General features: G+C 39.8%; 5 protein-coding genes and 1 long non-coding RNA gene across 6 annotated transcripts; 2 read left to right on the top strand and 4 right to left on the bottom strand.

Annotated features, from left to right (window-relative positions):
* Positions 1-4,586: 4,586 nt before the first annotated feature.
* On the bottom strand, positions 4,587-7,724 carry ndufa4a (NDUFA4 mitochondrial complex associated a). Its single transcript, XM_081386314.1, has 4 exons — positions 7,572-7,724; positions 6,117-6,205; positions 5,572-5,632; positions 4,587-4,887 (listed from the first exon to the last, which is right to left on the bottom strand). Exons 1-4 carry the CDS (start codon positions 7,611-7,613, stop codon positions 4,831-4,833), a joined length of 249 nt encoding a protein of 82 aa, XP_081242440.1. The 5' UTR covers positions 7,614-7,724; the 3' UTR covers positions 4,587-4,830.
* A 907-nt stretch (positions 7,725-8,631) lies between these two features.
* Positions 8,632-18,551, bottom strand: slc35b1 (solute carrier family 35 member B1). The gene is made up of 9 exons (XM_081386196.1): positions 17,681-18,551; positions 14,944-15,047; positions 14,684-14,814; positions 14,577-14,607; positions 14,136-14,296; positions 13,925-14,051; positions 12,362-12,468; positions 12,085-12,238; positions 8,632-10,292 (listed from the first exon to the last, which is right to left on the bottom strand). The coding sequence occupies exons 1-9, from the start codon at positions 17,800-17,802 to the stop codon at positions 10,240-10,242; spliced, it is 990 nt and encodes a 329-aa protein (XP_081242322.1). The 5' UTR covers positions 17,803-18,551; the 3' UTR covers positions 8,632-10,239.
* A 336-nt stretch (positions 18,552-18,887) lies between these two features.
* fam117aa (family with sequence similarity 117 member Aa) lies at positions 18,888-33,096 on the bottom strand. Its single transcript, XM_081386169.1, has 8 exons — positions 32,563-33,096; positions 28,659-28,807; positions 25,138-25,233; positions 24,517-24,636; positions 23,832-23,948; positions 23,624-23,750; positions 23,179-23,329; positions 18,888-20,799 (listed from the first exon to the last, which is right to left on the bottom strand). Exons 1-8 carry the CDS (start codon positions 32,684-32,686, stop codon positions 20,532-20,534), a joined length of 1,152 nt encoding a protein of 383 aa, XP_081242295.1. The 5' UTR covers positions 32,687-33,096; the 3' UTR covers positions 18,888-20,531.
* A 1,733-nt stretch (positions 33,097-34,829) lies between these two features.
* rundc3aa (RUN domain containing 3Aa) lies at positions 34,830-48,139 on the bottom strand. Its single transcript, XM_081386336.1, has 11 exons — positions 48,012-48,139; positions 39,816-39,931; positions 39,611-39,744; positions 38,370-38,455; positions 38,183-38,272; positions 37,992-38,072; positions 37,726-37,891; positions 37,315-37,472; positions 37,030-37,149; positions 36,772-36,872; positions 34,830-35,722 (listed from the first exon to the last, which is right to left on the bottom strand). Exons 1-11 carry the CDS (start codon positions 48,116-48,118, stop codon positions 35,580-35,582), a joined length of 1,302 nt encoding a protein of 433 aa, XP_081242462.1. The 5' UTR covers positions 48,119-48,139; the 3' UTR covers positions 34,830-35,579.
* On the top strand, positions 42,674-46,555 carry LOC308703078. Its single transcript, XR_014031677.1, has 2 exons — positions 42,674-43,407; positions 45,092-46,555. It is a non-coding gene; the product is annotated as an uncharacterized lncRNA (long non-coding RNA).
* A 9,208-nt stretch (positions 48,140-57,347) lies between the features above and the next one.
* LOC308696183 (trypsin-like) lies at positions 57,348-62,554 on the top strand (the record flags this gene model as incomplete). Its single annotated transcript, XM_081374631.1, has 6 exons — positions 57,348-57,396; positions 58,880-58,900; positions 59,013-59,181; positions 59,272-59,540; positions 59,616-59,752; positions 62,258-62,554. The coding sequence occupies 6 exons, from the start codon at positions 57,348-57,350 to the stop codon at positions 62,552-62,554; spliced, it is 942 nt and encodes a 313-aa protein (XP_081230757.1).
* Positions 62,555-71,899: the final 9,345 nt, after the last annotated feature.

Genomic DNA, 71,899 nt, shown 5'->3' on the forward strand with positions numbered 1-71,899 from the left:
AGTATGCCTTAATTAAATGCACATCGAGAATGGATAAAAGATAATATCATCATTTCACAACTAATTATGGGTAGTAAACATAGTTGATGCTGATGTTTGTTTAATGAACTGCGCCACACAAGCTTGAGAGCATTTGGTGGATACAAAGACTATTAAACTTGTCATTTGATCAATCAGATTTAAAAAAATATATTAATAGCAACTTTGGCTACACTTATAGCTGATATTTGTTCTAAGATAACGTTCCAGGCAATATAATAAAAGTTATTTTGTGAGTTGAGAAAGCGAAAGCAATTACATCACATTCTCTGAGATACAATATTTACCCATCAATCCTCCCTTCTTTCATCAAGACAATCAGAATCAACTCACCCTAAGCTCAATAAATATACAAGTACAGACTAAAATAAAAAGTTAAGGAAGACAATGGCATAAAACTTCCAGGGAAAATGGTAAGCAAACAGAGACATGAGACTGATGTGTTCCTTCTAAAAATGAGTGTGTGCAGCTGATCACTGAATGTAATAGCTGTAGGCTTATTCTGAGAGTACAATTTGAAATGACTCAATATGAAAGGCACCAATTTCTTAAATGCATGCTAATGTTGACATTTATAGATTATTAAAATATGATTTAAAGTCTCAAGGTAAAGTCTTCAATTTTCACATAGGTAAATAATCATACCATATTCATCAATGGCTAACATTTTATGATATCACTGGTCAAAACTGTCTGTCCAAGCAGTAAATAATAATTCGATTTTTACACTCCCTGAAGAATATGTGAAGAATGCTTACCTGTGCAAAATGTGACGCATTAATACCACAGGGTGGTTGCCAGGGTGATGGTATGCCGTTGCTAGGGTATTCTGAAAGGGTGCTAGGTAGCCAGGTCAAAAGAGCTATATTATATGTGATATGTAATATTCTGGATTGTAGATATGGCTTAGGTTCCTTCCTCAGAGCAAGTCTATGATATTTTTTCTCCATCTGATTCATCATCTGCAAAGCAAAAATGATAAGACTGATTGCTTAGAAAAGTAGTAAAATTTGTCAACAAAAATACATGAAAAATACATATTGAATCATATACCAGACTTCACAAAGTATTTCTCAACAGTAAAAAATAAAATAAAATCTATATAGCCTATATATATTATATATATTTAAATTATATAATTAAGTTGTTTTTTTTCGCTAACTAAATGGCTTGTCTCCCATTTAAGTTAAAGTATGGAAGTATACCGTATGAACACACCTTGGTTCCTCTAAATGCCTTCCATTTCTTCCATTTTCAGATATTGCAAATTGCAGACAGCACTTCTGTTGATAGAGGCTAGTGTGTGTGGCACCATGAAAGTCATTTAAGAGAAGTTTTGACAGAGAGCTAATATTTCTCTCATTGTGTGTGACTGTTTCTGTAGCAGACCACGCTGATCCCTCGTCTGACCTGCAATGGATCTTCTTCAGCACTCGGACACTTTCTCCCCTCACACACTCATTATATTCTACCTGCAGTTCGATCTGACACAAAGGCCCACATCCACGGGGAGGTCAGAGGTCAGGAAGATGGATGACTGATTTGTGAGACTGACCCCTGGGGTGACGGACAGCCTTATCCACCAAACATCAGTCTGTTTTATAGTCATCGCTCCTGAATACAGCACTGCTGTCACTCAAACATGACCAATCATGTCTCTGCAGGAAATAGGCACAGGAATAGCATGGAGAGAAGCTTCAATGATTTAAAATACTTTTGCAGACTGACTTCTTTTTCTCAAAATAGAGTTTAAATCTCTGTTAATTCTGTTACATTCAGGAGGGGTCTCAATAAAATAAAATAAAAATGGACAAAGTTAGGCTACTCCTAATGAACATCTGAGTTTGAAGAAACTTTTAATGTTGCATCTCAACTAATCATCTCAAAAATTCACAATAGGCTACAGCACAAAATGTGTCAAACCTTTTGCGCGATTGGGTCCGGTGGAAGTTAGAAAAACAGCTGGACTGGCTTGGTGGATGTCATTTTAACAAGTATCACCAAGATCAACATCTTTGTTCCTCTTGGAACAACATTCCAATCAGATCTGAGGTACAAGTTTACGTCAAGTTTAGGCTTACAACAAGGGTTAGGTGCTTCTACATCAATGTTATTAACCTATTAACATTCCTTCTGATTTTAGGGATAAGTTATGGGTAGGGTTAGGTTTAGAGATAGGGTTAAGACTACATTTTCAGACAAGTAAGCCTATGTTGTTCCAGGATCAACAAAATATGTTAATCCAGGAACATATCTTGGCAAAATCAAGGTGACCGAAATGGTTTAGGCCTACAGCTCTTTTAACTTTTCTGATTTTCAGCTCTTCTTTGAAATCACTAGGTGGGAACACTCTCATATCTCAACAGCCATCGTAACAATTCTTTCATTATCAGCGAAAATGTGAAATAACCTTTGCAAAGGCGGGTGAAGTTTTAAAGCCGCTGGCACGCGAAGGTCTCCTTGACATTTTGCCGCTCATCTTCTTCAACGCTTCCTTCTGTCTGAGGGAAGAGATGTGCGCGCGCCCCAGTGACATTTACCAAAGTCATCAAGCACTGAAAAAATCATATTAGCGAGAAAGAAACAGCTAAAAGCAGCTTGTTCCGTTCCGTTCAGGGTACCGGATTTATAAGAACAAACTGTATGCAACTGAACAGCAAGGCTTGCATTTGAAACTAAAGATAGGCTACACCGGATGAGGTAGGCCCTATGTGATGGAAATAATAGGCTACTCTCGCTCTCTAGATAGGCTATATAGTCTATATATAGTGTGAAATTAAAATATATCCCAAAAGGACATAACTCGCACTGGTTCCTTTATAAAACGAAAGAGTTTGTAAATCTAAACTAAGGCATTTCCTGGAGCAAATAACGAACAGGCCTATCTCAAAACTATAAACAAATACAGTAAACATATGTTAAATAACAATGTTGAAAGAAATAATTTAAAATGTAGGCTATCTATTGTTAAACGTGTTTCCCAAATATTCAGCAAATTAGAGGGGAAATCAGATCACTTAGGGCTAGCCTATACAGAATTTTAAATTAAGCTACATTTGTTCTTTCGCTTGTCGGGTCAGTCCATAAGATATGAGTAGGTTGAAGGTAGTAGCCCTGTAGTCTATGCAGCTGTATAGCCTACTACTGCACAATCCACCTGGTTTTCCCACTCGCATAACTTCCTCGCATGAAGGAAAACATGGATAGCAAAATCATAGGTCTCATCAGAGACATGTACTCCACTTCTGACTGGAACATCCTTTTCAATCCAAAGCCATTCCAAAAATACCCAATAATAGTTAGCAGTTGTTGTCGTCTTCCTTTCATCTGCTAGAGGGCACTACCGTGCAGATGCGATGTTTTGCCATCAGCCAGGAAAACAGAGTGTTGATTACTCACCATCGTTCAAGCGTAGTGAGAAGAGGAGCAAGCCTTGATTTTCACTAGTAGCTGTTACGAAATCACACAGGACCTCCGAGTTTAATTCTGGAGGAGTTTAATGGCATTCTGTTCTGGAATCACACTTTTATCTATATGTGGAAGAGTCTCAGAATCATTGATACAAACACCAACATAATCATGACACAAAGCAGCAACCAAGTTCATTCATGCAGGAAAGCAGTAGTGTGACTAGTTCTTTTTAAAGACATCATGAAATCAAAATAGACAATTCTTATTGTTGTATGGAATATTGCATTGCAATGTTTATTTGGCTATAAATGGTTTATGATAAAGACTTTCCAGTCTTGCTTTAAGGGGGCTTAAACAACTGTCACCAATATGCACCATATAGCATACAGCTGAAATTATTAGGTGAAGCACAATGTAATCACACTGTTCAAACAGGCAAAAAGAATATCTGGCTCAAATCAGTTTCATCATTTTAGTGTTGATGTATGCACCTCATGAGGTTAGTAACAACCTGATAACATGATGGACAAGGACAAAGGCAACATTTCTTCATGTTAACATCTCCCTACTCTCAGCTGTGGATGAAAACATCTTGTGCGCTACTAGAGCAAACATATAGTAGTGGCTCCCTTGAAAGAGGTAATTTCTTGCATTTATCTGCCACCAATTTTAAGTGCAACGGCCCATGTCAAAATCCAATCACCATCTGATGTATAGAACCAAATCCCCACCCTACATTTCTTTTTCAGTAATCCGTTACACTCAGATGTATGTCACAAGGAGGAAGAAAAGCTGTTGCTATTCTAATCACTGATATAGTGGATATTGACTACAATGACTGAACAAACAGACCAGATTTGATCTCTTGCAAAATAGAAATATGGACAGCAAATCAAAGATCAGATGTCAAAGTTAAATCAGTTTTGTGTGCAGTGTGAACATAACCTTCTGGTGCGGTCACATTAATGAAATTTCATGTGCAAAAAATGTCCATTACCCATTATCAACAGCGTAGAAATGTATGGAGCACAGCTCGGACAGAAGTCGGCTTCAAACCATGCAGCTTTCTGTAGGTCAGCACGGAAAAGCTCGTTCTAAATTTCATACAAGCACCAATATAATCATGACTCATCAACTGATTTTTCAATGTATGTGGGAGAAAACCCTTTATTAATCGTTTCTGACTACAAAGAATGGGAAGAAAATACAAGAGACATCATAGACGTTAAAAAGGGATCCAGATAAGCAAAAACAACATTTGTGCAATTTAGTCTCTTTGCATAAATTAATATAGGAACAAGGGCCGTTGAGGAAAAGTGTGCGGACTTTTATCTTGTTCTTTAATTTGATTTTAAGCCTTTGGTCCAGCACTGGACATGTTTAGTAGTCAGGACGGTCCTTCTTCAGCTTGCTGTAGTCCATGTTCACTGCGTAGAACTTGAAATGGGAAAACAGAAAGGTGATGATACAAAATAAGCAGGTTAACATTATGCACTCAGCAAAATCCATTAACTCAGCTGCCTGTGTATGTATTGAACTTGAACTCTACATCAAATACACATTAAGACACAAGCTTGATTAGATTTGTACTAACTAACAGCACACATAAAATGAGCTTATGAAGCGCTTAATGAATTAAACTCATTAAGATCTTAGATTAGGCCCTGATACGGTCCTTCAGTCACATCTTTTAATAGGATTCCCTTAGGCGCTCCAACAACAATGGCGTGTTTAAGTGTTTTACTAACACCACATATGCTGGTCAGTTAGATTTCAAACTCAAAATTACTGTCGCTTATTGGGTGCTAAACATCTGAAAAGTGCTTTATCATCACATTAAATAGAACGTTCTGAATCGAAACAAGAAGTTTTATCAATTACCACAGATTACAACTAAGACTTGTCCCCTCAGCTCATTAAAACTAAGCCAAAATCGTGTTCAAAGTAATGCAGTTACAATGCAAGTCTATTCCAGAAGCTCTAAATGTAGAAATGCACAGTTCAATGTTGTCAAAGCAATTATAATAATTCTTCAGTACAAAAAATGTGCTGTTTGAGCTGTAAAGGATGGGGGTGCATCCTGACAATTGAGTTTAAATGACCAATGCGCATGTATCATACCTTGTACTGATCAGTGGGCGCCATTTTATTCCAGGGCTCTGGGTTGTTCTTTTTGTCCCAGCTGTGGATATGAAGCAAATGAGTGCACAAATAAACAAGGCATGCATGATAAAACCGAACAAAAGAGTTGACATGAACATCTGATCAGCACTGTTGTTCTCTCACAATTGATTGTGTACGAAGAATCACAAGTTATTGTCGTATTGCGCAGCAGCGGCTTAAGGCTGTCTACACTCGACAAAGCAACTGTTGCAAATCCAATTGTTCTTTGTGTCAGGAGTAGCGTGAGTACTTGAAGTATGTCAGAAATAGACGGGGGCATCTGTTTATTGTAGAGAATCTGTCGTGACGCATCGAGTGTAGACAGAATCACTTATTATAATGGGTTCTATTTGCTTTTGTTGTGGTGTAGACACGGTGTTCGATCTTAACAGCAATTGCTCTTCAATTAAAAAAAGGAATGAGGCCTTTCAGTTATGTTTTTGTATCCATTGTGAGAGACAGGTGATTAATGGACTTGTATCTTCTGTAGATCAGACGCTTACCAGACATCTGGGTTACGCAAGGCCAGGCGAGCCAGATATGACAGAGACATGGTGCATCCACCGCCAATGAAAATGAAAAGTGGGATCAACTATGGTGAGAGATGAACAAAAAAACAAAACAAAAGATATATAAAGCAACGGTGACTTGAAGGTGATGCATTAAACTTTGAAATTATGGATGATGACCATCTAGTGTCTGGCGTCTCAACTGGGTTTGGCTTCAGGATGCCAATTTTACCTTGTATAACAGTTAACAACCCTATAATTCACACTTACTGTACAAAAGTAAAATGTACAAAGCCATATTATAGACCTCCAGGTGAGAACCACAGATCTAGATTAGGGTATACAGTAATGACTGACATTACTGTTACATACAATTGTTCACAAATGTTGCTTCATGGCAACGCAAAAGCCTTAAATAACACAAATAATACATTAGTTTCTCTGCTTCAAAACTTTACAAGCAAATGCCTTCTCAGTCTTCAGAAACTGTAAGTGGTTAGGAGGAGATCATTCCCAACCAAGATTTAAAAACATCAGTCATTAAATAATATAGGGTTGACTAACAAAAATAATAGTAATACAAACAATACGAAGTGAATGGCTCTAATAGTTTAAAAGTGAACGTGTTTTTAGGCCGCACTTGTCAGTCTGTCCTCAGTTTAACACGCTCGCCCTTGAGCGGTCATGTGACACGCAGGCCTCCTGTGACACATAAAACTAAACTCGCTTCAATGGCATTTAATTTCAAGCTAATTTAAGGTTCATCTAATTACTCACATAAAGACTCGCAATAAACATGCGGCTAGTCCATTACAATAGGAAAGTGTGTTTTTACTTGTGACGGTCGTGACTGTTTGACACGTTTGTGTAGCCTAGTTGTTGCAACTCAAAATTAACATTTTGTGAGCTTTACAATATATTTATTTTATGTAGATTTTATACCCGACTGAAAACTTATTCTGAACTTAATGTTATTAATTGAAAAATGTTCAATATCTGCAATTGTAGGAAAGTGAATGTACAATATTAATTCAATAAAAAAATAAAATAAAAATAAAAAGCCTCATTGACCTTTTGGATTTCCATAGTTACTGACAGTCGTTTTTTATTTATTTAACGTTATCTTATTGAGATTGAAACATTTATATCCGATCAAATATTTTAGAACTGACATTTCCATGAACTTTTATTGTTTTAATAATTTCCATTACTTTTCCAGACCTGGGAACCACACTTTTAAAATTCCTGATATTTCCAGGATTTGCCTTGTAACATAAAAACATATTTAAGGATTAATTTGTGTTTATTCAGCGGTGTAAATATCTAAACTGGTGGCACGTCTAGCATTCCGCAGCAGGGACGCTAACAGGCTAGCGACAACGTTTGCACAACTCGCTCTTGCCATCGTCTTTAACAGACTAACTCGTCCTGAAGTCATAATTCACTTACGGCAGGGTGGCTTCTGAGTTGCCGGCTGACCGTGCTCAGCATTATGATTGATGAGATGATTTAAATTCTCCCAAAAATGTACAGAAATAAAGGAAATGAACGTGGCCCGTTCCGTTCGAGAGCTCTATCAGGACAGCTTCAACACTGAGAGAATAGGACACGGTCCATGGGGGTCTTATTGAGTTTGCCTGATTTGTTATTTTATAGTTAGACAAACATTGTCATCTCATTTCAGTTAATAAATACGTATAACAGTGTAATAATTAAAATGCTAACCAAATAATGATAATAAAAATGACAAATAAATGATAATATGATTATATGCGGAGGTATTTTGTAAAGGCGATGCTGTGGATACCCTTTCGAAGGCGCGGTACTGGGTTCTTACTGGTCGCTGAATCTGATCTAGGGTCAGTTTGCGAGTTCGCACGAACACTGTTGATTTTAGATATCTGATCCCACATCAGAAAGAACATTTAAGGACTTTAGACTAGAAGGTCGTTCTGGGTCGTAATTGTGTTTTACATTGTTACTAATGAGAAATATAATTTTAAATCGCAAATATAAATCACGCATACATTTTTCTCTTAGTCATACGATAGATAGGATATTATCTGTAGTTTATAGTTTTATTATCTATAGTTTTTCACCTGGTTCTCTGAGCACTTTTAAATGATCTTTCACCCGAGTTGCTCTTTTAAGACAATAAATGAGTTGTGTTGTTGTGTCATATTTCACCTCAATAATAATAATAAATAATAATAATAGATAATAACAATAAAAATTAAGATTACTGATGAAACGAGTTTAAATGAAATTTAAAATAAAGCTTAGCCTATTTTGCGTTGTGGCATTATTATTTTCATGACAATTAAGCACATTCGTCCCTATTTTGCCTATTAATACCACTATTTTGCCTGTAAATATAATACACAGACAACATACTCTACTGACTGCAAATTATAGGCATTATATATTTTATTTTGTGTAGGCCTATATATATATATAAAGTTATGCTAATATGTTAAGTTTTTTTAATTTTAATGTAACGTTTATTTTTCCTGAAAAGGCAGCACTGTGTCAGATTTCTGTAGCTTCCTCTGAACTAGCACAACTTTCAGAAGCATATCATCCTGCTTTCGCTTCTTTATATTCACGACAAGCGTTAACAAACCCACCTTTAAAATTCCCATTTACATAGCCTAAAAGTGCTCATCTTAAAAACGAGCGTGAGAGTAAAATAACAGAGAGAAAGAGAAAGGGAGAAAAGCTCTTCATCATCGTTTTAGCGAGGACAGCCTCAGGGCAGCTTGTTCAAACGGCGAGTGTGGAAATGTAGTTTTGCTGCGCTGCCAGTTCTCCTCTGCGGGCTCTTTTAATCAGATTGCCTTCTTGACATCCGGCCGTGTTTGTTTCCCTCCAATTTCATTTTCTGCTTTGAATTGCACATTAACCTTTCCTCAGAGTTCCTGCTAAGCAAACGGCGACTGTTCTCCATTGCGATCACGATTATGAGAGGTGGATGGCTGACTCTCGTCAGGTACATTTCATCCAGTTTAACTGCATCTTCAGCTCCAGTCCATTCGAGTCAATGCGTTCTCGACGCCACTGATGTGTTTTGTACCAACTATCAACCGCAACAAGACGTGCACTTTAAAAGGTGCGATTGAAAACACAAACCCGTTCACGTCCAGGGTGTGTGTTTAATGTCATTTGGATGTTTTTCTCTCCCCAAACAGAGCGAGAACATGATGCTGGCAGACACGAGCAGCGTTTTTGGCAGACGTTCCCCCTATGACAGCTGGTCAACAGCATCTTCTTTGCAACCTGATTGAGTTTACCTTTTACTTAAACACCGTTATGATTACAAACAGATCCCTTCGTACCAGAAACGCAGAGTAGAATGAATCTATAAAATTCCATTTTTATTCTAACACAAGGATGCATTATAATGCAGATGATTGTTTTGTAAAAAATGTCAACGTTCTAAACATTTGCTTTGCTGACTTCAAAACAAGACATGAGACACATGAATATAAATATGACATCTGGTATGAAAAAGCCATGTTTTGACAAATAATTCATCTTTACAGGTGTTTGTGCATTACATACACAACGTAAAACACCACACACACACACTTCCTGGGGAATGCAATGACAATAATCAGACGTTTAACAGAATTCACCACCTAAATTAAGGCAGAACCCACCCGTCTGAAGCCACAATTCTCAAATGACTTGGAGATGTATATATAAATGTGTCAAAAGTACGAATCAGGGTAGCTAAAAAATTCTGTGGTTGCCCCGCTGGAGGAAGTCTTCCAGGAAGTACAATCAGCATGTGCATTTTTTTAGACTACAGTTTTAAATACCTTTAACCTTACTCTTTTTGATTTCGCCCTAAGAGCATGACAGATTATGATTAGGCACAGACACTGTACCTCTGCTACCATGGATTCCATTTTGAGAGATGATGGGTTAAATATATCCCATTATTAAATGTTCAGAACATCAACAATATTTTGAGTGCTAAAAACATCATCTCTGAAGTACACCAATCATGGAATTAGTGTTGTAAAGTGTTTAGAAATGTCTATGTCTCAAGGGTTCAGATGCAGGCATACATGTACCACACTCACTCACACACACACACACAGAGTTCCAGTCTTCAGTGTGTCGTCTTCTTAGGAGACTTTCCAAATTTGGCATCCAGTCCAAGGCCTGCAAGACAGAGCAGAGTCATGGTTGAGCTTATTATATATCTGCTCATTATGGCCATCCAGCTCTGGACTGATTATTAGTACTGTTGAACACAGAACTCAACTTTAACAAGCTTAGATGTACCTGAACAGTCAAAAAGTCTAGGCAACTGTGATTGATCAAAAACGTTATGCTTAAATTCTTCAAATTAATTTTGTAAACAAATATAAAAATGTACCTATGTTTGAACTTAATTTTATTATTTTTTTGTACTAAAATACATATTTTATATTTTTTTAATTATATACACTACCGTTAAAAGGTTTGGGGTCAGTAAGATTGACAAGAAATGAATACTTTTATTCAGCAAGGACGCATTAAACTGATCAAAAGTGACAGACTTTTGATCAAAGACTGTTTCAAACAAACGCTGTTCTTTTCAACTTTATATTCATCAAAAAATCCTGAAAAAATGTATCTGTCTCCACAAAAATTAAGCAGCCCAACTGTTTCCAACATTGATAATAAGAAATGTTTCTTGAGCATCAAATCATCATATTAGACTGATTTCTGAAGGATCATGTGACACTGAAGACTGGAGTAATGATGCTGGAGTAAAAATGCAGCTTTACCATCACATGAAAAAATTGCATTTTAAAATATAAAAATGTTCACAATATGACTGTTTTTACTTTATTTTTAATTAGTGCTGGGCAGCGATTAATCGCATCCAAGATAAAAGTTTGTGTTTACATAATATATGTGTACTGTGCATAATTATTTTATTTTGTGTGTGTGTATATATATATATATATATATATATATATATATATATATATATATATATATATATATATATATATATATATATATACAGTATATATATATATATATATATATATATATATATATATATATATATATATACACACACACAGTATATACATGCAAATATTTCTTAAATATATACATGTATGTGTGTGTGTATTTATATAAACAAAATAATTATACACAGTACACACACAAATATTTTGTAAACACAAACTTTTATTTTGGATGCGATTAGTCGTTGCCCAGCACTATTTTTAATCAAATAAATGCAGTTAGATCCGCACAATTCTGGATAAATTAAGAATCACCATTTTTTAGTTTTCAAATAGCGTTTTCAAATAGTGATTCTGAACAGATAACAAAATAACATGTAGGATAATTTACTAGAGGTTGACAAAATGTTAATTGCTGCAGTCTATTTAAAAATGTTTAATTCATTTGAACTCTGAGTTTTTTAACTCTGTTTAAATGAATGATTCAATGACTCACTCAATAATTCACTTGTTTGATTACTGGATGAATCAAGGTTTTTGAAAGAATCTTGAATGATTGATTCAATGACAAATAAATGTAATAGTCACTTGTCGCCACATGGTGGCGTAACGATGTAATCAATACAATCGTTATTTAACATGCCAAATTCCTTTAAAAAGGTGATTTACTCTTTTGACCACTACCATAGACATCAGTGTTTATATCCGAACTATAAAATCTTATCCCAGTACTTCTGTAATAATATGAGTATTTGTAACAGAAATAATGATACTGTGTGGTTGAAAAGAGTTTTTAAAGTGGTTTCATACCTATTCCTGACAACTGCTCTCTCTGTCATTAAGGAATAAGATCGTGTGGGTGTTTGAATCGAGATCGTGATCTTTTAACAATTAATCGTGCAGATTTAAAATGCAGCCAGTGAGCATTAGAGACTTCTTTCAAAAACATACTTTTAAACGGTAGTTATTAATAAAAGAGTTTCACTCACCAAGGAAGACAAGGATGGTGCCAAACCACTGCAGAGTGCTGATGACGTTCCCAAAGAGCAGCACTGATCCCAGGATGGTGAAGAACTTCCGTGTCGTAGTGATGATGGAACATGTGAGCGGTCCAAAATACACCACAGTCATGAAGATGAATGTCTAGATGAAGAAAGAGGAGAATAAATGTTTAAACCCTGGATTATCAACTATTATTTACTATTACTAATTTTTGTGTGATGAATGAATGAAATGATGGTGCTGTTTTTTTGTGTATAAACCCACCTGTCCAAGAGCGCTAGTGATACCGAACAGGAAGATATTATAGATGATGGCAGGATGGCGGTCAGTAAATGTCAAAAACTCCCACACCTCCCCGCTCCACAGCACAGCTATGCAGAAAGAAAGAGTGAGCAAGAGATGTTGTTTATTTAGTAGATTTTATGTATATATGTATGAGTGTATATATAAAACATAGCCATAATGAGGTTGGCAAATAACTTTACTCTCCAAAAGCCCATTTTTACTTGCATTTGGGCTTGATGAGTGTTAATTCTGGACTCTGTATCATTTTGCATTTGCCTAGTTAAAAGAGAAACTTGACAATAACTTCAGAGAGCACCACAGGACAGCTCTGGATTCATAATGAGTGGTTTGGAAGGAAGGAAGTTTGCTGCATGTGTGATGAGATTAAAGATTAAAAGTGAGGAACAGATGCCTTTCAGAGCTGAGGCAGACCGACTGAACAGCTGCTGGAGATCAGCAGGGTTGCTTCTGTCAACCCTGAAATAATAACACCACCAAGACTAATAGAGCCAGAGCTCCCCCTGCTGGAGGAAGATGTACTGACAATGAGCTCTGGTCTGATGGAGATCCAGTATACGATTTATAAACCATGAAGACATGCACTTAGTACAAAAAACTAGGAGGGAAAAAAAGGAAGGGTACTAAAATCATTTGCTCTGAAAGGGTGATTGAGTACCGAATACCATAATGATATTTAATCTTTCTCATTTCTGAGAACCAACATGACAAAATGGTAATAAACAGCAATATTGCTGGGGGGGGGGGGGGGGGGGGCAGTTTAATCACTTATGCTCACCAAAGCTGCATTTATTTAATCAGAAATGCAGTAAAAGAGTAATATTGTTATTACAATTTAAAGTAAATATTTTCGATTAATATATTTTAAAATGTCATTTATTCCTGTGACGTCAAATCATTACTCCAGTCTTCAGTGTCACATGATCCTCCAGAATCATTACCGTTCTTAATATTTTTCCCAAGATTATTTGATAACAAACAGTTCAAAAAAACAATTTATTTGACTTTTGCAACATTACAAATGCCTTTACTGCCATTTTGATCAATTGAATGCAATTAATACAAATATTAGTTTCATAAGAAATTCTTACTGACCCCAAACTTCCATAAACAATTGTACACAAATTAATAGATAAATCCATTTTTTTAATTGATTCACTGAATCATGAATCAAATTTAGATGTTTAAACCTCATAAGCAAAAATGGATTATGTCTTAATCTGATACAAACAAATTATGTGACAAGGATAAATTCATCTGACACAGTAAACCTAATGGCCGAAAATGACGTGCATTCAAATCAGCGTAATATTTGTATTTTATTGCCAGCAAAACAATCACAATATATTGTGAACATTCAAATATATCTCCCAGATCGAGGGGGGTCAGTATTATTAACATTTTCCTATAAATCCAAGTGACAAATATTTATTCTACTGTCTTTTGTCTTTAATAAGTAGTACCTTCACTAACAAAGTACCGATGTTCCTATAATTTATCAGGACCCTCTTTTTAACAACTCACCTACTCCCAGGACCAGTGTGGACCACATGTTAACATTCAGCATCATGTGATTGGCTCCCGTCTGGAAGCGCGCCCTCATGTGGTCCTGAGATACACCTGTCAGCCCATCCAGAGTCAGAGAGAGCAGCTACGACCAAAGAAACACGCATCAGATTATCTTCACGCAGAGCACTAGAAATGCTATACAGAACAGATTAAAACAGAGCCCAACCAGCAGCATCTCTCCAAAGCCAAATGTGTGATCATCTGATGCGCTGGAGCCTTTGTTGGGTTTGTAGAGGAAGAGGGCGACCCCGGCGACGATTAGAAACACACACAGATACTTCGCCATGGGATATTTCTTCCTCAGGATTGTGACACCCAGAATCATCACTGTGGAACCAGAGGGACACAAGCACAATGAGTAGCCGTGACCAATGCCATCAATCTGCAGAGGTGTGGCTAAGAAAAATGTGCATTAAACAAAGAGAATCGTTTGCCATATGGCCAACAAACATAAGCCAAAAAAAAATATGGCCATATGGGAATATACGCTTCCTTTGAACATGTGAGGCAAGCATAAATTGTGCACTCTAAACAAAAATACATCCAGATGAGATGAAAATGACAGCTACCTTAGCCCAAAAAGTATTTGGACACTGAAGTCTCTTACCTGGAATTGGTTTACAGGATTTTCCCAACACCTAGAAGGAAGAAAGACTCATGAGCATGATGTTGTGAGGGAGAGAGAGAGCGAGACGAGAGTAAAGAGCTGCTGACCTGTGTGGGGTAGTTGACATACTGCAGGGCAGAGTTACTGGACACCATAGCGCTCAGGTAAGACAGAGAACACACGCCATAGAGCCAGCTTCTCGTGTGGTCCTGCTTTGAGCCCTCAAAAATCTGAATTACTACAACCATAACATAGAGAGAATGCAGAATTACTTGCAAGTGGAATTCAAACACATGCAGCAACACATACAAGCACTGTCACACATGATCTCCAAAACACTATCAGAACATGCAAGGGTTTGACTCACAGAGTCTGGCGAAAGCAGCATTGATGATGCACTGGATGAAGACTAGAGTGGTGGCGTATCGAAACTTCTCCTTCTTCCCCGCGTGAGTGTAGTCCCCTCGCGTGCTGGATAAAAAAAAAAAAGACAGAGGTATTGTGGGATTGAAGGGAACAGCTGTTTGGAACAAGGATACTTAATGATCACTGGCGGTATAAATAACCAACAGTGGCTGGGGAAGAAACTATTGTTTACCGCAGGCGACTAATTTTAGCGCTTGATAAAAAAAAAAGTTCTTACCCCCGGTTTCACAGACAAGGTTTAAGTCTAGTCCCAGACTAAAATGCATGTTTGAGATGTTTTAACTGAAAGTAACTTGCACTGACAGATCTTAATATGCCAGTGTCATTGCTGTGTCAAAAACAGTAATGTTTTTATTTCTAAGGTATGTTTATAAAAACTACTTGCCTCATCCTTCCCTTGGGTCATTTTGAGCCGAAACTCATTTCTTTTAAAAATGTAAAAATTGAGTGTTCATCAGAGGGGTCCAAGACCCTAGGACTTTTGTCGCACTTGAACCACGAATACACAAAAAAAATAATTGAATGGATTCGAGGAGTTTTGTGGTTGAAATTTTAAAAAAAGTAACAAATCCTTCCCTCGCAGGTCAGTTTTTATAAACCTGCTGCTGTGTTTTAATTTTAATCAAACAAAGGACAAATAAATTACTCACTGCTCTTGACTAAATAGGCTACCCTTTTCAACTTTACAAAAATACCCATCTATATTTAATTTATACAGTAATGAATATGCAGTGTTTTTTTTCACATTTGATTACTTTATTCAAATTTCTGTACCTGTTAGATCTACCCGAAAAACTCTAAAAACACTGTTTATTTCATTTGTAGCCTTTCTTTGTTCTATTGCATTTATTTGTGCTATTTGTAATTTGATTATTTGCTCTTATTTTGTTACTGACTGCTTGTCTTTAATAATGTTTTAAATTCACATTAATTAGGCTGGTAGTTTTTGTTGTAGTACGTAGATATATAAATATAATATATCTATGTTATTATATATTCCTATCAAAATTGGATTAAATAATTTCACTGGTGTCTAAACATTTGTACCGCTGACCCAATCCTCAGCACTGAGCCCTGCTGGACCTGCTCTAGTCTAAATATGTGCTGTACTGTTAAATGAAAGATAAAACAGAAGCTCATGCAATGCATTTTAGCAGGCTTAATTAAGCATGAAAATAACTGAAGGAAATATATATTTGATGAACAAATTAAGCCAACTAATATGATTTATATTCTTTTGGTTTCTCTACCAATACAATTGTCATTAGAAATACTCAATTATTTTGCTGACAATGGAACATCAGTAATAAACAGACCAAGAATTTTAAATAAACCACTATTAAAAATGTACAATTGACTAAACTAAGATCTAATTTCTCAAATCACATATCATTAAACTCTTAAATGAAAGAGGATTTTAGAATTTTTAGTTTTGTTATATATATATATATATATATATATTAGATCTTAATTATCTATATCTCGCAGTTTGACATCTTAAGAAGGTCAATTTATAGAAAGGAGGTGGCCTGCACCCGTTTACCCGTGCACCAATGATGTGCACTGTTATTACTATAAGTACATGTAACATAATTATGTAAGTGTTACCGATGGCGCTGGCTCAAACTCACTGATCAACTGCTGCGGTCGGGTCGCTGTGGCCGCGTTGCTTGGCAACGCCTGTATACGGGAGATATTAAATAGTGCGCTCGACTTAATAAATAAAAACCCTCACGATTTTTACTCTAAAACACATTAAAGTATTATTAATTGATTAAATATTTCTTTCTTTCGTAAGTGACCATGGTATAAGCGGGTTAATGCCCTTCGAGGTGTCCATTGTCAGGTATTAATGGACTTCGCTGCGCGTCGGACGGTTCACGCCTCGCCGTCGTCCATTAATACCTGACAATGGACACCTCGAAGGGCATTAACCCTTACTTAATATGAGTATGAATAAGCACTAACAGCTAATGAATAATTACTAGCAACAACAGGAAAAACACTAGTCAAAAGTTCCTGATAGAATTCAACCAGTGTCTTAGATTACATACTAGTAACTACATTAATACTATATTATATAATACTAATAGGCCTAGATACTAGGGAGTTTAAAGCAGTGGTTCTCAAGCTGAGGCCAACTCTGGGGCCTCAGCAAACTCCCAGGGGGGACAAAATAAGCCCTGAAAGTAAATTAATTAACATTACTTGTAAATTAAAATGCTAAAAAGATGTACAACATTAAACTGATATCATACTTTTGAGTTTATATGCTTTTATTAGATGCACATCAGCTTAGATTAGAAGAGCCTTCAAATATTGTCTTGGAAAAAGGTGAGTTTTGTAGTCAAAAAGGTTGAGAGCCAAAGTTAAAAGAGCTTGCCATCGAGAACAGTAAAACAACTGTCTGCGATAAATCAGAGCTCCTTCTCTGAAAGAGGCTGACAAGAGAGCTGTCATCAGGCTTTACCATAGTCAGTCATATAACTCACTGTAAGAATGCAGAGAGTGTCAACAAGCAAGGTGAAATAGCTAAAGGGTCATTTCCCTACCTCTAACTTACTTGCTCTTGCAACCACATGGACAGTGCAGTGCAATAATAGCAACTGATGATTAAACGGTGCTATATATCCTATGTGATAGTAAGCTCTTCAAATGCAATGCTGTTTCATACTCACATTGTCTCCTGCAGTATTCCATAGTAAAAGTAGCACACGAAGACCCCGCAGAAGCAGACGATGAACCGGAGCCGTTCGTTCTGCCAGAGAGACGGTTTGCTCGTCGCCTTCCCGGCGGCCATGCTATCGTCCAGCAGTCTCGGTATGGACACGGACACCGCTCCGCTCCCCGTACCCCGTGCTCCTGCGTCCCGATCCACTCTACCGGCGATCGGCAGCCCGACTCTAGATCCCTCTTCTCTTCTCTTCTCTTCTCTTCTCTTCTCTTCTCTTCTCTTCTCTTCTCTTCTCTGTACTGATAATGAGGCTCTCCTTCCTCTGATATTACATCTAAAGTTACAGTCTTACAGCCTCTTACAATAACAACGATATCACACTACCAGTCGTGTTGCTCAGTTTATTTAGGTTTCAGTTTATTTACAGGTCAGTAATGCAACTGTCGCGCGCTAGCTGTGTCCAAACAACCGCATCCTGAAAATGACGAGTGAGTGAATGCGGTTAAAAATGCGGCTTTTGTTTCTAGATATTTCCTTAACAGCTAAACTAATGTTGTACTCGAGGTGTTGAGTTAATGGTCTGTTTTTGACAAGAAGTGATAATTACAGCTGGGGCAGTCTCTAATAAATGTTTTCATTTGACGCGTCAAATGACTCTGCAGGAGAAGGACCCGAGGAAATTCGTGGAATCTGCTGATATGCCTGTAATTACAAATAATTAAAATAGCGTTTTAAGTCAAGTGCATGTCGTTATTTGCTCAACCGCGGTGACTTCCCTCCCATCATGGGGCTTTCCGCTCAATCTATGTTTTTGTTCATGATTGTACAAAACGTTGCCTGCTACTTTAATTTAGGCATTATAGACAACTCCCTATAAAAAAATCTGTGGGGCCTTTCTTGAAAATAAGCAGTTAGGATTTTACGTAGTGGTATGTGTATTACTTCAATTGGTCCAAATAAGCAAAAGCTGACGACATGCAGCGAATCACAGTGCTGGAATCTTTAAGAGGGCGGGGCATAGAGATAGTCGTGTACGTCTCATTCATTCGAATATTATATTATTAACTACAATTTTTATTCTAGGCTCAACTGGTATTACATTTTAATGCAAACATATAAATGTATATTAAAATGTAATAGTTGTAAAAAAAAATTATGCTCAAGAATGCATAAAGTGTTTTATACAAAACAGTAAACACACTTATTTCTTTGAGTTTGTTTCTCATTTATGGCAGCCAAAACTGAGTAACATAAATGTACAATATATGCAACAAAAAGATTTGTTGTACTGTACTCAACAAAATAACAATAACAGCAACAATCTGAGAACAATATTATTAAAACAGCACCCTTTAAGAACAAGGTAACGAGCGAGAACTTAGAAAACTGAATGGATGAAGCCAAGACTGAGACACAATCCATGTAAAAAAAAAAAAAAAAGGGATAATAACAGTGCAGTGTCAGCAAACAATAATTTGCTGGAAGTTTCATTCCTTATGATGTGCACAATCACATATTGAACCTGAATGCGGCAAATTTGCTTGTGTCCTGTGTAAAGTGTTTGAATAACCAGCTTGGTGCTCAATGAACTGAACAATGTGACCACTGTGGTAAGAATAGTAGTCAAGTCTGAAGTGAAATTCATTAAAACATACAGCACACAAATCAAGTGTATAGCAGAATAAACCCTTAATTGGGTCCTGTCGGTATTCTTGTCTGAATTTAAGTGTGAACGGCCCACTATTCATGAAGACCTCTGAATAAACAACAGAATAATGGCCTCTGCCTTCTTTCCCTTATTAAATTACAACTGTAAACACAGTTACACAGGTTCTGTGAATCTCAAAGAATCCATAAAGAGAATATCCCCATCATATTTCAATCCAAACAAAATAGAAAAATAATTAAGTATATATTTTAGGACCTATTTTATATGTATATATATATATATTTTTTACTTTAATACAGTAACAAAAATTAAATTTTCCTTAAAAAATATGACACAATGCAACAACAAAAAATGAATACAAATAATTTCTTTTGATTGGAGGTAGTAACATATGACTGGGACATTTTCTTGAGAAGCTTTGTAAGATTCACACTTTTACTCTCTCTGAACATTTGTTGACATTCACTGAACGCCTACAGTTCAGAGCTCATCTTAATGATGTCTAAATGCATACATTCTTAACTACTAAATAGACATGCTAAAGCATATTTAAAACAAACCCAGCCTTCAAAAACATCTGAAACATCAGTTGTCAAGATAAGATGCCACTACAATGAACAGCTGATGAGAGACTCTCTTAGTGTCTCTTTCGTGTTATCTGTAAATGCTGAATTAAGAAACTCATCCACAGCTCTGTAAAATCATCATGGAGTGGGTCAGGCTTGAAACACATACGTTTGATAGTCTGTCCGATAGACAAAATATTATAATGAATGTTTAAAATGACCATTTACTGTTCTGACAATATATTCTTATACATATGATGAATAGTCATCAATATAGTTTTATAGAAATTAGAGGAAACATACCAATAGGTAATTGCTATAACGTGACACAAAATGATCACAAGTGCCAAGTGGAGTGTCCTCAGGTCAAAAGGTCGCCGGCAAATCACATTGGAGAGAGTCCACTATAGTGGACAAAAAGTTGTCCATTTCATTCTTCCATCATGATTTTTTTAATCTCTGTGCCGATCAAAACAAATCATTTACCGGGTGGATGGCATGAGCTGTTTCTAGAAAAGCTACTTCTCTCTGAGACGCTTTAATGTCCAAGTCTCTGATGATAGGAACAAAGGCACAGCATTCTTTTGTTTTTCTTTCTTTTTGCCGTGTATGTCCCCCATTCACAGAGAGGTGGCGGTAGGGTCTGGGAGGGCGCCGCTCAAATAACCACCCACACCATGTCCCGGTGTCTGGCAGGGGGCAGCACTTTGAGCCGAACAGCCAGTGACGGGTGAAACGGACAGGCCACGGAATAACAGGTCCATTGAAGGGAGGAGGGGCTTGAGGAGACTGACAGGGCAGAAGGCGGAGCCACCGTGAGGCGTGAAATTCACCTTGTTGGGGTCAGGGCAGGAAGGCTGAAGAGGGGCATTTTCATGACAGGCAAGGCTGAAAAGAATTGACGTTTTGAAAATGGTTAACATTAGGATCGATTGATCAAATGATTGGTTTAATGAAATTAACTGCATGATATGCAGATTGATTAACAGTGTATCTTCAGGGTTTTTAAAATCCAATTTAAGGCTTTTTAAGACCTTTTTTTTTTAACTATGCACAAATAAACTTAATACCGTATGAACTGGGTAGAGCTAGATCTATAGTAACAACATGATTTAAACAACTACAGTTACAGGTGATAATACAGGTTTTGATGAAAACAAAAAAGTTTTATAAAATGATAGACCTCACATTTCAGCCTTTAAACTATATATTTTTTTAATTATAAGTCAAATTATAAATCATTATATTTTAAATGATTAAAATATAACTCTTATCGTAATTGTTTTGAGTTTTGGAATCGGCACATTAGCTTCTTTTCGATTCACAGGCTGAATGACATTGCAATTTCACTCTCTGACAGTAGGTGGAGCTTATGGTACAGCAGAAATATAGCGGTAACCCCTGTATATGCAGCTGCTACATAAATGTGACAAATTTGCATGTATGATATAAAACCAGAAGGTAAACAATGTTAATTCATCAACAGTAGATCAATAAGCAATTGCTTGTCATAAATGGGTGGTATTCACTGATTGTGAATTGCTCCGAAAGCACAAGCCAGTAGAACGCGTGACAGTGCCACATTTTAAAAGATGAACACATTAAGCCATATTGCGATTCATGTTTTCTGTCACCAAATTTAAGACCTTAAAAGTAAATGATTACTTTTCTTTTACAGTTTAAGGTACTTATGACTTCTTATGGCATTAAATTTGATACAACTGAATTTAAGACTTTAAGTACCCGCGAGGACCCTGATTAAATAAATGTTAATTTAATCTTTAAAGTCCACTTTTACGCTCCGTTTCAGTTAAAATGACAAATAAATGCATACTCAGAGAGCCCTCCACAAGATATGTTTGATTATACCATCTGGATGCTCAAAATTGATCACGTGAAAGCACGTTTTACACAGCTTATTGTATATTATTAATCGCTGTTCTAAACTGCCCTATTATGCACACACATAGTCAGTAGCGCGCATATCACGTGAAGATCGCACGCACACAGAATCATTCAGTGGTGCAGTGTACTGTAAACTCTGTTCTGTGAAACTGAAAAGTTCTAGCATATATTTCTTAGTAACTAAAACCCACAGCTTCACTATTAGTAGAGAGATGCTGCCAGGTGCAATTCACACGCAGTCGTTCCCTCTCACACTAATGCATTTAAATAAATGTAATGTTACTGTGTTACTTTATCTATACCTGATTTAGAATGAGCAGAAATCTGTGAGAAATATTATGACCCAAAGACAAAAGAACTGACAAAAATAAGCTGTTATGTAGGAGCCCTGTGTCATGTCATAGCTGTGCACAAGGCAACCCGCGTTCAAGTCTCAGCTCGTGGTTCAGGTTTATTTGTTCATCAATAGCCGCTTTCCGACCAAGTAGTTACAGGAACTTAGTTCTAGGAACTGTCCACTTCTAAACAGTTCTAAGAACTACTCTCCCCCAAACTCGGTTTTGCTCTTTGCGTTCGCACTGGCCAAGTGGCCATAGGAACTGGTAGGAGGGGTAAGGGAGTGACGCAAGCACGGTGACTTTTATTTTGACGGCGCGACGGACCTTTATTTTTGCTGCGCTGAGAACGCCAGAGCAAACAATGCTCTGTATTTATTAGTTAGCGATCTGTCTAACAGTACTGTTTAATATGTTATTAGATAGAACTGTTATAGAAAGTAGACAGTATATGAAAAAAAGGTTATTAGCCTATGCCGTGTGGTTGATGTGCAGTGTTGCTAGCTGAGCAGATAAACATAATCATGTTTGGCTTGGTCCCCTCAAAGTTGCGTTGGATTTTCTCTTCAGCATAAAGGTTTAGAGACCCATCTATCACTGTTTTCCATGTTTGTATAGTTAGTTTATGGAGTAAATATATAGGCTATAATCTGTGTGTTTACATTCTAGCTGTTTTAAAAATGGCAGGTGCTGGTGTTCCGCGTGCGTTCGGTCAATCAGCGTAAGTTACACTAACGTCACGGGTAGTTCCTATAGTGCTGGTTTAGGCCCTACTCTGAAGTAGGACCTAAATTAGTTCCTCCAAATGGAGTTCCTAGAACTAAAATCGTTCCTAGTTCCTGCGGTGCGAACACGCCGACATCCGGGTACTTTAGCCAATAGTTCTAGGAACTGTGAAAAGGTTCCTCCGGTCGGAAAGCGGCTAATGACGTCATCACCAACTAGTCGACGTCGACTCGACTTTCATCACATAAATGTTGACTTTTAAAAAAACACATACAGTAGTTTGTGTTTACGCTGAACTTACATGGCCTCTTCAGACACACGTACTCTCTCGCAGCCCTCTGGAGGTTCTCTCTGGAACATGTACGTCTTGTTGGGACGAGGAGATGACGATGGCGGCTCAGACATGCATGGAGGAGGGGAAGGCGGACAGAGCGGCCCGCACACAACCATATCTAAATACAACACACATAGACAGAGAAACAGAATCATCAGCCAAACACTTATTACACAATTAACAATTTTACACAGACTTACTGTCATGTGTTGATAAAATATGAATGGCATCACTAAGCAAGTTTAGTTTATGCTATTTTTTTTATTGTTAGTCAATGAACGCATACATCCTTGCCGTCTTTTCAATGTCAAATGGAACATTAAAATGGCAAATATAGACCTATTTATATTGGATATAACATTTACTATATTACTACTGGACACGTCGCTTGTTGAATCAACCATTTACTGACCCGCATCTGTGATGGTGCAGGGAGAGTGTGATGGGGACAGCTGGGCAGGAGAGGGGTCACTCTGTGAAGCGCTGCTGTACCTCTGAGCTGGGACGGGGGCTCTGTGACCATCTGGTACGTCGAGGATCTAAAAACACACAGTGGTAACAGATGATTTTGAGCTTAAATTGTAGGTCAGAAATACAAGTACATACAAACACACACTGACTTTGTGCTGTTCCTTTGTTGTTTCAGACACAAAGACTCCCTCCAGCTCCAGGTTCAGTCCTTCCACACTGCGTCTCAGTCTGGGGGCCAATCGGCTCAGTGGAATGAGAGGCATTGTCTGCACACACACACACACACGACAATCAGAGAGACCTATAAACCAAAATGTCTACAAGTGACAAAGTTTACAGAAACTCCACAAATTTTAATATGTGTTGTGGTTCTGATGTGAAAGAAAAATGTCTGGTCTTATTTCAACCCAAAATGAATTGTGCGATTCATTTGTTCATTTTTTTAATCTCTTTTGTTTTTGTGGTTAAGCATAAGCTGCATGTACGTGTAATGCAAACAGATTCGTGCATATTCTCACCTCTATTTAAATATTCTACTGTACAAAGAGAGCCACTGCTACATAACATAACCAGCTGTGTATGTGTGTGTGTGTGTTTTCGCCATATCAATGGCTGTAGCTCACTGACACCATCTAAGTAAAGCTGCTCTGTTTTTAAATCTCTGTTGCTAGTGAGATGTGGGCCCATTTGAGAGGCTTAGCTCATAATCACAGCTCATAAACAAGCGCAACCTTTATAAATGCCCTTAACTCTTCCATTGATGTCACTACTGTGAACGAGCTGTACTAGATACATTCTGAAATTGTTCAGGTTTGTGTGTACATTCATGTTTACCTGTGTACTTCCAGGTGTGTGTGTTTGGCTGTTGTGTATGTGTTGGTGAGTGTGGTCACAGTCCATGGCAGGAGGTGCATGTCTGGAGCGTTTTTGTAAGGACTGTCGAAGTTTAGCAACCTGAGAGGAGAGAAACATGATGAATCAGATGTAAACGTATAACGTGCAGAAGAGAGGTGAAAGCTAACTGCTATGACTACTGCTAAAAATAAATAAATGCAGCCTTGGTGAGCATAAGAGACTTCTTTCAAAAACATATTACAAAAATCTTAGTGTGTATTTCACTTTTTCACTAGTTCATTTTAAACTGTTTGTATATTATTTAATCATGTCATAATGACAATATTTGGATACATCATGGTACTTCATCTCTTTTAATTATTTTCCTTTTATTTACATTTTTTTACTGTATAAGGATTTATTCAAATGGAGACTGGAAGGGCAAATTTAACAGTATATCCCAGCTAATAATCCTTGGAATTAATGGATTTCAACAATTATACTGGCTCCAATAAGAAAAAAAATAAAACAATGAAATTTGAATGCAGGCCAATGGACAGTTCTTCTTTCTTTTTGTCTCAAATACCAAACAACATTTTCCACCCATCATCAAGTACTTACCTCTCGAAGGTGTTCAGCGCTGCCCCATGATGCCGAGCGCTTGTGACCACCGCCCCCTCTCCGCCCCCGTGTCTCCTCTATCCAGGAACTGGGAGTCTAAGAAAAGAGAGAAAGCAAGCGCTCATTTGACTTTCAAAGTGTTTTAATTTTAAAGTTACTGATTTTCAAATAATCACGCCCACAATGGTTTCTCAGCGAGACATCAAAAAAAGCTTCAGCTCATTCAGGATAATCAAAACTGAACGTCCCTTCACTGAATACCCACTATCCTAAACACCCTGAGACTTTGCATAAAGTATTCCAGACCTTTCCACTGAACACAAGGCAGCTTATAACACATCCTCTTTTACCAGAGACAAACACAATGCAAAGCGATTCTGTTCTTTCATGCACCAGTTCGAGCGAAAGCATCCGTTCCTGAGAGTGGTGCGCACCATTCGCCAAGTGTTGACATGTTTTTCACAAATGGAACTGAAAGCTGCTTCCGCGCCTCACTAAGTGTATTTGAATACGGGACAGAATGTGTGACACACCTGGAACACACACATACGCCCAACACACAGCTGTGCGGAGACGTGCATGATAGAAACCACCGACTCTGCTGCACCACATTTCATAGATGTGGAAGAAAAAAACAAACGTGTTTGTACTCAAGTGCACTCATACAGACAGACACGTGCATACCGTCATGATATCCTGCTGAAGTAAGAGCCCACCTAGTGCACACTAGCACACTATATCGCCGAACACTGAACGATTTTTCTCCAAGTGACCCAATCACTTAGCTCCATCTCAGAGCCTAACGTAACCCAAAAAAGTGTCCTCCTCCTATGTCAGGTCCCTCTCTTCCTGTGTCTGTTTAGAGGTCACGAATATATTGTGCGGTTGGGATGCGAATGTAACAACACGCAGTTGGAGAAACCCATACATATTAAAACATGTCATCACCTCCAGCCCCCAGGGTCCGAGATCAGAACTAAGCACGTCCGCTCAGTGGCTGGAGGTTTCACATGGCTGAGCGGGGGCAGGGATACGAGTCGATTTAAATTTAAATTCGGCCCTGATTCCTTTCTGCCTGGACACCCGCTTGTCTGCCCGCCCACACCAAGCTGCCGTGGGATTACGCCTATAAACGGACATTAAGTTCAAGGGTCTGTATGCACAGCACGCTAGACGCTGGCTAAAGTTTCAGAAGTCCCCGTCTGCACTCAAGTGGGCGTTCGGATCGGGGGTTGGGCAGAGTTGACTGTACAATTGTTAACTGTTGCAAGTCCACTAAAAAGTGAGCTGCATTTGTTCGTCAATGAAACATAAAGTGAATATATAAAAGTAGGGTGTGCATGGGGTGTGCATCTGCCTGTGCATTGTGTGTGTGTGGCAGGGCTTGAGGGGGACGGTCACTATGAAGGTCATGTTAAACAAAACCTTTTTTTGGGTGACCGGTTATCAGAGCAAGCATAGCAGATCACCCGCTGAGAGACACAGCCAGACTGGATGCAGCATCTATGAAGGAAGCAACGACCATCCAAACAGACACTGTTTCAGAAATCAGCAAAGCAATGAGGTGGTCTGATGCAGTGTTAGAAATATGTCTAGTCTTAGAAAAACAAGTACATTTCTAAATCTTTGTAGGATGGTTGCCAGGGTGTTGCTATGCAGTTTAAAAAACAAACGACTCCTATGAGACAGTTTTTTATTTTAAATAGTCCAAAAAAATGAGTTATCTGTCCTAATGAGTCTTCACTGTAGGGCTGCTTGATAAATCGTATTTTGATCGCGATTAATGCCTCTCACGATCAATTAATCATAATCGTCAAAATATTTGCACACTGGTTGTTCATCCTGATAGTGTTTTTATCTTGCATTGGTAACAAGCCTCCACAAGCTTTCATGCTTGGGGTTGCCAGGTGTCAAGAGTTTAAATAACCCAATCTGAGCTTTTCTCTTAAATAGATTCATTTTCTGCCCAGTGTTTTACTTAATCTTCCCAAACTGGCAACCATGTGTACGTGCTCTCTCGCCATTGAGAAAACGCGCTGATGATCTGAAAACACCACCAAACATAATACTGTATGTTGGTGTTTGATCTCTGTTGCAATATTCTGCTCAAACGAAAGTGTCAAACAGCCAGTTTGTGTTTGTTCACAAGGACGCTTGTGCTGTTTGCTGCGACTAAATCTGCGATCAAACATTCTCAGCGAACTGTATTGGAAGTAATATACATTTTTTTAGAAGCTTCTTGTTTTACAAGTTTTTATAATGTAGAGATTGTGTGAATTTATACGATTTATATAATTTGACTAAATATAATAAATCAGGAAATTAGAAGAGGTCAAATAAACCATGCATATGAATCTCTTGATTTGTGCTTACATGAAAGAGCAATAATTCTGATGAAATGTAAAAACAAATAACAATCATGCATATAAACTGAGGAAAATAATCTGTATGATCAGTTTAACCATTATCATGCAGCCCTATTTCACTTTATAATTTGCAGAATTTACAAATATATAATTTCTGTCATATGTAAGCAAAATGGACATTACAACTAAAATACACTAACATTAAAAGAGGTCTCATATGCTCACCAAGGCTGCATTTATTTGAACAAAAACAGTAACCAGTAAAAACAGTAATATTGTGAAATATTATTTCAATTTAAAATAACCGTTTTCTATATGAATATATTTTAAAACGTAATCTATTCCTGTAATGGAATTTCAGCATCATTACTGTCACACAATCCTTTCAGAAATCATTCTAATATCCTGATTTGACGCTCAACAAACATTTTTGATTTAGTTGTGCTGCTTTCAAGATTCAATGATGAATAGGAAGTTAAAATAAACAGCTCTTAAAGTAACATCATAAAAGTTGTTACTGTCACTTTTGATGTCAGTACTGAATAAAGGTACTGACTTCTGATTTCTTTTTAAAAATGTTACTGACCCCAAACTTTTGATCATTAGAGTATGTCCATATGAATCAAAATCTAAACAACTGAAATTGAATCGAATTAGAATCAAACCATAACCAAATAAAATCTAAATGAACAGCCCCAGCAGAGAGACTTTCAGCTTTTGTGTCTGACTGAATATGGCCGACCCCAGCAGGCATGTTGGAGCAGTGCTCCAGGAACCCATATGGAAACCATTTGGAAAAAAACAATATGGCTGCCGTTCCCAGTTGGGTTTTCCTAAACTCCTTCCATTACCAGCCAAACTCTTTCTCCCCAAAGCCAAGATCTTTCACTAGCAACCGCATGATTTCAACTTTCTTATACAAACACGCCATGCCACGGCCATTTAAGAAATATAATTTGCAAACAACAAAAGTGTTACACATACAGAATTATGTAGCTGTTTTATCACATAGCGCAGATCTAACCAACGCTTTGTTTTACTCCCCACTGAGTAGTAAAGACTTCACTGCACATGGTCAGACAGGACCTCCTTTGTTTGCTATTAATATCACTGACTGGGTTAAAGAAATAGTCCTCCCAAACCAGAGGTTCTCACCTGCGTGGCCTTGTCATTGACACAGGTAACGGGCAGACACTCTGGTTCCCTAGGCCAACTGCCCTGCAGGTACGGTCCCACCAAAGTGTCCAGAGACAATGTGCGTCGCAAGGTTGGCTTCGGCGGGCGTCCCTTCGTCTTGCACTCGGCTACACAGACAGGACAGGGGACACAGAATGAGAGAATGAAAACAGTGAGATGCGTTTCTTTTTTTAAATAAATAGAATTCAACAATTAAAAAAATAAAAAAGCACATTGCATGGAATATTGTCTCCCACAATGCAGCTTGCTGAGACTGACCCTCCATTTGTAGTGTAGAACAATAAGCTAGAAGTAAAATCCTTTTTGATTAATTTAATTGCACGGGCAAAAGGTAAAGCATTTCAACAAAACAGAATAATTTTATTTTAAATGTATCCAAATATCTTATTTGCATTTCAGTACTATTTTTGCAATAAGGTAATGAAAATCAGGTCAGAAATGCGCTTAATTTGCACGAAAGCAAAAAGTCTGAAAATGCCACAAAAAAAGTATGAATGAGATGGTCTACTCATTTTAAAATCAGTTGATTGGACTGACAAAAGGTATGACATTTTAACAGCAAACCTGAATCGCTAAAGCCTGAATTTCCATAGATAGCCAGAAAGGAGGAGAATGAGATCAGCTAGCAGCTGTGCCACAGCTCTGACATTAAAAGTGTTTCTGATGATGTTTGTTTGTGTTTAATAATAATCCTTTCACATTTTCCCTCGAGTTGGCATTTCAGCCACTTGTAAATCACACTGAGACACATTCCCAGCATGAAAGACTCATTATAAATAGACGCTGTTGTCGTAACGGATGCTGAACATCCTGGTGCTTGCTTCATCCACTCACTGTAGACAAGGCTGTTATTAGGCTCCTGCCCAAAATACTCCAGAGGATCATTTTCACATGTACATGGGATCGTTTTCTTCTGTGCATTGATCATGTCATAGAAACTAATAATGGTACACCTGATCTCCGACCTTGTCAGGTCCTTCCTTAATCCATTCACCTCTCCCAGCCCCTGGGGTCTTTGCAGTGGCTTCGGGAGACTTTTGATGGTGGAAGTTTACTCATGGGTGTTTAACAAGGCATACTTGTCTTGTACTGAGTGTATTTTGTCAGTTTGAGGGTGTGGAATAAAGCAGGTTGGGTGACTATGTGCAGATGACTGTGACAGTGTAAGGTTTGAGGTATATGTATGGTTAGTCTGATATTGGGCAAGATTATATGTATAAGTGAATATCACGAGAATATACATTTGCATAAATAAAACGAAACCTCTTATTTGGCAAATTAAGACTTTTTGCATAGTAAGCACATTTCCACTTGATTCTCATTACTGTAATGCAATAAATAGTAATGTGATACATATATATACATGTTTGATACATATACACACGTGTGTGTGTGTGTGTGTGTGTGTGTGTGTGTGTGTGTGTGTGTGTGTGTGTGTGTGTGTGTGTGTGTGTGTGTGTGTGTGTATAGGTAACACTTGACAATAAGGTCTCATTTGTGAACATTAGTTAATATATTAACTAACATGAACTAACAATGAGCAATACATTTGTTACAGTACTTTATAATCTTTGTTAATGTTAGTTAATAAAAATCCAGCTGTTCATTGTTTGTTCATGTAAGTTCACAGTGCATTTGATTTTAATAATGTTTTAGTAAATGTTGAAATTAACATTAATTAACAATACCTAAGATTAATAAATGTTGTAAATTTTTGTTCTTAGTTCTTAGTTCACTAATGTTAAGCCATGAAACCTTATTGTAAAGCGTCACACACACACATATATATATATATATATATTTATTTTTTTTGACTTGTTTTCATTACAAAAAAATAATTCTAATTACCATAATCCACCTGGATTTAATGCATACAATTTTAAATCAACAAATTAAAGGCAGTCCAGAAAAATTATACCGTAATGTATAAATATTTGGGGGGGATTTGGGTTTAAACATGACTTGGACATGTTTTTGTCTTGTTTCTTGCGTTTGTGCCTTCTCAATGAGGCTGCACACGGATGAACACGGCCAATGAGCTGCATAGTTTAAAATCATACCCTTCAAGCACAGTGGGCAGGATACAAAAATACACATACTGGCATATGGACTAAATTTACGCCGAACATCCTAACACTATGAACACAACCTCTGGCATGCCATGATATTGTGCTAAATTCAGTGATGGTTAAAGAAGCTTAAGAACATATTTACTTTAATAAACAGATTACACACGAACAGACCAAGAAGAAAACAATCTGACTTTATTCCCCCCGCATATTCAGCACTGATTTTTTGGGGGAAAACACCTGAATTTTGCACAAAGGAACTCAAGCTGGGAAAATTATACTCATATCGGTAGCAAAATGAACACGCAAGCTATGAGGAGGGAGTGTGTAGAACTTCTTGAATGACTGGTGTTCCAGTTCTGTGGAAATCAGTGGAGCTTTTTGCCTCGTACTGTGTGGGCTAGCGCTCATGACTCAATAAACAAGAGCACAAATGCTAAGGGACCAGGGGGATTTGTTGTTTACCACCTTGGTAACAATAAACCAAAAGTTATTTTGGTCATTCCATCTCTGTCTGTAGATTGTTTTGTGCAAGACCTACTGCTCTCCCCAAGGCTTGTGCATTGTGAATATTTGGTTGCACTCAGAATCAAAGACCCTTTGTGATTCACACATTGTCCTAAAACTAAAGAAAAGACTTTCAAAGTATTCTCACCTAGTTGATGAAATGTTGATGTAAAATACCTGAGACAGCCTGACACCTACGGAAAATGTCGCACTGAGACCAAAGTTTACAAAAAACATAGACCTTTTGTTCAATATAGCCGTTATGTCAATCATATAAGACCCAGATCTTCAACATTGGTCTACAATTGTTGCTAAACTACTTAACTAAAACTAATTTTGGTGAGAAAAAAAAAACAAGTTAACTTCAACCAATCCTAAGGTTAAAAGGCTATTTATCACATTAAAATCTAAACTCTATTTAAAAAAAAAAATATATATATATATACATAATACATATATATATGTATATATATATATGAAACATATACACCTCTGTAAATTAAAGGATTTTTAAAGTAACCATCATAAACTATGGAAATGCATTAATATTGTAAAACACGCATGTTATTATAAGCCAGGTTTAACATGCAACACTCAATTTTACACACAATGTAACTGGGAGTCCTTGCTCCGTCTCTCTATCCACCAAGAGGGCCTGAAAAAGTTTAAAGACACTGATATATGATACTAAAGCTGAAGTTAAACTGCATTTAGTCAAATGCTTGAGCAACACAAAACAATGCAGGAATAGTTTCCAAATTTGACATCCAGGTGTGTAACAGCAGATCACAGGAATGTGACAGTTGTAATTTGTTTTTCCTGATGCTGACTGCAGATATTTAAGGTGAAGAAACACAGACCTCCTGAGACCTGGTCTGTGGACACACACGGTTTATGCGCTGAACATGCCCAAAACAGTGATCAGCGTTTATAAAATATTGCAGGCAAACAATAACATCCACGGCACGACAGACCTGCTTTGTTTATTCAAGCCCATGCCATGCTTTGTGACCATCTTGGCCACAAAACATGTAGGGAATAAGGTGGGGGGTCGTTCAGTGCACTGAGAAACTTCTTGAACACTGTTGCACTGAAGCCAAGAAAGAGCAACTAAACCACAAGACCTCTGCAGATTATCCATTCACATTATTATTGTTATCGTTATTTTTATTATTATAGGCTGTAATTGCCTACCAAAGGAGCAGAGTTAGAGTGGATAGGACACTTGGGAGTATTACTAAATAAACAGACTAGATGTATAAAGCGCCTTTGAGTGTGTTTTTTACCTGTTTTGGTGTCTTTGCAGCAGCGGTTCGGTGCTGTCCGGTTCTGCAGCTGAAACGGGACCGTGGCTCGGAGGGGCTGCAGTCCTTGATTACCCACCCGGGCCACTCCACTCCGACACGACATTCCCACAGGCGCTTTAGTGCTTTAAAAAGTCTTTCAAAAGTTCACGAATCTCGCAAACTCCAGCGTTTACCTAAAGCTGATACTCCGGCAAAGGTTTTCGTCCAACTTAGCCGTCAAAAAATTTAGTTTTTATGGAAATATTTTAATTTAGCACACTCGCTAGCTAGTCAGCTAACGTTACTTTCTTTTGTGATGATAGTGAAGTTTTTCTACACTAAGTTAATTACTTCAACAAAAGCCGTTATTTTTCTGTGTGAAAAAACACATCAACTTTTATGCACCGTCCTAAACGGTTTATTCCACTTGGCCTAGTAAACTTATAGTTGAGAAGCAGAACTACATTGTATGGGCTGCTGCCAATTCTTCTTCAGTGCAAAATCTGACAACAGCCAGCCAACCTACACGCTCGTGTCGGGTTCAGAGCACTGCACAGCGTCTAAACACATGTTTCCACTCTGATTGGCTGCTGAAAAATACTACTCACACCTTATTGGTCGTTGGTAGCATCGATCTATTAGGGGTGGGTCTCAAAGTCGATTCTCCCCGCCCACTTCATTAAGATTCATATTTTTCAGAGTTCTACCTCCAGCAGTGAGAGGAGAGGCTGCTCACTGCAGAGCCAATGGGTGGAGCTTGACGTCAAGCTCCCCACGCTGGGCGTAGTGGGTGGGGCTAGACGGTTAAACCACACCTCAATCCTACCGTAATCCTATCGCTAAACATAACTCCACCCATTAGGTCCACGGAGGTGGAGATGGGCTAGGTCTAGCTCCACCCTTTACGTTCAGAGAGGGGGATCTGGACGTAATTTGGGCTCTGCACAATGAGTGGCAATTCAGAAATTCAATGTGTAAATAAATCACTTATATTGTTGGTAAAATAAATAAACAAACAAAAACAACGTGTAGTTAACACATCTCCTTGCTAACTGAAAGAAAATGGGTTTATTGAAGCAAAAAGGATTTTTGATGAGACATAAGCCCCCGGTTTCACAGACGAGTTTTAAATCTAGTCTAGTCCCAGACTAAAATGCATGTTTGGCAACTTGAACTGACAGATCTTAAAATATGTCAGTGCCATTGTTTTGTCTCAAGATGCACACCAGTAATGTTTTTTTTTTTTTTTTTTTTTTAAGCCATGTTTAGAAAAGCTATAATATCCTAAATTAACTAAAGCCTAATCCTGGCTTAATCTAAGCCCTGTCTGTGAAACCAGCTGGGGCCCGTTGCATAAACTGCTTAGACTAGTCTTAAAGGTTAGGCACAATTTTTTTTTCTCTAAGACTGTTCATAACTGTTTTTAGTCAATTACATCACAAAGAAAACTGGTGTAATTTGATACTAAAAAGTAAGACTGCCCCTGGCCTTGACTAACAGCTAGTTTGCCATAGGCTACTTGTAAGACACAGTCTTAACATAATGGCTATGTTTATATGCAACTGGCCCCTAGCCTTAGGGTGTCGAAGTGTTGTTAATGGGAATGTAAATATAGTATAAGAGTGGACGACCAATATAGTTTTTTTAAATGCTAGATAGATTATAGATGTTTCTGACTGATTTAGAGGTAAAATCAGCCCATAACTGCTGGTCTAGGATAATTTATTTCCATAATAATATCATATGGCTTTTTACAACTTGTTTAATAGCGTTGAGCAATGTAGCCAATCACAAACATATCTGATGATTTCTTGAACGCAATGGCCAATCAGAGGTGTTCAAGTTAGCACTGGACAATAGTGGATCGATAAACTAAGATGAGTGACAACTTTTTAGCAATTACGAAGGGAGCGCTCTTTGCATGCTTTCTGCCATGCCAAATGTCTAGTTGTGCTGTGACACGTAACCTGAAATCGATTTAAATGTTTTTTAATGGGGAAATGCATACTTACTGAGTACATGTAACATGTGTTTGTCTCCTGCTTTGCAAAGCCATTACAAGCAATATCCACTAAATGCCGAGTTCTCCCGGGAAGTGCTGATATTGTTGTGCTATTTGCCCTGAAGCATTCTGGGATAAGAATTTGAGATTTATGTGCTTTTTGCGATATTCAGAGAAACAAGTCTGAGTTAAGATAACATAAGAATCATTTATTTCAATTCAAAACTGCAGAGCACTGCCACCACCACATAACAAAATAGGCAATTATATATACAGAAACTGAAGGAAAAAAAACACACCAATAAGATAAATATGACAAAATATTTGAATTTAGCTGACAACACTTGAAATGCTTGCTGTCACATTGTATAACTGTCAAAGGCACAAATACAATGAGTAAGCCAAGGCATTTACAGCCTCAATAAAGCGCATTTCACATGCAGATGCAGGAAGCAGATTCTGCCTTCTCCCTCCCTTGGTCTCTCTCTTTTATTTCCTCATATCTTTTGTTTTTAGTTGATAAGCATAGGAAGGAGGTAATATGTCTAAATAAGAGATTGACTGTGGTTAACATATGACCAGATGTGTTCATGTTAATTTTAAATGCATTTATGAATAATGAATACAGTTTTGTGTATCACTTTGATTTGTTCATGCCTTTGGTGCTGGGACGCTGCTGTGCCCTTGGGCTCCTAATATCTGGCTCAGGGAATGTTACAGGCATTCGAACATTCTGATGAAGACTTTACTGAAGGGTGGAAGATAAGAGTGAATAATAAATTGGAAAGTAAAGGTAGGAAAGTAAGAGGGTGCAGGAGGGTTCGTCATTCATGGATTTTTAAGATTGGATCTTACACTTCACAAATTAAGATTAAACACCTTCTTCACCCATAAAACACAATCAATTCACTCGGTTTTGTTTCAGATCCTTGGGAACGTTGGAGGATGTTGGTTGCACAATTGTGATGTCCAAATTGAGACAGAGAGTGTCTTGTTGGTTGGACTTTGGCGCCCCCTAGCTGGGAGACAGGGCAGGACTTGGCTCTCTGCTGATGTTGACCAAATACTCACTGGATTTGAGACTTGCCAGAGACTTGCAGCTGGGTAGAGAAGCCAAAGAACCACAAAGACCGAGCATAGAGGGAGTGTTGTCTTTAGCTGAAGAGAAGAGAAGAGAAGAGAAGAGAAGAGAAGAGAAGAGAAGAGAAGAGAAGAGAAGAGAAGAGAAGAGAAGAGAAGAGAAGAGAAGAGAAGAGAAGAGAAGAGAAGAGAAGAGAAGAGAAGAGAAGAGAAGAGAAGAGAAGAGAAGAGAAGAGAAGAGAAGAGAAGAGAAGCAAAACAAGATTCATTATTAATCAGTACTCAGACAGGCTTAAAATATATGTTAATCTGTGTGCAGGGCTGCCAACTTTTGAGTTTCGCTTGGAGTGAGATTTTTTTTTTGGGGGGGGGGGGGGTACAATGTACAATGACTGGTAGGATAGTCAATTCCATTCTTGTGATTTGATTCCAATTTTGATTCAATATTGACTCATTTGGATACATGTTTATTTTACATTTTATTTAAAAAAATAATCTCACCTAATGCTGTAAACATAGAGGGCCCAATCTGCTGGTATTATTAAAGGTTAAAAATAACTAATTAAATTAAATATAATGCAGTTTTTGTTATAATAACAATTATTTAATGACATAAGTAAAAATATAAGAAATATGTAATATAGTGCTCAGCAAAATCTCCTCTCTAGCTATTTTTTCTATTCAATTAACATATGGTCATTAAATGGCTTTCCTGAGGTAAATGTGACGTTATGTGACATAATTGTTCTCCTGCTCTTATATATTGACCTCTTTCCGTGGTTGAAAAACACTAATTGGTCGATATTATGCATACTTTCGGTAAGTTGTACTGCATCTTTAAATAAAAAAGTAACAGATGATCGGTTCACGTGCACTTGAACTGAGGCGCTCAGCGATCTGTCACGTCACATTTACAAGTGCCAAACGTATTTTTGTCTGAATTTCGTAATAAAATTGACGGAATCTAAGATCTGAGAATTAGTTTAATAGTAAAAGTACCTCTTTGCTCTGCTATTCTTCTGTGCGTGAGAAAATGGATGTGTGGCGTGAGAGCGTGTGAAAAGTGTCAATTGCGTGAGTCTCACGCTCAATGCGTGAGAGTTGGCAGCCCTGTGTGTGGTTTTTACCTGCTGACCAAGCGTTATCTCCATTCTGATTGCCGTCTTCCTTCTGAGAGTCAGAGTTCAAACTCACATCAGCTGAGAGGTCCAAACTGTGAAAACTTCTCCTAAACCCAAACACATGAATGCATGACTAGATTGACTAGACTAAGTGGTGCTCTCCTGTGCAAAACTTGATGCTACAGGTGACTTCCAGGATATTGTTATGTAGTTGCTGAGGTGTTCTGAGTGGTGATGGTCTTGAAATTTTGACTCAGTGCTTACCGACGGAACAGCTTTACGTTTCCTTGGTTGTTGGCGGCTTGTGCAGTTGTCCATTGGTTAATGAGTGGTATAGATAAGCCTTTTACTAAATGAGAGGACTCACAAGGAATGATGCCAGTGCTGCAAAACATACCAGAATAAAGCTAAAAAGACTTCTTGTTGGCACAAATGAAGAATGTGTAATAGTGTGTGTGTGTGTGTGTGTGTGTGTGTGTGTGTGTGTGTGTGTGTGTGTGTGTGTGTGTGTGTGTGTGTGTGTGTGTGTGTGTGTGTGTGTGTGTATACAGTTGTGCTTGTAGTTCCAGGATAATGGCCTCCAGTTCTTTCTTCTCTTGTTGACTCTGGACCTGTAGATCCTCTAATTTAGCATCTAGCCTCTTGTTCTCCGTTTCAGAAATTTTTAGCTGGGACTCCCTCAAGCGCACCAATTCCTCTAAATAACCCTAAAATTACACATATTCATGGATTAGGATATGAATGCACTATTTCTATTTGAATGCACTATTTCTGTTAACACAAATGAAACCTTATTGTAAAGAGTTAGCATTTCATTTTAATCCACTGCTGACAGCTGTGTTTTGGAACTTGGCAGCTGTTTTTTTTAGTTTTATTATTATTAATTTCTACAGCTAAAAACTTAATTTGAACAAGGTCAACCAAATCACCCAGTGGCTGGAACTAAAAAAATTCCAGTACCTTTTGGGCATAGACAATCTTGAATCTTTGCTCCATCTTTCTGCACTTGTTGCTCCAGGTCTCTTCGTCCGTGACCAGAGGAATGTAAGGATGCTCAGCTACACTCTCATCGCTGGCACTGCTGTCCACACTGCGGCGGTCTTCTTCATCACTCAAATAGTCGTAGCTGCAGGGCCACAACAATAGTAGTAATGACATATTAAGGGGTACTATAAGGTTTAGGCTTTGTGTTTGGTCACCAAATAAAATGTATTAAAAGCTCCTACCTCTGAGTGAACTTAAGGTAAGGTGTGTAGTCGATCACTGCAGGTGTCTTTCCATCCAAAACCTCTCCTTTCAGGCAGAAACTAATGGTAGCAAAAAAAGAAAGACAGTATTATCATATCACTTGTTGGTGCCGCTGCTGGCAAAGAAATTTCACATTTAGGTAAATGTCATTTATGCAAGTTGTTTTTACCTAAAGTCAATGGCACTGAGTCCAATTAGCATACCCGTCAGAACAGTAGCCTCTTCCCTTAGCATAATGGCACCATCATCATAAAATCTCCTGCAGTGCAAATATACATTTACAAATGCTTTAAATTACTTCAAAATGATGAAGACAGCTGTAAAACACATTGTATAGACAAGTGCAGAGTTGTGACCTGGTAGTCCGAGTGTCTCTTAATGCAGTGGCTACATATTCAGACAAACGCTTCTCCATCAAAGCTACACGTATCCAAGCTCGACCCTGTATGACAACAAGAAAATTATCAGTTAATGAAAAAGCTTTGCAACCTAGCTAGCCTATGTTCACACTGTCAGTTTTTGGGATTGACAATTGCATTTACTTATAGGTGTGAGTCTCGAAATGTCCCGTTCAAACAGCAACTTACAGTAGCATCTACTGAGCGTGCAATGGGAGTCAAGCCCATATTCTCTTATCAGTAACCACAGCAACAGTCCATCCATTTTCCTAGCGTTATTCCCGCTCATTTGCAGGGTCTGCTTCACACACACATTTGATTTGGCACAGGTTTTACGCCGGATGCCCTTCCTGACACAACTGAGAGTGCTGGGACACATTCACACTCACAATTTGGAATGTCCAATCCACTTTTGACTGTGGGGGAAACTGGAGCACCTGTAGGAAACCCAAGCTGACAGGTGGAGAGCATGCAAACTCCACACAGAAAGGACTCCTGGCTCATCACTCAAGTAGTCAATCGAGTAGCGAGTTAATGCGTCGAACCTTCATTAACCGACAACAGCTTTTATAATGAGAAGAGCATTTGAGTCACGTGTTGAACACAAAACTGTGGGCTCGAACTGGGGGCCTTCTTGCTGTGAGGCGACAGTGCTATCCACTGAGCCACCGTGCCACCCTGCCATCCTAACCACTGGATGATTTCATAGAAATATCATAGAAATACCAGTGATATCATAGAAATATCATAGATGGCAAAGTCCAATCGAGCCACAAAAGAATGCATCAAACCTTCATTAACCGACAGCAGCTTTTATATCTGGGTGGAGAGAGGAGTATTTGAGTCACGTGTTGAACACAAAACTGTCTCCAGTGGAGAACAATGACTGGATCTAAAACCTTCAGATGACACGCTGCACATTTCTCCGTCACTGTAAGTTACTGAAAGCAAAACAACATAGGAAAACCCACAACACACGGTAGATATGCATTTGTGCTACGCTCCTCTCTCGCACTGTATGATGTGACAGTTAGATTAGTTGTCCAGTCTGATTCCGTTCACACAGTGTGGTTTTCCGAGAATGCGGTTGTGAGTCCTGAAAATTTACAGTTGTGAGTTCGGTTACAGAATATTGTTGTGTACAGGACTCACAGGGTAAAGATAGAGTGCTTGAAGCTGAAAGGTTGAAAGTGTCTTGCCTTTGCTCGTGATGTGCTAATGTTCTCAATGCTCTCAATGCTACTGATGCAGTTGTTGTGGACTTTACTGCAGGCCAGACGGATATAGTCCCAAAAACTCCTCTGGCCATCTGAACTGAACCAACCACCTGGACCTGATAAAAAAAAAAAAGATTATTCATGAGTACTGACACACATTAACAGAAAAACTTGTGTAAATGTATACCTTTGAAACGGTGACTGAGGATGTGCTCCAAAATTGCTGCAAAGTTGATGAACTCCTCCGATGAGTCATCAATAGGCTCAGCAGTGTACTTTTCCAGCAACGTCTTCACAGAAAACCTGAGAGAGAAAGAAAGAGTAACAGAGAGAAATGCAATAAAATTGAGTTACGCTAGATATGCTACGTAACAGGTCCGATTTGGAAACTCCAAATTCATCAAAAACACAGAGCCACACAGTGATGAAACACCACGCTTCGCTAACAGTGTGATCAGCATCCACAGATACAAAAACTAGCATTGGTGTAGGCCCCACTCAATGCAGCCATTCTGACTGATGTAAAGACGGGCGGTTTCGGGAGCGGTGCCATAGCGGACAGCTGAGGTCAATCCCAATTGTCCTGTGTGCTAGACAATGCCCTTTTGATGCCATGTTCACGTTATCACTCCTGCCATCACAATTGGAGTCCTTGTGCCCTAGCCAACAGCGTTATGCTACTTGTCGGCGTGGCGACTTTTGTCCTTTCGCCTGGGTTCCATGCAAACCTCTGCGGCTTTTGTTTTTTTTAAAAGAACACTATAGTGAGCGAATCTCCCTCGTATACTAACACACTTATTTTCTCCACCCACCCACTTGCTGAAATGGTGGTGTGATCTATTTAGGGCTGTCCCGATACTGTGTACAGTTTTCTTCTAGCACAGTCAAACCTGCAAGGCGCTGGTATGCTAAGACTCTAGCCCACTCAAAGGGAAGAGGAAACAGAGAGAGAACTGAGTTCGAAGACCTGATGACCTACATGCCTTCATGGGGAACACCAGTATTACAGAAGGGAAGACTGCCCTGTCTGTAGGCGGCTCTTCAATAGCCCGGGGCAAGACTTCCATCACCATGGGCAAGTCCAACATCACCCGTGGGGTCACCACTACCTCTATGGGAGACTCTACCATAACCAGAGGCAAGACCACCATATCCTTGGGCACAGCCAGCTTCAGCCGAGGCAAAACTACAACCTCCTTCCGCAAGGCCCTCATGCCCAAGCGCCGGACCAAGTAGATGGAAAGGAGATCCGCAAACGCTGAAACAAAGACCAAGACTTCAACAGCAAGAAAGAGCACTGAGAAGGACAAGACAACAGAAATACAGGAAGAGGACGACTCAAAAGCCTCAAAAGGAAAGGCTTCTCTTTTATTGAGAAAGACCTGCTTTACAAAAGGGAAAATCAAACTGATGAAAAGCAAGAAGGCCATGTCATGGGGGAAGACAGTTCTTTCGAGGAGCAAGACCAAACTGAGGAAGGGAGAGACTGCGTTTGTGGTGGGTACAACTACAATCACTCATGGAGAGACTACTAGTTCTTTGAGCAAGGCCACTTTAAGTCAAGGGGAGAAGTCTGTCACTGTAGTTAAGACTTCCCTCAAAAGAGGCAAGGAAACGCAATGGAATCTCTACTGGGATTTTCATCTGTGACATAAAGACACAAATATAACTGCAAACAGATTATGTACAGTATATGTGTATGTTACCACAAAGACTGACTTTGAAGTAGAGCGTTCAAGCAGGTTGGATGTCTTGTGAGATGCAAGTGTTTGCCAGCTTGCTCTAGAATTGCACAAATGCATTCTAGAGGCAAAATGAAGTGCAAGTGTACCTTAAATTAGCTTGGAACTGAGCATGACGTCTTTGTCCCTGAAAGAGAATAGAGATGATTTTAAGATAAAGATTTGTTTGAGAGAACATGTTCAGAGATAAGGCGCAAATCTGTTTTCCATGAAGAGAACATGCATGTGTGTGTGAGGGTGTGCACTTCCACAACTGGAATGGCTTTTATTGTTGTTCACATGCAGAAGGGTGTAAGTTGGATAATGATCAGGAATCCAGATCTGACATTGTTTTGCAAGTGGAATTGTATCAATTAATTAATACTAACCAAGTCATAGTAAAAAGTTTTAACTTCAATCATAGCCTTACAAATAAAATGTGCATTGTTAGTTCTTCGACTTCTTAATCTTACATTAATGTAGCATAAATCAACATTATTATAATGGATTAAATCAGAATTGTCAATAAATAGAACTTTAAAATGGTTAAAACATTGTTTTAATGTGTCTGTCTTTAAAATATTTCAGAGGGTTTATTTTAATTTACCTTAAGTTAGGCACACACTGTTGCTTGTCAGACTATACAATGTGATCACAATCATATCTTAGGTAAAATCCACCTCTCTTTTGTCAGACTGTACAGTTGAATTCAAGACTTTTGTCCCACTTGTCCCATTGACAGCTAGTAGTAAATGTTTTACAGTGCCATAACTTTGTTAGTGGCTTAGATTTATTTAAAAAAAGAAGCCAAAAATACAATGTGAACCTGGCTTTACCTTTTAGCAAGCATCTCAAAAACTGTATATATATGAAAATATGCTTCGTTAATAACTCATTTGAATGCACATTTAGGGGTCTGATATAACAAAATCATTAAAGTAGACCACACCGTTAAGTCTCAAAGTCTTGGGCTCAGTCAACACGACACCTTTTTCAGAAATTATGTACAGTATATGTCAAGACATTTCTAGCAGTTCTAGGGAGGCACAATGCCACGGAACTGAGTGATGTCACCCCCGATTGTGTCGCCCAACAATGTGTTCTTCAGTGCCTCGCTTTAGCGACGATACAATGTGGTCTACTGTCCGCTCTGCCCCCATACAGAACTAAGGCCTCCTACGGCAGCCTCTGTCCATTCACGGCACACAGGGGAGGTATGTGGCCTTGCGAAGCCCACGTTATGCTGCTCAACAAGTGCTTTATGCTGTTGCATGGGGGTTGCTCTCACCACGTTTAGCATTCTTGTCCCATCCCGACACTAGCTGTTTGGACTGTCACACCCAGCCAGGCACTGTCTGTGTGCGTTGGGATGCGTTTCTGCCAGGACATGCGATGAGCCATCGTAACCTCATCCTGTAGAACCAGGAGAGCACAAGATTCCCAAGGGAAAGTAGAGAAAATTTAACCGTGAACGTGCTCCAGGTAAGATCGTCTAGGCTGGCTGCTGGAGGAGACTTCCTGGAGCTTCTCCACCACCACCTTTGGTTCCACCATGGGTAATACCAGTATCACAGAGGGCAAGACGGCCCTCAACCTGGGGAGCACATCAATCAAGAGAGACAAGACCAAGATCTTGATGGGAAACTCTTCTATCTCCCGCGGGAAGAGCACAACATCCCTGGGCTCCTCCACCATCACCAGTGGCAAGACAAAGATCTCCATGGGTGGCGCCTCTTTCAGCAGAGGCACCAAGTCTACGTCCTTCCGAAAAGCTTTAATGCCCAAGAGGAAAACTCTTTAATGGCGAGTAAGTCAAAATCTATGGGGAGGGTGCAGGGTGCTGGTAGTGGTATGGGGGGACAGTTTCACCAAGCTGGAAACAAAGAAAACATAAGCAAATATCACCAACAGCTGAGGAAACATCATCATCACAGCGTACCTTCTGTGGAGATAATTTATTGCATCTTGCAAAAAAAATTGCCATTCAAAAAAAAAAATCCCTTTTGGACCAAGTCTCTTTTTTGGTTTTCATTTCTCTGGAATACATCCCAGATACAGGTTAGTAACTAATGATCCAGCTCCAAAGGATGATGGTTATGCCATGGACTATTATTTTCAGGAATAATAGATTTACTTATTCAACCCAGTAATTTCATAAATGATGACAATTAATACCTCACATTATGTAATATTGTTATTTCAAGGTTCTACAAGGATCACTGATCTTGCCAGCATGGATTTCAGTTTAGTCACCTGTAGTTGTTTGATTGTCGCTGTTTCATTGCTTCATTATTTGACCTGAGCAAAATTTGTCCCTCTGTAATGACAGCTCAGTTATATTTGAATGCCCTAAACATCATAAACATTTTTGAGTCTAGATTTTCTCCTTGGCTCTATGGCTCACCCAAGAGGTGTTCCACAGAGGTGGTCCACAAGGGCAGGTAAATCCCACACTCCGAGAACAATGCTAATCATTGCAGTAGGACAACTCCCAACACCAGCCAACCAAATAATTGGATTGCACACTATGCCTGGTCACATATGAAGATGTGCAGGTCTCTGAAGGTTCTCAGGGTGAGGGCTGAAGGGTGAGGGTTGAAATGCTAATAGAGAAATGTGGCAGCAACACTGTCTTGGTACGATTTGACACTGAAAAACAAACGTGCAGCCACTTAACAAATGGCTTTTGTGTTCTTGGTCTCACCCACTTTGGTAACAGGCCAAAAACCAGACCCTTGTAAGAAATATTACTTCATAGCACTCGCTCTTAAGATTGTTGTTAGTTTTTTCAAGGTACATTTGACTACACGCGGAATTACCTCTGAATTACCTCAAATTCTCTCAGGGTTCTGGATTGTTCTCAGTTTTTAAAGCTTACAGGCCACTGATTATAAGTCTAGATTTTCTTTGTACCTCCTACTTTCTTGTTATGCTTTGGTCCCTCTCTCCCATACCCTTTCTATCAATCATCCCTATTTCCATGTTCTGGCCCTCCTCTCCCAAGCTTGACCAGTCATTCTTTTGCTACGTCTCCCTCCCACTCTCAGTTTTGAACTTTTTAATATACTTCTTCACCCCCCTTCCCTCACCCTTATTGTAGGCAGTACCAGCACTGTCCGCTAATTCTCGATATGCAACTTAATTTAAATGTGGCACATCTTACAGATACCAAAAAAAAATTCTTCTTAGAACTGGAGGATAGGATAGTTAAATGGTTTAGGTATGTGTAGACTGAGAAGCTAAGTAAGTGAAACCGATTAATTGTGTAATTATGCATTCAGCCTGATTGCTGATTGCTATAGTTAGAAGTTTAAGTTTATAATGAAAGAACCAGTCAGAGGTCGCTGAGCTGGTGCCAAGACATGTTTGGTAACAAATGTGATTTTGACATGTTCCTAAGAAAGCAGATGGTCAGGGAACTGCATTTCAAGGATGAAGATGGAACTGAAAATATGCTGATTGATACCCAATTCCATCCCTTTAAAAAAAAAAATCTGCATAATATTGATCTCCAAAACCTTTAAGGGAAATTTTAAAAAAAATTTAAGTAGAAAATTAACACCATCAACAACATCCAAAACATTATCAAGAGAACTATGTTCCATACGATACCATAAGTCCCATAAGACATCATCCAGTGACTTCTTGTATATCATTCAGATGACAAGTCACACACAAAACTAAAGCTGTTGATTGTACTGATACAAAGACTGACACTGAATTCAAATGCTCATCCTTGCAGAGTTCTTGAATCATCGGAGTCCACAGCTTTACATTACTAGCTTCAACTGTCTGGAAAACTTTTTCAAGGAGAAAAGCAAAACGGGCCATTCCCTTTTATTGGAAAGTCAAGACATGGGGACATCAACAAGAGCCATTCTTTGACCGCTGGAACTCTTACCTTTCGACTTTGACCTGGGAGGCAGTCATCATGCCTTATTTTACACTTCATAAACTTCATAAAATCCTCACAATGGTGATGTTACTGCCATACACTGTTACAAATCTTATGGTCTGAAGTACTGAGCAATTGCCATGTATATGACAACAATGTTTGGAAGGAACTTTTATCCAAAACAACTTACAGTGCATTCAATGTATTTCATTAGTAAAAACCAACCAACAAACATGTAAACGTATCATGAGTGCCCTTATAATGAAACCTTTATTTAGCCCCTCTGAAACTGACATTTGTTTAGTGTGAGTGTAAAAACTGAAAAAGTAGAAAACTGAAACTGTGTTACTGTCTATAGTTATGTCAGTGATCCAGACTGTATATGTGTAACCATTGTAAAATAGGCAGCAAAAATGCAACATCACTAAAGCTTTTGATCTTAGCACAGAAGGAGCTCAGCTTTGAGATAAGTGGGTGGGTTATGGGGAGTGAAACTAATCATGTGTCTGTTGGTCAAAACTCTTCTCCACAATGTCAACAGCTCTCAGTTTCAGCAAAGATGCTTCAGATTAATATATTGGTTAGATTTGCCCCTGATTTCCAGCTTAGATCATTTACCATGAAGACTTGTGATTTAGGGGTCAAAAGCAAACATTTCCCTGACCGTTGAGAATTTCAACCTGGTATAAAGTTAGCTAAAGACTAAGCAACAAATTTCATAAATGGGCATTGCAATGTTGGACTGAGAGACACGACACTGGGGGTAAGGGTTTGATGATTGAGAGTGAAGGAAATGAAATGTCTCCTGATCTCAATGTACCAGAGAAATACAACGCTCATGATAGAGACACGGTAGGTTTTAGCTACTCCGAGCTACGTGTCTCTAAGAGCATCAAGTAATCTGAGCTAATCACGATTCAATTTAATTAAGCACTGTTTTGAGATTTTTTTGCTAGCAGCCATTAATTAAGATTCAAAAATCTTTTTTTTTTCTTGTCAAGTTCTTCGTCCTGTGTGTCTTGTTGTTCAATGTTACAAACAACTCTGGAGTGGCCATACGAGGGATGTGGGTAGCAGAGAAAGGCCTCTGCCCTTTTCAACAAAAGCGTCTTTGTGTTTATAATAATCTGTGAGGTCTGAAGTCCATTTTTGTAATTCTTTCTTGCTCGTTTTTTCACCATGCATTAGCATAGCATGTGTTTCATGTGTTTAACAGTTCCTACATTATGCCATCCAGATGGTAGAACCTTGGGAAGTTTGGTTCTAACCACAGTGCTGTATGCTTAATAAATATGAGCTGACATTAATGAAGATTGTTTTTCTCGTAGATCTATTCTAGGTTTAGGACTAGAACCTATATTCCTATTTCCTGCAGCCAAACAGATGGGGATGATGATGTCACAACAGCTTGCCACATCACGATCATCTCTTTGACTGCATTTACATTATGACAACACAATGGTGCTGCTGTCCCAACAGGAGTGACAGTGTTCTGTGTCTATTCAGCAACTGTACATGGCCTATGCCTGGGGCGCCCCCAAACATGAATTATTCAACATCCACTTAATGTGCTGTACCAAGCGACCGGTGAAGTGCAGCTCCGGTGCAGTCCCACACTGCCCTGCAGAACAGAATGCAGTGGTGGAATTCTATGTGCCTCATAAGCTTCGGTCATGATTTACCAATGCATGTTGCACAGTGTGATGGGACAAAATGTGCACACACAGGGCTGAGACTCTCCAATCTATGGATGCAATGACTTGTGTGCCATTAAGTCCAGACCTTTATGATGTGAATCTCCCGATCTCCCGGTTAAAACAGAATAACTTTTAATACCTGATTTGATAAAACATGACTACTAATAACTAAGGTTCAAACAGCAATATTAATTTAGTAAACTGACTTATTCACTGGCATGATGAAGGAATTATGCAATCAAAACAAAGTTGACATTGCATTAATTCTAGTGAGATTTGGTGATCAATCAGATAATAGAGAAAGATTTATGTATATACTATTTGAAAAGTGTAACTCAATGTGAGATGCATTTGACATATTCATAAACAGTAAATGTAAGGGGATCAATTTAATATCTATTTGGCTAACAGTAACACCATCATGGCCTAAGTTACATCAGCAGAAAGTTGTTTCAGATAAAGAGATAAAGTTATTCGATTTTGATTATAGACTGTGAATAACATTCTATGCACCAATTGTTCACAAAAACACCAGGAACATGCATTAAGAAATTAAGTGAGATCAATTTTGATGTCATGTTGACTCTGATAGAAATATAAATAGTATAATGTACTGCTAATTTTAATTTATGATTTTATTTATTTTTGTAGCCCTTATTTAAGAAACCCTATCAACAATACGACCAAATTCATCTCTTTTACCAAACTCATTCTTGAAAAAATATCACAGAATCACCTGAAACATCTTTGTGAAAGGCTCTGTGAGGTTGAAAGTCATAGTGTGGTTTAAGCATGTCGCGTCCACGGCATGAAAATCGTCGGATGGATGTAATGACGTCATGGATGCTATAATGAAATAAGGGACCAACGTCCTTAAGGGCCTCATCTTCAATATTAAGCGTTTACGCAAGAACGTAAATCAGAAAAGATGCAATGTTATATGACGTATGTCCTAGTTAATAAAATATATAATAATAATAAAGGCTAATAGGTAACGAGAGATTATCTAAATGAAAACACGATTGGTGTCGTGAAGAACAGTTCGATGTGTCATGCAATAAACTCGCTACCTGCAGACGGTGATGAGATTCTTGCGCTCCACGCCGACGTTTCTAGAAGACGATTTTTTCGACGTTAGACCCATAGCCATTGCGGTCTGGAGACAGCCTGACTTCATGAATCGGCGGAGGCTGCACCGAGCCTCAGTTTCCCGGCTGCGCGGCTCAAACCCCTCCCTAGCTTCTTCCGCCGAGCTGCTGCTGGATGGAGGTATGCCCACTCCAGGGCTGGGGGACGACAGGGCTACAAAAATACAACATCTTGCACTTATAAACTTTCAGTTTTTCCTAAAAATGAGACATTAGAAATATTGAAAATATGATGTGACTCATCTCATCTGGAATCTTCCCACTTTGAAAGGGTGGGATGGTTGAAAGTTGAGGATCGAGTGTCTCAGATGCAGCTGGGTATGGTACATAAAATTGTTTATGAAGATGTTCCCAAATATTTTAGAAATTATTTTAATAGAGTTAAACGAAGTTCACAGATACTCCACTAGGGGTAGCTCAACAGATTTTGTACCCCCCAGATTTAACACTAATCTGGGCAAACAGTCTTTTCTTTATGATGGAACTACTTTGGAATCGGTTTACTGGTACACTCAAGACAGTAAGAAGCATAGGCAGTTTTAAACGGTGTTTGAAAGTATGACTTAGTTGTCAGTCGTAGTCATTATTATATTATAGTCTATTTTTATTGTTAATTTTTCTGTATAATATGCATGAATATGATGAATGATTGATGTGTGATTTGCTGCCACTTGTCCTCTCCCCCTAGGGACCACAATGGAAATAAGTCTTTGGGCTTTATTGTGTTATCCCTGACTATTTATGTATGTTTAATGTATGACACAGAGTACTGTTTCATATTTTTATTTAAATAAAATCAATCAATCAATCAATCAATCAATCAATATATAAATGTTAGCTAATAGAGATTGTGTAAATATTTATAAGATATGGCCTGTGATTAATTATTGTGCCTGGCTCACATCATGAATGAAAGAGGGTCAGTGGGTCAATTAGGAATTCATAGAATAGCTGAAAGTATTATATAATTTTCAATGGCTGCATGATAATTTGCGTTAATTGGTCATGAATGTGGAGAACAAAAGACATCAGACAACTTCCTACAATAGAATATTGTGCAACTGTTCAAATTAATCATATAAACAAATCATACCTATTAATAATACAAAGTACAACCCCATTTCCAGAAAAGTTGGGACATTTTGTAAAATGTTATAAAATCTGAATTTCTGAATCTGAAATTTGAATTTCTGTTTAACATTTATTTAACTGACAAAAGTACAAAGAAAAGATTTTCAGTGGTTGTACTGACCAAATTAGGCTAATTGTATTTTAATTGTAAATATAAACTATTTTGATGGCTGCAACACACTCCAAAAAGTTGGGACAGAGGAACGTTTACCACTGTGTCACATCACTTTTCCTTTTAATTATGCTTTTTAATAATTTGGGAATTACTCATTGTAATTACTAGGCTGATTGGGGATACTAATTATTATTATTATTATTATTTAATATTTTTATTTTTGAAAAAGTTTTGCGAGTGGATTTTTCGCCCAATCTCGCCTGATAGAAGACAGATGCTCAACAGTCCATGTTGTCGTCATTTGATTCTCCTTGATGGGCCATACATTTTCAATCAGGATCCTTTAAAGGATACTTAGTAAAAGTGTACGTGCGCCCGAAAGCCAAAAATGGTGTAGGACTACGGCAAAAAATATTCAGACTTATAAAACCGTGCGTATGCCAGAACCTGCGCAAAACTCCCTTTATAAATCCCAGTCAGCGAAAGATTGTGCGCACATGCATCTCCACCCCGAAATAACCATATTTGGAGCTTACAGCCCTAGTTTTACTATGCATATCCTCATCTGCATATCATTTGCATATGCATATTCATCACCTTGATACCATATTTAACGGTAGGCCTACAAGACATTTGGAAAATCGTTTAGTATAGCCTATCCTTGCCTTGTTTTTGAATAAATAAATCAAATAGTATAAAATACATTTCAGAGAACGTTTTTCTCAATCTTTTCCACTGGCCAAATAGTATTTTTAATTGATTTATATTTTGTAATGGAAACAGCCTTATTGTGCATTATTTGCACGAAAATATTTTCTCAGACAATCTGCTATTATCATGCGCTAAGCAATCCCCTTAATTACTCACCCTCATGTCGTTCCAAACACATAAGATCTTCGTTCATCTTTGGAACACAAATGAAGATATTTTTGATGAAATCTGAGAGCTTTCTGTCCCTCTATTGACAGCAACGTCATTGCAACTTTCAAGGCCCAGAAAGGTAGTAAAAACATTGTTAAAATAGTCCATGTAGCTACAGTGGTTCAACCTTAATATTATGAAGCGACGAGAATACTTTTGTGCGCAAAACCCCCCAAAATAACGACATTATTCAACAAATCTCTTCTCTTCCACGTCATTCTCCTACGCTGTTGACTTAGTGTAAACAGTGCAGCGCTTCTGGGTTCTACGTCAGAACGTAGGCTCACTATTGGCCGACGCTGGTCATGTGTGTGATGCGTGTGATACTGACCAGCGTCGGCCAATAGTGAGCCTATAATGACTGACGTAGAACCCAGAAGCGATGCTACTAACTTTCTGGGCCTTGAAAGTTGGAATGACGTTGCTGTCAATGGAGGGTCAGAAAGCTCTCAGATTTCATCAAAATTATCTTAATTTGTGTTCTGAAGATGAACGAAGGTCTTACGGGTTTGGAACGACATGAGGGTGAGTAATTAATGACATAATTTTCTTTTTTGGCTTCTTTCTAATGTTAATTTTTTTTTAAAATTGTGTTGCTCTTTAACTTGCACCAAAACATGTTATTTATACCATCCAAGCAGCCTATGTAATTTTAATAAAACAGCTTGTCTTCTTTAGTGATACAAGCTCAGAAACATTTAGAATCTGTTGATGTTTTTCATATAGACTATATTGACTTGGTGCCATTATGGATATTTAAATTGTGTTATTTATTTTTTTATTTTAAACAATATAGATGATTACTTTGTGGTAATGCAATATTTGTGAACACAACTGTGTATGTCATGCCATAAATCTCCAAAAACTATGCATGGGTGCTTGCTTTGGTGTTGCCACCCCTCATAGAACTCATGCCCCCCCCCCCCCCCCCTTTGCCACCCTATAAATCATTTTCTAGATCCGCCCCTGGAAGTGACATACTTTGTAAAAAAATCACTTGCACAATCACTTGTTGTTTGTACATTCCATAACCTCTCATGACATCATGACTTTTTTCCAATTTTCTTTATATAATTTTTGTTTTATATTTTAGGAACTCTCCACCAACCTGAAGTGGGCAAGCCACCCTTTTCCGACTGAGAACCATGGCCTCGGATTTGGAGGTACTGATTCTCATCCCAGCCGCTTCACATTCGGCTGCAAACCGTCCCAGCGCATGCTGAAGGTCCTGGTCTGATGGGGCCAGCACGACAACATCATCCACAAAAAGCAGAGACGAAATCGCGTGGTCCCCAAACCTGACACCCTCTGGCCCCTGGCTGCGCAAAGAAATTCTGTCCATAAAAATTATGAACAGAACCGGTGACAAAGGGCAGCCCTGCCGGAGTCCAACATGCACCGGGAACAAGTCTGACTTACTGCCGGCAATGCGAACCAAGCTCCTGTTCCGGTCGTACAGGGACCGGACAGCCCTTAGCAAAGGGCCCCGAACCCAATACTCTCAGATCACCCTCCACAGGACGCCGCGAGGGACACAGTTGTAAGACTGAAAATACTGGTTGAGGCCTGCATGAGGCAAAAGGCCCTGATGGCTAATTAACATTCAACCTCCCCACACGGCCTGACTTCCTCTCACAAACTACTAAGAACAACTCATACAAGAACATGGTTTAATGTGAATGTTTATCATTGACTGTTATGTTTTTGGTGTCATTTTAAATGTCTCAAAGTGAATGGTACAGATATGTCATATCCAGATAGATAAAATAAAAGGAAATAAGGTTTATAGAAGTTTAGAGAAAACTGGTCCAGATAATGCCACCCCCCTTTTGTTGAATAAGAAGCCATTTTGAGGGTGGCCTCCCCCATCCCCCATGTTACCTGGTCAAGGGGATAAAGGAAGGTGTGCTCCGGGTCTCTGGTCTCTTCTTTGCTGGACACAAATGGAATAAGGTCTCTGTCTCTCTCTCCCTCTCTCTCTCTCTCTCTCTCTCTCTCTTTCTCTTTCTTTCCCTTTCTCTCTCTCTATCTCAGGTACAAGCTGGGTAAGATTCTTTGGTGTAACCAATGTATAATCATGTTCTAGATATTTGAATTGATTGTGGAATTGATCTCTGATATCTGAAATATTAAATTGTTACATGGGATTATTCTAACTGATTTTGACATTGTTCATTTAATGGTTTAAAGGAATAGTCAAACATTCGCTCACTTTTAGTGAGGCACAGATATTATTAAAACCTTTCATTTATGGAGTCAGATGAAATAACAAGAGAATACATGATTAATGTATTGCATTTAACCAACCAATACTTTGCATGAGAAAAGGACAGTAACACGTGATACCTTCCCCGTGCATTGGCGAACCGGCAATTGGACCAATATAGCGGGCCTTACACAGTCGAATGCCTTCTCCAAATCCACAAAGCACATGTGGATTGGTTGGGTAAACTCCCATGAACCCTCCAGCACCCTGGAGAGGGTATAGAGCTGGTCCAGTGTTTCATGACCAGGACGAAAACCGCACTGTTTCTCCTGAATCTGGGGTTCTACTATCGGCCGTATTCTCCTCTCCAGTACCCTGGCATAGACTTTCCTGGGGAGGCTGAGAAGTGTGATCCCCCTGTAGTTGGAACACACCCTCCGCTCCCCCTTCTTAAAAAGAGGGACCACCACCCCGGTCTGCCAGCCCAAAGGTACTGTCCCCGACCGCCATGCGATGCTGCAGAGGCTTGTCAGCCAAGACAGGCCCACAACATCCAGAGACTTGAGGTACTCAGGGCGGATCTCATCCACCCCTGGTGTCTTGCCACCGAGGAGCTTCTTGACTACCTCAGTGACTTCAGCCCGGGTGATGGACGAGTCCACCTCTGAGCCCTCAGCCTCTGCTTCCTCAATGGAAGACGTGTCGGTGGGATTGAGGAGATCCTCAAAGTATTCCTTCCATCGTCCGACGACATCCCTAGTTGAGGTCAACAGCTGCCCACCTCCACTGTAAACAGTGTTGGTAGGGCACTGCTTTCCCCTCCTGAGGTGCCGGACGGTTTGCCAGAATCTCTTCGAGGCCAACCGGTAGTCCTTCTCCATGGCCTCACTGAACTCCTCCCAGGCCCGATTTTTTTGCCTCCACAACCATCTGGGCTGCAGTCCGCTTGGCCTGCCGGTACCCGTCAGCTGCCTCAGGAGTCCCACAAGCCAGCCAGGCCCGATAGGACTCCTTCTTCAGCTTGACAGAATCCCTTACTTCCAGTGTCCACCACCGGGTTCGGGGTTTGTTGCCTCGACAGGCACCGGAGACCTTATGGCCACAGCTCCGAGCAGCCGCGTCGACAATGGAGGTGAAGAACATGGTCCACTCGGACTCAATATCTCCAGACTCACTCGGGATCCGGTCGAAGCTCCGCCGGAGGTGGGAGTTGAAGATTTCTCTGACAGGAGACTCGGCCAAACGTTCCCAGCAGACCCTCACAGTACGTTTGGGTCTGCCGAGTCTGTTCAGCTTCCTCCCCCGCCATCGGATCCAACTCACCACCAGGTGGTGATCAGTTGACAGCTCAGCCCCTCTCTTCACCCGAGTGTCTAAGACATACAGCCGGAGGTCGGATGAAACAACCACAAAGTCAATCATCGACCTCCGGCCTAGGGTGTCCTGGTGTCATGTGCACTGATGGACACCCTTATGCTTGAACATGGTGTTCGTTATGGACAAGCTGTAACTAGCACAGAAGTCCAATAACAGAACACCACTCGGGTTCAGATCAGGGGGGCCGTTCCTCCCAATCACACCCCTCCAGGTGTCACTGTCGCTGCCCACGTGGGTGTTGAAGTCCCCCAGTAGAACGACGGAGTCCCCAGTTGGAGCACTTTCCAGCGCCCCTCCAAGAAACTCCAAGAGGGCCGGGTATTCTGCACTGCCATTCGGCCCGTAGGCACACATGACAGTGAGAGACCTATCCCCGACCCGGAGGCGCAGGGAAACGACCCTCTCGTTCACCGGGGTGAACTTCAACACATGGCGGCTGAGCTGGGGGGCTATAAGCAAACCCACACCAGCCCTCCGCCTCTCACCATGGGCAACTCCAGAGTGGTAAAGAGTCCATCCTCTCTCAAGGAGTGTGGTTCCAGAGCCCAAACCGTGTGTGGAGGTGATCCCGACTATCTCTAGTCAGTACCTCTGTAAGACTGAAATAACTGTAAGACTTGAGAAATTAGATAAATGCCAGGCAGTCTACTTGAGGCCCTGAGAGGACAAAGGACCTCTCTGGAAATTAACATTTGAACTCACCCTTGTGCACTATCGAGATGAAAGTCTCACTTCTGAATCATCCTAATCTACATTCCTTCTCCTCATCCCCCACTCCTTCTCTCTCATGCTAAGATCACCTAAATTCACCCAAAAATGTGTAATGTGAATAATTATCATTGAGTATTATACATGTTTGGTATCATTTGAAATGCGACTGGTACAAATGTCTCATTTCCAAATAAGTAAAACAAAAGGTAATAAGGTTTTTAAGAGTTTAGAAATAACTGGCACACAAAGGAAGGTAGTCTCTAGACAAATGGTCTCATACCCCCAAAAGGTGTCAACTCTGAATGTAAATTCCCATTGTTAGCAGATGTTTCCATGTGAAAGAGGTTCAGTCTATATAATGAAATGCAGCAAAGGGCTCTGGTTCTTTTTGTAACTCAAGTTGGCCCATGATGCTAAGAGTGACCAAAACTCTTAGCATCATGTATTTTAATGTCGGGTTTGCATCTCTTCTCTTTATTTCAGAGCATTTGATGTTATTGTATTGATTATCCTTGAACTGATTATGAAATTGGCATGATAAATTTACCTGACATAATTTAATTGTTACATTTGATTATTCTAACTGACTTTGACATTATTTTCATTAAAGAGTTAAAAAGAATAGTCAAACATTCGCTCACATTTAATGATGCACAGATATCATTAAAACCTTTTCATTTATGGAGTCAGATGAAATAACGAGAAAATACATATGAGAAAAGGTATTGCATTTAACCAAAAATACTTTGCCACGAGAAAAGACAGTAACACGTAAAGACCTTCTGCGCTGGTCGGATGCCGGACTTTGGGCCGATTGAGTGTGTGTTTATGCCTCTCAACCTCACGCACAATCTCAGATTCTCAGGCTCCTTCCCCGTCAGCAAGGTGACGTTCCACGTCCCTAGAGCTAGTTTCCGTGTCCAGGGAACAGGTTGTCGAGGAACCCACCTTCGACTGCCGCCCGATCCACTTAGCACCGGCCCTTTACCTCTTGCCGGTGGTGAGCCCACGGGAGGGGGGCCCCACGTCGCTCTTTCGGGCTGAGCCTGGCCGGGCCCCATGGGGGGAGGCCCAGCCACCAGGCGCTCGCAAATGAGCCCCAACCCCTGAGCCTGGCTCCAGGGTGGGGCCCCGGCTGCGCCATGCCGGGCGACGTCACAGTCCTCGTTTTAATTTTCTTCATAAGGGGTTTTATAAATCAGTATATATATATGAAAAAAAAAATCAATCATTTTCTTTACATGTTTTTGTACTGTTTGTGACTCTTCTTTCTTACATCCCCTTTCTTATTTCCCCTAATAAACTCATTAGAAAAACTTTCATCTTTGAAACACAATATAAGTATGTTCTTTATGGTTAAATATACACTAGGCTACTATTAAAATGTGAATTAATAAAATTGTTAAAATACTAAATTGATCAGAGGTGAAAATAAAGACATTTATAATGCTGAAAATTCAGCTTTGCCATCACAGAAATAAATAAAATTTTAAAAGATCTTAAACAGTTATTTTAAATAGTAATAATATTTCATAATATTACTGTATATTTTTGATAAAATAAATTCTGCCTTGGTGAAGAAACCTTTTGAATGATTGAGTGAGTGTAAATAAATATGTATGTCTTTATGATTGATACCAACACGTAGTTTGGAAAAAACATGCATGCAGTTGATTGTACATTTCATTATCTCTCACATACATACTTTTAATGCCATGACATCATCATCATCATCTCCCATGGCTTTCTAGGAAACATTCATGTTTGTCCTAAAACCGGTAAAACTAGATAACCGACATTTTACACAACATTGATGGAGAAAGTCAGTATATATATATATATATATATATATATATATATATATATATAGTCTATATACATAGCCTATATATATGTTTTTTTTTTTAATAATTTTCTTTACATGTTTTTGTACTGTTTGTGACTCTTCTTTCATACATCCTCTTTTCCCCTAATAAACTCACTAGAAAAACTTTCATCTTTGAAACACAATATAAGTATGTTCTTTATGGTTAAATATACACTACTGTTAAAATGTGAATTAATAAAATTGTTAAAATACTAAATTGATCAGAGGTGAAAATAAAGACATTTATAATGCTGAAAATTCAGCTTTGCCATCATAGAAAAAAAATTCATTTTAAAAGATCTTAAACAGTTATTTTAAATAGTAATAATATTTCACAATATTACTGTATATTTTTTATCAAATAAATTCTGCCTGATTGATACCAGCACAGAGTTTGGAAAAAAATCACATGCATGCAGTACTTTTTCTAACCTGAGCTGGGCGTGATTGTACATTTCATTACCTCTCACATAAATACTTATGACATCATCATCATCTCCTATGGCTCAAGGGCATGCTTTCAAGGAAACGTTCATGTTCGTCCTAAAACTGGTAAAACGACATTTTACACAACATTGATGGAGTAAGTCAGGAAGAGGCAGAGGCAGACAGGGAGGTTTAATAGAGAAAAAAGATCAACTAGCAAAGAAAATGTCAGACTTTTGTGAATTTATGACATTGTAGGTCTACTTCATCCAGAATGCTGTTATTTGTTCCTAAACTGGAAGCGACATCATGGAAATCAAAGTAGAGACACCTGAAATGACAGGTGATTGGGGTGTGTTCTGTAAATACTGAGAATAAAGGCATATGAAAAAGATGAGTCATGGTGGGGGCTGAGAACAAATAAACACAACAGCACCTGATTTACATCTCATTAGAGAGCTGAGAGTTGAGCAGACAGCAGTCAGAACACGCAACAGAGCAAGTATGAAGTTTAACACCACTGTTGTTGGAACCATACTTCTCAACATAGCAGGTAAGATCTTACTAAAGTCCATAAGTGTAAGCTTAATAATGTTTAAATTATTTAATAATGACAAGCCAGTTGAATTCCTCTTGCTAAGGACCTTTGTAACTCTCCCACCCTGATACCTGAAATGGCTGAACTACAAACACACTTTTGTAACATTATACGCTACCGTTCAAAAGTTTGTGGTCAGTAATACATTTTGTTTTTGGAAAGAAATTAAAGAAATGATCACCTATATTAAGCAAGGATGCATTTAATTGAATTAACTGAATTGTATTAATAGTCCAGGCCTGGTCCTCTCTCATCTTGCACTGTAGTCACTTTTATCCTTCCGGATCTCCTCCGTGAGACTTGTGACCGGTGTGGTGTGCAGGTGACGGCCTCGCTGCGTTCCCATGGCCCTCGGCCCGCACTGCTTGCCACAAAGAAATTTTGAAAAATGGCGGTAAACAGTTGATGGGCCCCACTGACCTCCATAGTATTTTTTTTTTCATACTATGGAAGTCAATGGAGCCCATCAACTGTTTGGTTGTGGTTAAACTATCCCTTCAACAGGATACACTATTCACATCATTCATACTTCATACTTAGGCCTATGTGTTACTTTTTCTAACCTGAGCTGGGCATGCTTGTTTGTTTTTTATAACAAAAAAAAAAAGTTTTATTTTTGGCAAATGTAAAGGCCCTTTCACACCAAAAGTGAAATGAATAGCTGAAAAATGCTGAAGGAAATGTCAATTCATGCCTGCTCAGTGCAGGAAGTTCAAAACTCTCAAAATAAAAATAGAACAAAAAAAAAAAAAACACAAATGTGATGTTTGTCTAAAGTCGTTTTTTATTATATGGTTGAATTCGTTCATCGTAGGTCATCAGCAATGACATTGGTTAATATTGTGGTGAGCACGACGAGGTCGAGGGCCGTGAGAGATACGAGACCGGTGCGTCGCGCACGTGTCGCTCATTATCAATCACGCCACCGGCCTCGCGCCGTCCTCCCACGGCCCTCGACCTCGTCGTGCTCGCCACACATATATTTGTGTTATTTCACATATTTAATTATTGCAGGAAGAGCTCCAATAACCATCTACAATAACCATCATGTTTACACAGCACACACAACACCTCTGCCCCTTACTCACGATTTCTCTCAACATGGGGACAGGAGATGTGTCAGTCAGCAAATGGGAAAACAAAGTAAACTGTGTTACTTATTTGAAAAAGTAACTCAGATATTTTGTTGTAAATTTTAAAATAATGTGTTACTTTACTACTTGAAAAAAGTAATCTGATTACATGTAATGCGTTACACCCAACACTGATTTTAACAACATGGCTATAATTCATGTGAAAGTATTATCTTGATTAATGCCAATAGTATGTGCCAACACATTTATGTAAAAGGTGAAACAGTGAGGTTGTGGGTAACACAAACCAGTTCATCAGCTTTGTAAGTGTTTATCTAAATATCTGGTTTCTGTCTCCCTCATAGGTTCTCTCTGCCAGTTAAATGGTAAGTTGTCTTTTTCTTAATGACCATAACAACCTTGTTCCACATATTTTGTATGCTTTTGGGCATTTTAGTAAGAAAGTTTGAATTCCCTCACTTTCTTTCCTATAATCAGTGTGTGGTCAAGCTCCCCTCAACACCAAGATTGTTGGAGGACAGGCTGCAGCGGCAGGGTCTTGGCCGTGGCAAGTCAGCCTTCAAAGTGCCCTCTATGGAGGCCATTTCTGTGGCGGGAGTCTAATCAATAAAGACTGGGTTTTGTCTGCAGCTCACTGCTTCCAAGGGTATGAAATTGAAGCTTAAATACAATACAACTCAAGACACAATTATACATTTATCACAGTGGGATTAAAACTGAGTTTGCCTATTCACAGCTCCTCCTTGGGTACCATTAGTATCTACCTAGGACGTCTGAACCAATCGGGCTCAAACCCTTATGAGCAATCCAGGACAGCGAGTCAAGTCATTACCCATCCTAACTATAACAATCCAAGCAATGACAACGATTTAGCACTGCTCCAGCTCTCCTCTTCTGTGACGTTCTCTGAATATATTCAGCCAGTCTGTCTGGCTGCTGCTGGTAGTGTATTTGCTGCAGGTACAGAGAGCTGGGTCACTGGATGGGGCGTGTTACAAGAAGGGAGTGAGTAAATATTTACTTGCAAATACTGTAAAGCTTAGCAACTGGCCATTAAAATGGTCCTCTGATCTGTCACAGGCAACCAGATTCCTGACCTACTGCAGGAGGTGATGATACCAATTGTGAGCAACAGTGACTGTAATAATGATTATGGTGGCATCACAAGCAATATGATTTGTGCTGGATTAACTCAGGGAGGGAAAGATTCATGTCAGGTAAGACTTTTTTAATTTATAAAAATATGAACATTTAAAAAAAAAAAATTGGGGCGGGGGGGGGGGGGGGTCCCCTGCACTGAACTGTACATTGCCTATCAGTGTTGCCAGATCTGAGTAGCAAAATTAGCCCAATGATTCAGTCCAAACATTAAAACTCAAAATATGCAACTCTCACATCTGTCTCTCATCTCTCAGTCACTGATATGCATTACGCATAATTTAACCACTGAATATGCTAGTAGTATCCTTTGATTTCATAAAGGAGCTCACACCCTTTGCATACCCTTTGTCAGCTTAAAGTTGGAATGAAACAAGTAGTGATCATCTTTTCTTCCCTATTGTGACATATATCCGAGTGAAACGGCTTCTCAAATAGAACAAATCTAGTTTTTTATTATTATTATTTATATTATTTATCTCTATTATTTTATTTACCTCTATATTACTGGATTTTAACAATAATATAAATAAGCACATTCTTCACATTCTCTTGCTTAAAGGGGTCATATAATGCCATTTTTGTACAAGCTAATATGATTCTTTAGGGTCTAAATTAAAAGTTTGTAATATACTTTAATTAAAAATTCTCATTAGTATTGTAAGAAAACACTAATTTTACCTGGTCAAAAACAGCTCTGTTTTCAGCACGCCGTTTCAGTGCATGTGTCTTTAAATGATAAGGAGCTTTGCTCACCCCGCCCCTCTGTTCTGTGGGTACACCGTATCTAACACAATAACCACGTGTTATTCGTTATAAACGTGTGATTATGAATTATATTGAGAACGTCGTACATAGAAAACATGCCGTAATGTACCCTGAGTGTAAACCTTAGACGCATTCATTGTGAAGCCTGCAGCAAGGTTTGCAAATTTCGCAAAGATTAATATAAATACTAATATAAAGGTTAATAAAACATTACACTCACATCTTCTGGAGGTTCAGCAGTAACACGTTGGTACCGATCCGTTTTTTCTCGTTTGTAAAGCTGTCTGGTGTGAAATGATTCGCGTAAACATGAAAGCATGGACGATCGTGGGGAATCCCCGTGAGGGAATCCCCGCGTCAATCCTTTGGGCATATCGCTTTAAAAACAAAACTCAGCCACTGCATCTTCAACGGCTCAGATTTAGGAACATCCAAATGACTGCTGTGTTCCTTATTACATCTAAGAACAGAACACCACAATCGCTTAGACGCCATTCTACTCCAGCATATCAACAATGGTGGACTACTATGACGACGGCTGTCACAGCTCGCTCAGGGCGGGTCTTGTGTTGAAACACGGCTGTCAATCACAATCGCGGGAGGGGCGTACGATCTTATGACGTCACAATATCGAACGGCTTGATTTCATAGATGGTCAAACATATATGGAGATTAAAACAAAACCACTGGATGGATTTTAATCATGATAGGATGGTTGTGTACAGGCACTGCCAACAGACATTTCAGTGCAATCAACTTGTAAAAGTGCATGTACCATTATATGACCCCTTTAAATACAAAATTACTGCAGTGCATGCAAAGACCAATTAACATTACAATAGAATCCATTGGGTGTCTCTGCTGACCTCTGAAAAATAATAATATAACATGACATTTCATGACTATTGCCACTAGATAGCCTTATAGGGATAGTTCAACAAAAATGAAAATTAGTCCATGATTTACTCCTCTAAAGGACTACCCTCAAGCCATCCTAGGTTTCAGACGAATACAATTGGAGTTATAGGCTATTAAAAATGTTTTATAGGCTATTTATCTGAAGCGAAGCGATGTGTTTATGTTAGAAAAATATCCATATTTAAAACTTTATAAACTAAAATAACTAGCTTCTGACAGACGGCCGTAAACATCGGATTATGACGAAAGAGTAACCCATACCCTCAGGGCCTTTCCTATTGCTCTAACACTAGTGGCAGGGAGAACGGGGAAAAAAAAAAAAACCTAGAAGCAGAGCTGGACAGAACAATTGGAGTGGAATAAATAAGTGGTCATTATACTATCTTCTATTGCCTTCTCCAGAAACTGGAGGTTAAGTAAGGTTATGCTCCTTGTCATTGCCCCGGCTTGATATACAACCATCTGTAAGCGTTCTGTAAAACTTCGATCAGCGTTGAGTTCCCTTCTAAAGGAAATGTCCACGTTATGTATGTAACCCTGTATTCCCTGAGAAGGGAACGAGATGATGTGTCATGTCGCCATACTTCGAGGATGCCTGCGCGTCTTCCTTTAGACAATATGAATCTGATCACGTGTACACCTTGTGACATGCACTGTGTCTGTCAATAGCTTAGTTTCACACGTGCCTCAGACACCGTGTTCAGCGGAGACGCGTCACCATAGCATCATCAACGCAGCGTCTCATTCCCATCTCAGCGAACCGGGTCACATATGTAACAGACATTTATATAATAAAAAAACAAGTGTCAATTTTGATTTCATAGTGACTATATAACTGTATTTTCAGATGTAAAAATGTTAAGTGTTTATCAATGCAGGGAGACTCTGGAGGCCCACTGGTCACTAAGAACGGCTCCCGGTGGATTCAGTCTGGCATTGTGAGTTTTGGTCAAGGATGTGCTAATCCCAACTCTCCCGGTGTGTACACCAGAGTGTCTCAATACCAGGACTGGATCAACTCTTACATGGACAGCAACCAGCCTGGATTTATTAAATTAAGTTCCAGTGGATTCAGAAGCTCACCTGACCTGCTTTTATTTTCCATTTCTCTCACATTCTCCATTATTCCTTTTATATGCTCCCTATATCTCTCTTCAGAGAAATTATTTGAATGATTATTCTCAGGTTTTTTTGATTAAGAGGACAATTGTGCTGTACAAGTTCTCGGAAACTCTCAGAAAGAGATATTGTCATTTATTCTTTACCTTTAATGTATTATTGTTGTAAAGCTACACTTATTGTGTTGTTACAAAAGATTGTGCACTACAGAAGTTCGGCAAACATGTGCCCTCAGAGTGTTTGAATAATGAGGGTGCGGTTTATGACATTTGGCCTAAATATGAAACATACATAATTCCTGCAAATATAAAGCATATCTAATTATTTTCCTCACTTTGGGTCAGAACTGATATTTATAAGGGGCTATATGTAAGAACTGTAATGTATTGTTTTTTTATTGTGTGAACAGCTTGTAACGAAACTTAAAAAAAAAAAAAAAAAACTTCCCCGACTTCATAAATTGTCTATGAAAGACTGATTTTTATGTGACGGACTCGAGCCGGGTTCGCCAGGAAAATTCCAAAGTGATGCCTATAAGCGTGAATTATATTCCATTAAGTGTCAAATTAATACAATATTCAGGATAATTCTGAAAGAGCTGTTTTGTACTGTATTGTCAATGTCTCATGATGCAAAGGGATTAGTTCAAACTATAGTCTCACATAGCCAGATCTATAGTCTCAAATATACTTTATAATCAAACTATCATAAGTGTAATTTTAATTACCTCGTCTGTCGACATGATGCTGCTGAATTGCAGAGCTTGTGCAAACATATCGACATCACTATTGTCAGGCTTCTGGGTGGATGAAGTAGGAGACGAACACAAAGATGATGAATTCCAAGATTTTAATTCTCAATATAAACAAATACAAACAAAAAGGGAGCGTGTGCTCAGACCATAGATTAACCTAACATAAACCAACCTAACAAACATTGACCGACAAGTGATGAGTGAACAGAAGGAACTTAAATACACAGACAGATGAACACAAGACAGGTGATGCAGATGATGATGATGACGAACAGGCGGGTAATGAAGGGAGTGAGTTCAGGTGTGGAAACAAGGAGGATTCTGGGAACTGTAGTGCAGACAGGACGATGACAGACGGTGAATGTGACATTACTCCCCCCTCCCGGTAGGCGCGTCCTCGCGCCGTAGAAAGACCAAAGGGGTGGGAGGGTGGGCGCCCTGGAGGCTGACGGGGAAGACAAGGCAAGGGAGACAAGGCAGGAAGCCTCCAGGGCGGAGCAGACTGTGGGTGTGGTCACGGTGGAGCAGGCTGTGGGCGTGGCCAGGACGGAGACGACCCCTCGGGCGGCCACGGCGGTGAGGACCCTTCGGGTGGCCAGGGCGGTGATGTCCCCTCAGGCGACCACGGCAGTGAGGACCCTTCGGGTGGCCATGGCGGTCCGGACCCTTCGGGTGGCCAAGGCGGAGAAGACCCTTCAGGTGGCCATGGCGGAGAAGACCCTTCAGGTGGCCATGGCGGAGAAGACCCTTCAGGTGGCCATGGCGGAGAAGACCCTTCAGGTGGCCACGGCGGTGAAGACCCTTCAGGTGGCCACGGCGGTGAAGACCCTTCAGGTGGCCACGGCGGTGAAGACCCTTCAGGTGGCCATGGTGGTGAGGACCCCTCAAGTGGCCATGGCCCCTCGAGTGGCCAGGACGGAGCCCTATGGCCCCCCCCCAAAAAATACTTGGGAAAAGTCCCGGGTACCAGAGAGGGCTCGGTGCTGGGCAGCGACGAGGGCTCGGTGCTGGGCAGATCCAGCGACGAGGGCTCGGTGCTGGGCAGATCCAGCGACGAGGGCTCGGTGCTGGGCAGATCCAGCGACGAGGGCTCGGTGCTGGGCAGATCCAGCGACGAGGGCTCGGTGCTGGGCAGATCCAGCGACGAGGGCTCGGTGCTGGGCAGATCCAGCGACGAGGGCTCGGTGCTGGGCAGATCCAGCGACGAGGGCTCGGTGCTGGGCAGATCCAGCGGTGAGGGCTTTGTGCTGGGCAGATCCAACGATGAGGGCTTTGTGCTGGGCAGATCCAGCGATGAGGGCTTTGTGCTGGGCAGATCCAGCGATGAGGGCTTTGTGCTGGGCAGATCCAGCGATGAGGGCTTTGTGCTGGGCAGATCCAGCGATGAGGGCTTTGTGCTGGGCAGATCCAGCGATGAGGGCTTTGTGCTGGGCAGATCCAGCGACGAAGAGGGCTCTGAGCTGGACAGGACCAGCGGCGAAGAAGGCTCTGAGCTGGACAGGACCAGCGGCGAAGAAGGCTCTGAGCTGGGCAGGACCAGCGGCGAAGAAGGCTCTGAGCTGGGCGGAACCAGCGGCGAAGAGGGCTCTGAGCTGGGCGGAACCAGCGGCGAAGAGGGCTCTGAGCTGGGCGGAACCAGCGGCGAAGAGGGCTCTGAGCTGGGCGGAACCAGCGGCGAAGAGGGCTCTGAGCTGGGCGGAACCAGCGGCGAAGAGGGCTCTGAGCTGGGCGGGACCAGCGGCGAAGAGGGCTCTGAGCTGGGCAGGACCAGCGGCGAAGAGGGCTCTGAGCTGGGCAGGACCAGCGGCGAAGAGGGCTCTGAGCTGGGCAGGACCAGCGGCGAAGAGGACTCTGAGCTGGGCAGGACCAGCGGCGAAGAAGGCTTTGAGCTGGGCAGGACCAGCGGCGAAGAGGGCTCTGAGCTGGGCGGAACCAGCGGCGAAGAGGGCTCTGAACTGGACAGGACCAGCGATGAAGAGGGCTCTGTGCTGGACGGGACCAGCGGTGAAGGCTTTGAGCTGGACGGAACCAGCGGCGAAGGGAGCTTCAAAGTCGGCGGAATAAAAGAAAACAAAAGCTCTGCGGGCATGACGCTGTCTGTCACAGGTGCAGCGGGCATAACGCTCACAGTCTCAGGGGCGGCGGGCATGACGCATACTGCCTTGGCTTCGGCAGATCTGGCAGGCTCGGCTGGACTGGCGTGAAGTGCTGGCTCGGCTGGACTGGCGTGAAGTGCAGGCTCGGCTGGACTGGCGTGAAGTGCAGGCTCGGCTGGACTGGCGTGAAGTGCAGGCTCGGCTGGACTGATGAGAGGAGGGAGATCAGAGAAGTCATCATCTCTGGAGATGTGTTTGATCCTGCAGACGACTGGCTCAGGTTCTGGTTGGACGTGGGGATGTTGGTGCTGAAAAAAGTGTCTGGCCCCATATCGCCCATATCCTCCCCTGTGACCTCCACGGATCCCCCTGAACACAGCTTGGCGGGTTCCCACAAAGGCCTGCTTCCAGATCTCCATCTTCCTTTCTTTTTATTTAAGGTCGGGCAATCTGTCAGGCTTCTGGGTGGATGAAGTAGGAGACGAACACAAAGATGATGAATTCCAAGATTTTAATTCTCAATATAAACAAATACAAACAAAAAGGGAGCGTGTGCTCAGACCATAGATTAACCTAACATAAACCAACCTAACATAAACATTGACCGACAAGTGATGAGTGAACAGAAGGAACTTAAATACACAGACAGATGAACACAAGACAGGTGATGCAGATGATGATGATGACGAACAGGCGGGTAATGAAGGGAGTGAGTTCAGGTGTGGAAACAAGGAGGATTCTGGGAACTGTAGTGCAGACAGGACGATGACAGACGGTGAATGTGACAACTATGAACAGAAGCTTTAACACTTTTTTTTTTCACCGCTGTCATTTTTGTTGTGTTTATTTTGTTGTTGAGAGCAGGGCCGAATTTACCTAATATTGTGTGACATAGGAAAAATACATTTATGGGACCCCCAAACCCTGCCTGCTGTCGGTCAGAAACCTTATATGACCAAAACTGCTACTTTTTTTGAGGAAATGGAAAAAACTTTTTTTTTTCTTTTTTTTTAATAATTAAACACTGTGTCGGCAAAGTTTACATACTTGCATCATGTGTCAGACTCATTATATTATTAAAATTTTACCAAAATGAAGCTCAGTGGTTACCAGGTTTTTGACCAGCAAATTTCAGGGAATAACGGACATACGTGTTATGTCCGTCATTAGAACGGCTGCACCTGAGGCAGTAAATGGATCACAGTTATGTCCGTTTTTACCATAAACAAGCTGAAACATGGACTCATCTGACCACAGCACACATTTACTCTAAGTTTTGGATCATATGAGATGAGCTACGGCCCCAGAGACCGCCAGCATCTCTGCATTGAACAGATGTATAGCTTTCTCTTACAGAGATTCCAGTTGCATTTCTTGATGCAGCGTCAGACTGTGTTAAGTGACAACGGTTTTCCAAAGTTCTCCCGAGCCCATGATGGTTTCTTATGCAATGCCATCTGAGGGCTTGAAGGTGACACACATTCAGGTGTTCTGCAGTGCCTATATACTGAGATTTCACTGGACTCCCTGAAATATTGTGAAATATGAATTATGTGATTTTGAATTGTTTGACAATTCTCTCATGAAATTTGGCACAGGGTTGTAGGTCATGAGTCATGCTTGCAAAAATAGAGCCTTTGGCTGATGCTCCATTTATACCCAAACATGATACCCTCACCTATTACCAGTTCACCTGCTTAGACTTGGACTATTCAACTTGGATGTTCTACCAGAAAGACTCGGGAGATAAAATAATGTAATGAAGCACTCATTTATTAACAGCCCAGCAAGCATTATTATAAAGTTCTTTGGCGTAGGCCCCGTCCATAGTTCGTAATCCGAGGAGGTCGTTTGCACCTGTTTGAGGTCGTTAGCTGCATAAAGACACCTGTCCACCCCATACAATCAGTAAGAATCCAACTACTAACATGGCCAAGACCAAAGAGCTGTCCAAAGACACTAGAGACAAAATTGTACACCTCCACGAGGCTGGAAAGGGCTACGGGGAAATTGCCAAACAGCTTGGTGAAAAAAGGTCCACTGTTGGAGCAATCATTAGAAAATGGAAGAAGCTAAACATGACTGTCAATCTCCCTCGGACTGGGGCTCCATGCAAGATCTCACCTCGTGGGGTCTCAATGATCCTAAGAAAGGTGAGAAATCAGCCCAGAACTACATGGGAGGAGCTGGTCAATGACCTGAAAAGAGCTGGGACCACCGTTTCCAAGGTTACTGTTGGTAATACACTAAGACGTCATGGTTTGAAATCATGCATGGCACGAAAGGTTCCCCTGCTTAAACCAGCACATGTCAAGGCCCGTCTTAAGTTTGCCAATGACCATTTGGATGATCCAGAGGAGTCATGGGAGAAAGTCATGTGGTCAGATGAGACCAAAATAGAACTTTTTGGTCATAATTCCACTAAAAGTGTTTGGAGGAAGAAGAATGATGAGTACCATCCCAAGAACACCATCCCTACTGTGAAGCATGGGGGTGGTAGCATCATGCTTTGGGGGTGTTTTTCTGCACATGGACAGGGCGACTGCACTGTATTAAGGAGAGGATGACCGGGGCCATGTATTGCGAGATTTTGGGGAACAACCTCCTTCCCTCAGTTAGAGCATTGAAGATGGGTCGAGGCTGGGTCTTCCAACATGACAATGACCCAAAGCACACAGCCAGGATAACCAAGGAGTGGCTCTGTAAGAAGCATATCAAGGTTCTGGTGTGGCCTAGCCAGTCTCCAGACCTAAACCCAATAGAGAATCTTTGGAGGAAGCTCAAACTCCGTGTTTCTCAGCGACAGCCCAGAAACCTGACTGATCTAGAGAAGATCTGTGTGGAGGAGTGGGCCAAAATCCCTCCTGCAGTGTGTGCAAACCTGGTGAAAAACTACAGGAAACATTTGACCTCTGTAATTGCAAACAAAGGCTACTGTACCAAATATTAACAATGATTTTCTCAGGTGTTCAAATACTTATTTGCAGCTGTATCATACAAATAAATAGTTAAAAAAATCATACATTGTGATTTCTGGATTTTTTTTTTTTTTTAGATTATGTCTCTCACAGTGGACATGCACCTATGATGACAATTTCAGACCCCTCCATGATTTCTAAGTGGGAGAACTTGCAAAATAGCAGGGTGTTCAAATACTTATTTTCCTCACTGTAAATGGACAGCGCCATGTCACACGAACACAGTCAAGTTTTCCTAAAAAGTAAAGTTGCCAAGCAGGGTACAGTTAGTATAGGTTTGATATTTGCTGCATATTCACCTAGGTTGCTTTAGGAACCTTAGACGGTTCGTCTGTACAGTACACCAAAATGTTTTATGTAAAACTTAGTTATTCACCAAAGGAATTTTTTTCATGTTCCAACGGTTGTAGTATGTTCCTAGTGACCAGACTGACTTACTACAGGTGAGATTTTGACAATACCACCCTTACTGTATGTACAGTAAACAAATAATTTTTTTATGAAAAATTAAAGGAATTTACCAAAAGGGGTTTTCCTTCTTCCAAATGTTTTTAGTATGTTCATAGTGACCAGACTGAATTATTACAAATGAAATTTTGCCAATACCTCGCTTACACAGTACCCAAAAATTTGTTTGGAAAAATTACTGTAGTTCACCCTAAAGTGTTTTTTCATGTTCCAAAGGTTGTAGTACTTTCCCAGTGACCAGACTGACTTACTACAAGTGCATTTTTTACAATACCTCCCTTACTGTACATACAGTACACAAATTATGTTCATAATCAAATTACAATAATTCACCAAAATGTTTTCCATCTTCCAAATGTTGTTGTATGTTCATAGTGACCACACTGACTTATTACAGGTGAAATGTTGCCAATACCTCGCTTACTGTAAGTACAGTACACAAATATTCATCTGAAAAAAAATCTGTGTAATTCACCTAAAGTATTTTTTCAAGTTCCAAAGGGTGTAGTACTTTCCTAGTGACCTGACTGACTTACTAAACGTGAAATTTTGACAGTACCTAATAATACTGTATTACATAATAATATCATACTGTAATTCACTAAAATGGGTTTTGTTTGTTTTAGGTTGTAGTACATTAATAGGGGCTGCATTGTTATTAACAGCAGTGAGTGAACCTGTTCGCATTGGTGCAGAAAATCTGACAGATATTGAACAGCAAGATCATGGAGGCATTCAAGATAATGTACAGTGCAGAATTTTATGACCAACATGTAATATTTGCTTCTTGTACAGCAGGAATGATGGGTCTGATTGCAGAAGCCAATACACATGTCCGGTATTACATTGTATGTGTAACGTGGCAGGCTGGAACATAGAGCAGGTTCCAATGCAGCAGTAGTACTTTTATTAAATAAACTGAAGACTAGACAGACTCAAAAACTCAAACATAGGGAACGGCACAACCAACATCTAACAACATCATGAACCCACAAACACTGAAACAAGACAGGGTTTAAATACAGACACTAACAAGCTAAACAAGATAACAAGGGGGTGTGGTTAATCAGAAACACCTGGAGATACTAATAAACTAGAAAAACTACAAAGGACTACAAAACATGACACAGAACAGGAAATAACTAAAGTCCACACAAGACAAGGGAAACACAAGACAGGAATCATTACAGTATGCAAGGTTATTCAAAATAATAGTTTCTTGAGAGGATGTTGCAAGTTGGCTGTTGGCATCATCTTTTCTGACACTGACTCTCCTGTCAATCTGTATGTAGTTTAGTTGTCCTTCATGGTCAATATTTTCACATATTTTAAGAGTCACATGTGCTGATATAGCCACCTGACATGCAAACACAGTATGTCTCCACCACTTACAAACTTTGTCCTTACATGTGTTGTAAAGTTTTCTTTCATCGACGCAAGACCAGGAGACAGTTGGGATCGCGTTCAACAGAAGTTATTCTTTATTGAGAACTCCGCTGTACGTGGCTGCAGTACTTCAAACATGATCTAACTCTAATACAGTATGCATTGTAGTTATATACATTCCAAGGGGGAGGGATTACATAGAGGTGGAGACTCTGAACAAAGCATGCAAATGAAGTAGGAACACACCCTACTCTGAGTCCAATTGAATCAGCATAACTATTCACATGCTGATACTGGCCAGGAACTCCAATTCCAAGAGCCATCCCAGAGCCATTAAAGGTCCCATGACATGAAATTTTCACTTTCTGAGGTTTTTTAACATTAATATGAGTTCCCCTAGCCTGTATATGGTCCCCAAGTTTCTAGAAATTTCAATCGGTGTAAATCGAGCTTTTGCTATCTTTCTCTGCCTTTGAGAAAATGGAGGCTCATACGCGCTGATCTTGAATCTCCTCTTTATGACGTCATAAGGAGGAAATGTTACCTCCCCTGTCTCTGCTTTGCCCGCCCAGAGAATATTTTCCGCCCATAAAATTCGATAGGAAGTAGGAACGCGCGCGCGTGATTTTAGTTTGTCCACGAGAGATATCATGGCTTTTGAGCGAGCGAAGCATAATAATTGCTCAATAAGTGGATGTACAAATGAACACCGAAGGGTCAATACAGAGCTGGGCTCGCTGAACGTCTGAAACTAAAGTCTGGATCACTCTCTTTGGCTCAGCTACACACCTCGGACAAGTAAGTCAACTAATGATATATAAGTGTGTTGCTTTACTGTTTATGGTTACCTAGATTGTTACACGTAGAATGTGGCTGTAACATTAGCTATGCAGTTTATGTGTGTGAATACACACACTGTAAACGCGAGTGTTGTACACTTCTTTGTTATTTGGATAACCGTTTTCCTGTTGGTTATATGGCACGCGCGATATCCGCATTTCAAGATCGCAGAGCTTGATGTAATTGTAATAAGATAAATACAGACGTTACAGATCTCTCATGAAAAGGCAACAGTAGGTTAGCGTTAGCTACATGATAATAACTGTAAACCATCCGAATAAAGTACCGTATCCAGACATAATATTTTAAACTAGCCATTCGGAAACGTCCTGCTGGAGCCGCTGAGTTGCAACTTCTTCATCCATTGCTTCTCCATCCGGATCAGATTCTGGGTCAAACTGAAATGCTTGAAAGACTGCATGTCTTCGTGCCATTGCTATATCCAACGTAAACATGCACGCCACGGTACCGTTGCGCAAGATGGTCAAGGCCACACCCACCCTCCACCTTGCGCCGGTTTTCTCTGCCTTTCTCCTCCTTATTAGTATTTAAAGCTACAGACACCGAAACGGCCCGTCTGAAGGAAGCTCATTCTGGGACTGGCTTGTAGTGGCTATAATTCTGCACCGAGGCTGAATTTTTGGAAAAAGATTTCAGATACAGTACTAGGGACCACTAAGGCCTATATTAAAGCCTACAAAAAGTAGCATGTCATGGGACCTTTAAAGACAAAAGGTTAAAGTCAATCAACCTAACGATTCAACGTCTGGGCTCCGAAAGGCAGAGGTGGGAGTAAGTCACACATGTGCAAGTCACAAGTAAGTCTCAAGTCTTAACCTTCAAGTCTCAAGCAAGTCCAAGTCAATTTTGTGAAAAGCA

This window comes from Scardinius erythrophthalmus (genome assembly GCF_964197995.2).
Source record: "Scardinius erythrophthalmus genome assembly, chromosome: 1".
NCBI classification, from domain to species: Eukaryota; Metazoa; Chordata; class Actinopteri; order Cypriniformes; family Leuciscidae; genus Scardinius; species Scardinius erythrophthalmus.

Excerpts from the sequence above, each read along its gene's own strand:
- ndufa4a (XM_081386314.1), bottom strand. The coding sequence starts at position 7,613 with ATGCTGAGCACGGTCAGCCGGCAACTCAGAAGCCACCCTGCC. Across the intron at positions 5,633-6,116 it reads TTGCGTAACCCAGATGTCTG|CTGGGACAAAAAGAACAACC; the intron begins GTAAGCGTCTGA and ends TCATATCCACAG. Across the intron at positions 4,888-5,571 it reads CGCCCACTGATCAGTACAAG|TTCTACGCAGTGAACATGGA; the intron begins GTATGATACATG and ends TCCCATTTCAAG.
- rundc3aa (XM_081386336.1), bottom strand. The coding sequence starts at position 48,118 with ATGAAGTCAGGCTGTCTCCAGACCGCAATGGCTATGGGTCTAACGTCG. Across the intron at positions 37,892-37,991 it reads TACCTTAAGTTCACTCAGAG|CTACGACTATTTGAGTGATG; the intron begins GTAGGAGCTTTT and ends GTGGCCCTGCAG. Across the intron at positions 37,473-37,725 it reads AGATTGTCTATGCCCAAAAG|GGTTATTTAGAGGAATTGGT; the intron begins GTACTGGAATTT and ends GTGTAATTTTAG.
- slc35b1 (XM_081386196.1), bottom strand. The coding sequence starts at position 17,802 with ATGGCCGCCGGGAAGGCGACGAGCAAACCGTCTCTCTGGCAGAACGAA. Across the intron at positions 15,048-17,680 it reads GGAATACTGCAGGAGACAAT|CACGCGAGGGGACTACACTC; the intron begins GTGAGTATGAAA and ends TTTTTTATCCAG. Across the intron at positions 10,293-12,084 it reads CACCATCCTTGTCTTCCTTG|GCCTTGGACTGGATGCCAAA; the intron begins GTGAGTGAAACT and ends TCTGTCTTGCAG.
- fam117aa (XM_081386169.1), bottom strand. The coding sequence starts at position 32,686 with ATGTCGTGTCGGAGTGGAGTGGCCCGGGTGGGTAATCAAGGACTGCAG. Across the intron at positions 24,637-25,137 it reads GCGCTGAACACCTTCGAGAG|GTTGCTAAACTTCGACAGTC; the intron begins GTAAGTACTTGA and ends CTCTCCTCTCAG. Across the intron at positions 23,751-23,831 it reads CAACAAAGGAACAGCACAAA|ATCCTCGACGTACCAGATGG; the intron begins GTCAGTGTGTGT and ends GTGTGTTTTTAG.